Raw genomic sequence first — 72089 nt, 5'->3', positions numbered from 1 at the left:
ATAAATTGAATCAAAGTTTAAATATGAGTATTACCTTGTATTAGAAAGATATCTTACTGTAAATAAGAAAGATTTCTTGAGGTTAGATGATCACTTTACAAGATTGGAAGTAAGCTTGCAAGCTTGGAAGTATTCTTGATTTTATGAAACTAGAACTTGTAGAATTTATGAAGAACACTTAGAACTTGAAGATAGAACTTGAGAGAGATCAATTAGATGAAGAAAATTGAAGAATTAAAGTGTTTGTAGGTGTTTTTGGTCGTTGGTATATGGATTAGATATAAAGAATGTGTAATTTTGTTTACATGTAAATAAGTCATGAATAATTACTCATATTTTTGTAATTTTATGTGATATTTCATGCTAGTTGCCAAATTATGGTTCCCACATGTGTTAGGTGACTCAAATGGGCTGCTAAGAGCTGATCATTGGAGTGTATATACCAATAGTACATACATCTAAAAGCTGTGTATTGTATGAGTACGAATACGGGTGCATACGAGTAGAATTGTTGATGAAACTGAACGAGGATGTAATTGTAAGCATTTTTGTTAAGTAGAAGTATTTTGATAAGTGTCTTGAAGTCTTTTAAAATTGTATGAATACATATTAAAACACTACATGTAAATACATTTTAACTGAGTCGTTAAGTCATCGTTAGTCGTTACATGTATATGTTGTTTTGAAACCTTTAGGTTAACGGTCTTGTTAAATGTTATTAACCCATTGTTTATTATATCTAAAGAGATGTTAAATTGTTACATTATCATGATATTATGATATATAATATATCTTAGTATGATATATATACAGTTAAATATCATTACAACGATAATCGTTACATATATGTCTCGTTTCGAAATCATTAAGTTAGTAGTCTTATTTTTACATATGTAGTTCATTGTTAATACACTTAATGATATATGTACTTATCATTTAACATAATTAACCAAGTGTATCAATATCTTAATATGATTCATATGTACTTAGTAAGACGTTGTTATAACGATAATCGTTATAAATATCGTTTTCGAGTTTCTTAAATTTAATAGTCTCATTTTTATGTATATAACTCATTGTTAAAATACCTAATGAGATACTTACTGATCATAAAATCATGTTAACTATATATATAACCATATATATGTCATCATATAGTTTTTACAAGTTTTAACGTTCGTGAATCACCGGTCAACTTGGGTGGTCAAATGTCTATATGAAACCTATTTCAATTAATCAAGTCTTAACAAGTTTGATTGCTTAACAAGTTGGAAATACTTAATCATGTAAATATCAGTTTCATTTAATATATATAAACATGAAAAAGTTCGGGTCACTACAGTACCTACCCGTTAAATAAATTTCGTCCCGAAATTTTAAGCAGTTGGAGGTGTTGACGTATCTTCTGGAAATAAGTGCGGGTATTTCTTTTTCATCTGATCTTCTCATTCCCAGGTGAACTCGGGTCCTCTACGAGCATTCCATCAAACCTTAACAATTGGTATCTTGTTTTGTTTAAGTCTCTTAACCTCACGATCCATTATTTCGACGGGTTCTTCGATGAATTGAAGTTTTTCGTTGATTTGGATTTTGTCTAACGAAATAGTGAGATCTTCTTTAGCAAAACATTTTTTCAAATTCTAGACGTGGAAAGTGTTATGTACAGCCGTGAGTTGTTGAGGTAACTCAAGTCGGTAAGCTACTGGTCTGACACGATCAATAATCTTGAATGGTCCAATATACCTTGGATTTAATTTCCCTCGTTTACCAAATCGAACAACGCCTTTCTAAGGTGCAACCTTAAGTATGACCATCTCTCCAATTTCAAATTCTATATCTTTTCTTTTAATGTCAGCGTAGCTCTTTTGTCGACTTTGGACAGTTTTCAACCGTTGTTGAATTTGGATGATCTTCTCGGTAGTTTCTTGTATTATCTCCGGACCCGTAATCTGTCTGTCCCCCACTTCACTCCAACAAATCGGAGACCTGCACTTTCTACCTGCACTTTAATTTCCCGCGTAAAATAGCATTTGGGTTCCCCGCAATATATGCGTCAAAGTAAACACATCGTAACTTATGGATTTCCCAATGTGATATCCCCCATCTTTCGAACGAAAGCCTTTTATAAACCAAGGCATTCTTAGAACGTTCTTCGAATGTCTTACAAACTGATCTCGCCTTAAATAGTTGTGCCGAAGAATTCTGACCGACTCTAGACAAGATTTCATCAATCATGTCTCCGGGTAGGTCTCTTAAAATATTGGGTTGTCTATCCATTTTGTGTTTTTATACTGTAAAATAGACAAGAGTTAGATTCATAAAAAAAATACTTATTAATACAAGCAATTTTTACATATATCATAAAGCATAAGCACACTATATTACATATATTACACCACACGAATAAAACTATCTTATTCCGACTCGCTTGTTTCTTGTTCTTCGGTTTTGGTTCGTTTTGCCAAGTTTCTAGGGATATATGATGTTCCCCTAATACGAGCCGTCGTTATCCACATTGGTTTAGAAAAACCTGGTGGTTTAGAGGTTCCCGGGTCATTGTTACAACTTAAGGACTTCGGGGGTTGACGATACATATAAAGTTCATCGGGGTTGGAATTAGATTTCTCTATTTTTATGCCCTTTCCCTTATTATTTTCTTTTGCCTTTTTAAATTCAGTTGGGGTAATTTCTATAACATCATCGGAATTCTCGTCGGAATCTGATTCATCGGAGAATTGGTAATCCTCCCAATATTTTGCTTCCTTGGCGGAAACACCATTGACCATAATTAACCTTGGTCGGTTGGTTGAGGATTTTCTTTTACTTAACCGTTTTATTATTTCCCCCACCGGTTCTATTTCTTCATCCGATTCCGATTCTTCTTCCGGTTCCGATTCTTCTTCCGGTTCCGACTCTTCTTCCGGTTCCTCTTCGGGAACTTGTGAATCAGTCCACGAATCATTCCAATTTATATTTGACTCTTCATTATTATTAGGTGAGTCAATGGGACTTGTTCTAGAGGTAGACATCTATCACAAAATATCAAACGCGTTAAGAGATTAATATATCACATAATATTCACATGTTAAAAATATATAGTTTCCAACAAAATTTGTTAAGCAATCATTTTTCAAGTAAACACGGTCGAAGTCCAGACTCACTAATGCATCCTAACAAACTCGATAAGACACACTAATGCAAAATTCTGGTTCTCTAAGACCAACGCTCGGATACCAACTGAAATGTCCCGTTCTTATTGATTAAAAACGTTCCATATTAATTGATTTCGTTGCGAGGTTTTGACCTCTATATGAGACGTTTTTCAAAGACTGCATTCATTTTAAAACAAACCATAACCTTTATTTCATCAATAAAGGTTTAAAAAGCTTTACGTAGATTATCAAATAATGATAATCTAAAATATCCTATTTACACACGACCATTACATAATGGTTTACAATACAAATATGTTACAACAAAATAAGTTTCTTGAATGCAGTTTTTACACAATATCATACAAGCATGGACTCCAAATCTCGTCCTTATTTAAGTATGCGACAGCGGAAGCTCTTAATAATCACCTGAGAATAAACATGCTTAAAACGTCAACAAAAATGTTGGTGAGTTATAGGTTTAACCTATATATATCAAATCATAATAATAGACCACAAGATTTCATATTTCAATACACATCCCATACATAGAGATAAAAGTCATTCATATGGTGAACACCTGGTAACCGACATTAACAAGATGCATATATAAGAATATCCCCATCATTCCGGGACACCCTTCGGATATGATATAAATTTCGAAGTACTAAAGCATCCGGTACTTTGGATGGGGTTTGTTAGACCCAATAGATCTATCTTTAGGATTCGCGTCAATTAGGGTGTCTGTTCCCTAATTCTTAGATTACCAGACTTAATAAAAAGGGGCATATTCGATTTCGATAATTCAACCATAGAATGTAGTTTCACGTACTTGTGTCTATTTTGTAAATCATTTATAAAACCTGCATGTATTCTCATCCCAAAAATATTAGATTTTAAAAGTGGGACTATAACTCACTTTCACAGATTTTTACTTCGTCGGGAAGTAAGACTTGGCCACTGGTTGATTCACGAACCTATAACAATATATACATATATATCAAAGTATGTTCAAAATATATTTACAACACTTTTAATATATTTTGATGTTTTAAGTTTATTAAGTCAGCTGTCCTCGTTAGTAACCTAAAACTAGTTGTCCACAGTTAGATGTACAGAAATAAATCGATAAATATTATATTGATCAATCCACGACCCAGTGTATACGTATCTCAGTATTGATCACAACTCAAACTATATATATTTTGGAATCAACCTCAACCATGTATAACTAACTCCAACATTCACATATAGAGTGTCTATGGTTGTTCCAAAATATATATAGATGTGTCGACATGATAGGTCGAAATATTGTATACGTGTCTATGGTATCTCAAGATTACATAATATACAATACAAGTTGATTAAGTTATGGTTGGAATAGATTTGTTACCAATTTTCACGTAGCTAAAATGAGAAAAATTATCCAATCTTGTTTTACCCATAACTTCTTCATTTTAAATCCGTTTTGAGTGAATCAAATTGCTATGGTTTCATATTGAACTCTATTTTTTGAATCTAAACAGAAAAAGTATAGGTTTATTGTCGGAAAAATAAGTTACAAGTTGTTTTTGTAAAGGTAGTCATTTCAGTCGAAAGAACGACGTCTAGATGACCATTTTAGAAAACATACTTCCACTTTGAGTTTAACCATAATTTTTGGATATAGTTTCCTGTTCATAATAACAATCATTTTCTCAGAATAACAATTTTTAAATCAAAGTTTATCATAGTTTTTAATTAACTAACCCAAAATAGCCCGCTGTGTTACTACGACGGCGTAAATCCGGTTTTACGGTATTTTTCGTGTTTCCAGGTTTTAAATCATTAAGTTAGCATATCATATAGATATAGAACATGTGTTTAGTTGATTTTAAAAGTCAAGTTAGAAGGATTAACTTTTGTTTGCGAACAAGTTTAGAATTAACTAAACTATGTTCTAGTGATTACAAGTTTAAACCTTCGAATAAGATAGCTTTATATGTATGAATCGAATGATGTTATGAACATCATTACTACCTTAAGTTCCTTGGATAAACCTACTGGAAAAGTGAAAAATGGATCTAGCTTCAACGGATCCTTGGATGGCTCGAAGTTCTTGAAGCAGAATCATGACACGAAAACAAGTTCAAGTAAGATCATCACTTGAAATAAGATTGTTATAGTTAGAGAAATTGAACCAAAGTTTGAATATGATTATTACCTTGTATTAGAATGATAACCTACTGTAAGAAACAAAGATTTATTGAGGTTGGATGATCACCTTACAAGATTGGAAGTGAGCTAGCAAACTTGAAAGTATTCTTGATTTTATGTAACTAGAACTTGTAGAATATATGAAGAACACTTAGAACTTGAAGATAGAACTTGAGAGAGATCAATTAGATGAAGAAAATTGAAGAATGAAAGTGTTTGTAGGTGTTTTTGGTCGTTGGTGTATGGATTAGATATAAAGGATATGTAATTTTGTTTTCATGTAAATAAGTCATGAATGATTACTCATATTTTTGTAATTTTATGAGATATTTCATGCTAGTTGCCAAATGATGGTTCTCACATGTGTTAGGTGACTCACATGGGCTGCTAAGAGCTGATCATTGGAGTGTATATACCAATAGTACACACATCTAAAAGCTGTGTATTGTACGAGTACGAATACGGGTGCATACGAGTAGAATTGTTGATGAAACTGAACGAGGATGTAATTGTAAGCATTTTTGTTAAGTAGAAGTATTTTGATAAGTGTATTGAAGTCTTTCAAAAGTGTATAAATACATATTAAAACACTACATGTATATACATTTTAACTGAGTCGTTAAGTCATCGTTAGTCGTTACATGTAAGTGTTGTTTTGAAACCTTTAGGTTAACGATCTTGTTAAATGCTGTTAACCCAATGTTTATAATATCAAATGAGATTTTAAATTATTATATTATCATGATATTATCATTTTTGAATATCTCTTAATATGATATATATATATATACATTAAATGTCTTTACAACGATAATCGTTACATATATGTCTCGTTTAAAAATCATTAAGTTAGTAGTCTTGTTTTTACATATGTAGTTCATTGTTAATATACTTAATGATATGTTTACTTATCATAGTATCATGTTAACTATATATAAATCCATATATATGTCATCATATAGTTTTTACAAGTTTTAACATTCGTGAATCACCGGTCAACTTGGGTGGTCAATTGTCGATATGAAACATATTTCAATTAATCAAGTCTTAACAAGTTTGATTGCTTAACATGTTGGAAAAATTTAATCATGTAAATATCAATCTCAATTAATATATATAAACATGGAAAAGTTCGGGTCACTACAATGACTTACTTCAAATACAGTCGTGCTAACTTCTCCATCTTGTCATCTTCTCTTATTGGCAGGAAGTGTGCTAATTTGGTGAGACGATCAACTATTACCCAAATAGTATCAAAACCACTTGCAGTCCTTGGCAATTTAGTGATGAAATCCATGGTAATGTTTTCCCATTTCCATTCCGGGATTTCGGGTTGTTGAAGTAGACCTGATGGTTTCTGATGCTCAGCTTTGACCTTAGAACACGTCAAACATTCTCCTACGTATTTAGCAACATCGGCTTTCATACCCGGCCACCAAAAATGTTTCTTGAGATCCTTGTACATCTTCCCCGTTCCAGGATGTATTGAGTATCTGATTTTATGAGCATCTCTAAGTACCATTTCTCTCATATCTCCAAATTTTAGTACCCAAATCCTTTCAGCCCTATACCGGGTTCCGTTTTCCCGAATATTAAGATGCTTCTTCGATCCTTTGGGTATTTCATCCTTTAAATTTCCCTCTTTTAAAACTCCTTGTTGCGCCTCCTTTATTTGAGTAGTAAGGTTATTATGAATCATTATATTCATAGATTTTACTCGAATGGGTTCTCTGTCCTTTCTGCTCAAGGCGTCAGCTACCACATTTGCCTTCCCCGGGTGGTAATGAATCTCAAAGTCGTAATCATTCAACAATTCAATCCACCTACGCTGCCTCATGTTCAGTTGTTTCTGATTAAATATGTGTTGAAGACTTTTGTAGTCGGTATATATAATACTTTTGACCCCATATAAGTAGTGCCTCCAAGTCTTTAATGCAAAAACAACCGCGCCTAATTCCAAATCATGCGTCGTATAATTTTGTTCGTGAATCTTCAATTGTCTAGACGCATAATCAATTACCTTCGTTCTTTGCATTAATACACAACTGAGACCTTGCTTTGAGGCATCACAATATATCACAAAATCATCATTTCCTTCAGGTAATGAAAATATAGGTGCCGTAGTTAACTTTTTCTTCAACAATTGAAACGCTTTTTCTTGTTCATCCTTCCATTCAAATTTCCTCCCTTTATGCGTTAATGCAGTCAAGGGTTTTGCTATTTTGGAAAAATCTTGGATGAATCTCCTGTAATAACCAGCCAGCCCTAAAAATTGGCGTATGTGTTTCGGAGTTTTCGGGGTTTCCCTCTTTTCAACGGTTTCAATCTTTGCTGGATCCACCTGAATACCTTCTTTGTTCACTATATGACCGAGGAATTGAACTTCTTCCAACCAAAATGCACACTTTGAAAACTTAGCGTACAGTTTTTCTTTTCTCAGCAACTCTAGCACTTTTCTCAAATGTTCTTCGTGCTGTTGATCATTCTTCGAGTAAATAAGTATGTCATCGATGAAAATAATGACAAACTTATCAAGATATATCCCACACACTCGGTTCATGAGGTCCATGAACACAGCTGGTGCGTTAGTCAATCCAAACGGCATAACCATTAACTCGTAATGACCGTAACGCGTCCTAAAAGCAGTCTTTGGAATATCATCCTCCTTCACCCGCATTTGATGATACCCAGAACGTAAATCAATCTTCGAATAAACCAACGAGCCTTATAGTTGATCAAATAAGTCGTCGATTCTCGGTAGTGGGTAGCGGTTCTTGATGGTAAGTTTTTTCAACTCTCGTTAGTCGATACACAACCTAAATGTACCATTCTTCTTCTTGACAAACAAAATAGGAGCTCCCCACGGTGATGTGCTTGGTCGAATGAAACCACGCTCTAAAAGTTCCTGTAACTGACTTTGTAATTCTTTCATTTCGCTGGGTGCGAGTCTGTATAGAGCACGAGCTATTGGTGCAGCTCCTGGTACAAGGTCTATTTGAAATTCAACGGATCGATGTGGGGGTAATCCCAGTAATTCTTTCGAAAATACATCGGGAAATTCTTTTGCGACGGGAACATCACTGATGTTCTTTTCTTCAGGTTTAACTTCCTCGATGTGTGCTAGAATGACGTAATAACCTTTTCTTATTAGTTTTTGCGCCTTCAAACTACTAATAAGATTTAATTTCGCGTTGTTCTTTTCTCCGTACACCATTAAAGGTTTTCCTTTTTCACGCATAATGCGAATCGCATTTTTGTAACAAACGACCTCTGCTCTCACCTTTTTCAACCAGTCCATGCCAATTATTACATCAAAACTTCCTAACTCGACTGGTATTAAATCAATTTTAAATGTTTCATCCCCCAGTTTAATTTCTCTCTCCCGACATATATTATCTGCTGAAATTAATTTACCGTTTGCTAATTCGAGTAAAAATTTACTATCCAAAGGTGTCAATGGGCAACTTAATTTAGCACAAAATTCTCTACTCATATAGCTTCTATCTGCACCCGAATCAAATAAAACATAAGCAGATTTATCATCAATAAGAAACGTACCCGTAACAAGCTCCGGGTCTTCCTGTGCTTCTGCCACATTAATATTGAAAACTCTTCCACGGCCCTGCCCATTAGTATTCCCCTGATTCGGGTAATTTCTAATAATGTGGCCCGGTTTTCCATATTTATAACAAACAGCATTGGTATTACTTGCTCCAACACTATTCGTTTCGGCATTACTTGTTCCGACATTATTTGTTCCTTTAGTTCTGTTAAACTTTGGTCCGTAGACCTCACACTTTGTCGCGCTATGACCATTTCTTTTACACCTATTGCAAAATGTCGTGCAAAACCCCTGATGATTTTCTTCACACCTATGACATGGCTGTTTTTGGTTTTTGTTGCCGTTGTTGTTATTGAGGTTGTTGTTGGGATTGTTATTGTTGTTGAAATGGTTGTTGTAGTTGTTGTTGTTGTTGGGATGTTTGTTGTAGTTATTGTTAGGATTGCGGTTATTGTTGCGATTGTTGTTGCGGTTGTTGGGATAGCTATTGCGATTGTGGTTGTAATTGTTGTTGTTGTTGTTGTTGTTGTACTGGTGACCCTTGTCACCGTTTTCCTCCCACTTCCTCTTGAGTTGTTTTGTGTTGGCTTCTTCGACCGCTTGCTCTTTAATTCTTCCCTCAATCTGATATATGAGTTTATGAGCCATTCGACTTGCCTTCTGTATAGAAGCGGGCTCGTGTGAACTTACATCTACTTGAATCCTTACTGGTAACCCTTTTACAAACGCGTCGATCTTCTCTTCTTCATCTTCGAATGCTCCCGGACACAATAGGCACAACTCTGTGAATCGTCGTTCATATGTGGTAACATCGAACCCTTGTGTTCGTAACTCTCTAAGTTCTGCCTTGAGTTTATTGACTTCGTTTCTAGGACGGTACTGCTCGTTCATCAATTGCTTGAATGCCGACCAAGGTAGTGCGTAAGCAGCATTTTGTCCTACCTGTTCAAGATAGGTGTTCCACCACGTTAACGCAGTACCTGTGAAGGTATGCGTAGCGTACTTAACTTTGTCTTCTTCAGTACACTTACTTATGGCAAACACCGATTCGACTTTCTCGGTCCACCGTTTCAATCCAATTGGTCCTTCAGTTCCATCAAATTCTAAAGGTTTGCAGGCAGTGAATTCTTTGTAGGTGAACCCTTCACAATTTCCTGCGCCGTTAGCTGCATTGCTAGATTCAGAGTTATTGTTGGTATGTAGCGCAGCCTGTACTGCGGCTATGTTTGCAGCAAGAAAGGTACGAAATTCCTCTTCGCTCATATTCATGGTGTGTCGAGTAGTCGGTGCCATTTCCTTCAAAATAGCCAGCTGAATTGAGTTAATCATACAGAATATTAAGAGTAGTCAATAGTATTTCGTAGCATAATATGAACTCATTTATAAAAGCTTTTTCTTCATATTAGCGTTTTATAAGCTTAAATTCGGGTACTACCTACCCGTTAAGTTCATACTTAGTAGCTAATATACAATTCAACTACTACAATTCCATATGAAAAACTGATTATAATAATATATCACATACAAATATTCTTCAAACTTACAACTTCGCTATATTACATATAACATGAAATATAGTACACTATGATACAGGACAGTTTTGAAGATAAATCTAGTTAATACGCAAGTTGTTCAGCAAAGGAAATAAAGACACGTAATTCATAAGTCCAGAAACAAGTCATGCATTCTGGTTTTACTAAGACGACTTCCCATCCTTGGTCTTGTGGAAAATAACCGTTATGACCATTGGCTAGGCAGCATGTTGTAATGTCGTCAAAAGGACGAGGGTTTCGTAATGTCCAACAGCCCCGTAATAATCTAAAAACCTTGTTTCTCACCCCAACTACTGAATCCGTCACTTGTGAAAAGGTTTTATTTAAAAGTTGCAATCCGATGTTCTTTTTCTCACTTTGGTAAGAAGCGAACATCACTAACCCGTAAGCATAACATGATTCTTTATGTTGCATGTTAGAAGCTCTTTCTAATTCACGAAATCCTATGTTGGGATATGTTGAGTCAAAATAGGTTCTTAACCCGTAGCGTAAAATTGCATTTGGATTCCCCGCATTTAACACTTTAAAGAAAACACGGCGTAACTTACGGTCTCCCCAATGTGATATACCCCACCTATCAAAGGAAAGCCTTTTATAAACTAAGGCATTTCTGGAAAGTCTTTCAAATGTTTGACAAGTTAATTTCGCCATAACTAAATGTGCTGATGAATTCTGACCGACTCTAGACAAGATTTCCTCAATCATATCCTCTGTTAGGTCTTCTAAAATATTCGGTTGTCTACCCTTTACGTCCATTTTGTTTTTATACTGTAAAATAGACAAGGATTAGATTCGTAATAACAAACAATTCAAGCAATTTTTTTACATAGATCATAAAAGTACAAGCACACTACAATACATATAATACACAACATGATTACAACCCTCTAATCTGAATCACTGGTTTCTTCTTCTTCAGACTTGGTTCGTTTTCCTAATTTTCTAGGAATATATGGTGTTCCTCTAATACGACCCGTCGTTTTCCATAATGGTTTAGAAAAACCTGGTGGTTTAGAGGTTCCCGGGTCATTGTTACATTTTAGGAAATACGAATGTTGTAGATACATATAAAGTTCATCGGGGTTGGAATCGGGTTTCTCTATTTTTATACCTTTTCCCTTATTATTTTCTTTCGCTTTATTAAATTGGGTCGAGGTAATTTCTATAACATCATCGGAATCCTCATCGGGATTCGATTCATCGGAAAATTAGTAATCTTCCCAATATTTTGCTTCCTCGGCGGAAACACCATTGACCATTATTAACTTTGGTCTGTTGGTTGAGGATTTTCTTTTATTTAATCGATTTACTATAGGTATCAATATTTCTTCCTCCGGAACCTCTTCTTCTTCTGGTTCCTCCTCTTCCGATTCATCCTCTTCTGGTTCCTCTTCTTCCAGTTCCTCCTCTTTCGGTTCCTCCTCATCCGGTTCCTCTTGGGGAATTTGTGAATCTTCCCAAAATATATTCGACTCTTCATTATTATTAGGTAAATCAATGGGATTTGTACTAGAGGTAGACATCTATCACACAATATCAAACACGTTAAGAGATTAATATATCACATAATATTTACATGTTAATAATATATAGTTTCCAACAAAAGTGTTAAGCAATCGTTTTTAAAGAAAACACGATCGAAGTCCAGACTCACTAATGTATCCTAACAAACTCGATCAGATACACTAATGCAAATTTCTGGTTCTCTAAGACCAACGCCCGGATACCAACTGAAATGTCCCGTTCATATTGATTATAAACGTTCCATATTAATTGATTTCGTCGCGAGGTTTTGACCTCTGTATGAGACGTTTTTCAAAGACTGCATTCATTTTTAAAACAACCAAAACCTTTATTTTATCTATAAAGGTTTAAAAAGCATTACGTAGATTATCAAATAATGATAATCTAAAATATACAGTTTACACACGACCATTACATAATGGTTTACAATAAGAATATATTACATCAAAATAAGTTTCTTGAATGCAGTTTTTACATAATATCATACAAGCATGGACTCCAAATCTTGTCCTTATTTTAGTATGCAACAGCGGAAGCTCTTAATAATCACCTGAGAATAAACATGCTTAAAACGTCAACAAAAATGTTGGTGAGTTATAGGTTTAACCTATATATTATCAAATCATAATAATAGACCACAAGATTTCATATTTCAATATACATCCCATACATAGAGATAAAATTCATTCATATGGTGAACACCTGGTAACCGACATTAACAAGATGCATATAAGAATATCCCCTATCATTCCGGAAAATCCTTCGGACATGATATAAACGAATTCGAAGTACTAAAGCATCCGGTACTTTGGATGGGGTTCATTAGGCCCAATAGATCTATCTTTAGGATTCGCGTCAATTAGTAGATCGTTTTACTAATTCTTAGGTTACCAAGCAAAAGGGGCATATTCGACTTCGATAATTCAACCATATAATGCAGTTTCGATTACTTGTGTCTATTTCGTAAAACATTTATAAAAATTGCATGTATTCTCATCCCAAAATATTAGATTTTAAAAGTGAGACTATAACTCACTTTCACAGATTTTTACTTCGTCGGGAAGTAAGACTTGGCCACTGGTCGATTCACGAACCTATAACAAATATGTACATATATATCAAAGTATGTTCAAAATATATTTATAATATATTTAATACGTTTTACTGTTTTAAGTTTATTAAGTCAGCTGTCCTCGTTAGTAACCTACAACTAGTTGTCCACAGTTAGATGTACAGAAATAAATTGATATATATTATCTTGAATCAATCCACGACCCAGTGTAAACATGTCTCAGGCTAGATCACAACTCAAAGTATATATATTTTTGGAATCAACCTCAACCCTGTATAGCTAACTCCAACATTACTGCATATAGAGTGTCTATGGTTGTTCCAAATAATATATATACATGGGTCGATATGATATGTCAAAACATTTGCATACGTGTCTATGGTATCCCAAGATTACATAATATACTAGAATACATGTATAATACAATATAAGTTAGCTAGGATATAATTTGTATGGAATTGTTACAATATTTCCCGTAGCTACAACAATCAAAAAATAACCAATCTTGTTTTACCTATAACTTCTTCGTTTTAAATCTGTTTTGAGTGAATCAAATTGCTATGGTTTCATATTGAACTCTATTTTATGAATCTAAACAGAAAAAGTATAGGTTTATAGTCAGAAATATAAGTTACAAGTCATTTTTGTAAAGGTAGTCATTTCAGCCGAAAGAACGACATCTAGATGACCATTTTAAAAAACATACTTCCACTTTGAGTTTAACCATGATTTTTAGTTTCATGTTCATAAGAAAAATCATTTTCCCAGAAGAACAACTTTTAAATCAAAGTTTAACATAGTTTTTAATTAACTAACCCAAAACAGCCCGCGGTGTTACTACGACGGCGTATATTCGGTTTTACGGTGTTTTTCGTGTTTTCAAGTTTTAAATCATTAAGTTAGCATATCATATAGATATATAACATTTTTTTAGTTGATTTTAAAAGTCAAGTTAGAAGGATTAACTTTTGTTTGCAAACAAGTTTAGAATTAACTAAACTATGTTCTAGTGATTACATGTTCAAATCTTCGAATAAGATAGTTTTATAAGTATGAATCGAATGATGTTATGAACATCATTACTACCTCAAGTTTAGTAGGTAAATCTACTGGAAGTGACAAGAAATGATCTAGCTTCAAAGGATCTTGGATGGCTTGAAAGTTCTTGAAGCAGAATCATGACACGAAAACAAGTTCAAGTAAGATTTCCACTCGAAATAAGATTGTTATAGTTATAGAAATTGAATCAAAGTTTGAATATGAGTATTACCTTGTATTAGAAAGATATCTTACTGTAAATAAGAAAGATTTCTTGAGGTTGGATGATCACTTTACAAGATTGGAAGTAAGCTAGCAAGCTTGGAAGTATTCTTGATTTTATGAAACTAGAACTTGTAGAATTTATGAAGAACACTTAGAACTTGAAGATAGAACTTGAGGGAGATCAATTAGATGAAGAAAATTGAAGAATGAAAGTGTTTTTAGATGTTTTTGGTCGTTGGTATATGGATTAGATATAAAGGATGTGTAATTTTGTTTACATGTAAATAAGTCATGAATGATTACTCATATTTTTGTAATTTTATGAGATATTTCATGCTAGTTGCCAAATGATGGTTCCTAAATGTGTTAGGTGACTCACATGGGCTTCTAAGAGCTGATCATTGGAGTGTATATATCAATAGTACATACATCTAAAAGCTGTGTATTGTACGAGTACAAATAGGGGTGCATACGAGTAGAATTGTTGATGAAACTGAACGAGGATGTAATTGTAAGCATTTTTGTTAAGTAGAAGTATTTTGATAAGTGTCTTGAAGTCTTTCAAAAGTGTATGAATACATATTAAAACACTACATGTAAATACATTTTAACTGGGTCGTTAAGTCATCGTTAGTCGTTACATGTATATGTTGTTTTGAAACCTTTAGGTTAACGGTCTTGTTAAATGTTATTAATCTATTGTTTATTATATCTAAAGAGATGTTAAATTGTTACATTATCATGATATTATGATATATAATATATCTTAGTATGATATATATACAGTTAAATATCGTTACAACGATAATCGTTACATATATGTCTCGTTTCGAAATCATTAAGTTAGTAGTCTTATTTTTACATATGTAGTTCATTGTTAATACACTTAATGATATATGTACTTATCATTTAACATAATTAACCAAGTGTATCAATATCTTAATATGATTCATATGTACTTAGTAAGACGTTGTTATAACGATAATCGTTATAAATATGGTTTTTGAGTTTCTTAAATTTAATAGTCTCATTTTTATGTATATAACTCATTGTTAAAATACCTAATGAGGTACTTACTTATCATAAAATCATGTTAACTATATATATAACCATATATATGTCATCATATAGTTTTTACAAGTTTTAACGTTCGTGAATCACCGGTTAACTTGGGTGGTCAAATGTCTATATGAAACCTATTTCAATTAATCAAGTCTTAACAAGTTTGATTGCTTAACATGTTGGAAGCACTTAATCATGTAAATATCAATTTCATTTAATATATATAAACATGGAAAAGTTCGGGTCACTACACTTCTATCCCTCTTTTATCTTTTATAATGTCTATCGTAACTATTGTGATAGATGATATTATTTCCATGATTAACGAGTAGTTATATTTAGTGTATGCTATAATGTAGTCAGTTACGTTACTGAACTATTGTTGTGAAATGTGTATGTGGATGAGATGCTTTCTGATTATGTTTTAAACTCAATCATTTTTCCCAACTAATAGAACGTAGTTAGAGGCTCTGCTATTGGAAGTCGCGAACCCTGATTCAGAGTACACTATCTGTGTTACCCCTTGGTAAGTAAACTCTGCCAGATATGTAGTGAGCTTAACAGAGGCACAATGGTTGTAGTATGTCAACCTATGCTACGGACTCTGAAGATGACTCTTTTGTGATGGAAACTCTAACTAGGACTTGGAGCACACGGTCGATCGTGAACCGTGCAGTATGGTCACTAGAATATAAACCTAGTACGTTCATGCTGAAGCACAATAGTTGTTGTAAGCTGTACCTCTGCTATGTAAGGCCATGGAAACAGTCTAGTGTTGACAAGTACATTGAACCATAACGCGGTCTCAACATTTCACTAAGCTTGTGGGGTTCTTTAGTTAAGTCAAGAACTGTTTGTTTAAAAGTGATAAAGGATTGGACCTTTAGGATAACCGAATGTGTTCATGGAAGTTACAACGTAACTTGGCCATGGTGTTCTTTATGTTTGAACTCTTTTCATTAAGAACCTAAATACCCCTTTTAACAAATCGTTAACGGTATTATCGAAGCACAACACGTCTCTCAAATTAGGGATACTTCATGATCCTTCGTTATGCATAAGAAAGTTTAGACCTTGTGGAACGTTAATATGCCGCCTTTTCCTAGCGCTCCTATTGATGAGCCACCCATGCCTACATGTAGCAATGTTTGATGGATGTTGATTGTTAAGGGCATTGTTGTCTATTCAGAATCACTAAACCTAGCGTAATTACCCAGTGAAATGTTAATTACCTGATAGGGGCGTCTAGGTACAACATAACGAATCTGAAGTCAACACCTATTCATGAGCTAACATTTCACAATCCCTACCAAGTAACTGGTAAAATCATAATATGCACTTACTTTAACCTTATATGAAATATAAATTTTATCTTTATTGCTTTTTTATTTATCTGTTTGTCTTAGAAAATAGAAAAACCAAAACTATCCCAAACTACCCCATAATTAATCTACTAAGTTTACCAGTCCGAATGTTCGATTCTGTTGTCTTCTTAAATGAACGACTCTAGGTGATACTTCCCTTACTCACCCATAGAAAGGAGTAGTAGATTTAGGCCCCGCTTTTACAAATAAAAAATTCAGTTAGTACCCTTCTGGGACTCGCTTAGTCAAGCTCGTTACACGACAAACGAAATTGACTTTTCAGGCGATATCGGGTTACCACGTGTTAATCCCTTATTATTCCCTAATTAATCAATTTTTAAACCATAAAATTACACGTGCCCCTATACATTTGATCTTTGAAAACATTACGTAGTAAAAAAATCAATAACCCAATCAGTGTTTGGAGGTGATTTTCGACTTATAAGGAAAAAGAAAGGATATAGTAGCGGCATCACTAAACTCATCATACATATGCATTCATGTAACTGTTCTCAGACTAGCAGTTAATATGAGACTTTCAAACGTTTCTTCGAGTGTTTCTCATAAGGAAAATCAAAAGACACATGAAGATACAAAATTGTAGTTTTGAACAATTTTAGTTTTGAACTACTATCAATAACTCATTGATTCTATCAATAACTCATTGATAGTTTTTAAGGCTATTGATTCATAGCGGTTTCGAAACTCATTTTTACCATTTCTTTAGTTTCAATAAATATACTATTAAAGTGTTTCATCATTAAATTGTTATCAACAACAAACAATGATGTACAAATGGTAACGATTACGAAAACTATTTTCTAGAGCCGTCGTGCAATGTACGGGCTCCGAAAATCTATTATATGTATGTGTGTGTGTGTGTGTGTGTGTGTTTCTCTACTATTAGATACTTATTGTGTCTTGCCTTTCTAGTTTTTGTACCATTAATTGAATATTTAAATTATCATTAATAAATAAAAATAAAAATAATAATGTCAAATTCTTACAAGTAATACTTGATATATGTATATGCTGTATAAAAATATAGGAAAAAAGTGAAAGAATAAAAGTTTAATCTTTTCCTCGAACTGCAATAAAACTTTAATCTTAAAAAAGGCAATGATAAATTTAATTCTTATTTTTATAAATTCGCTGCACTATACAGTAACAAGCATAATTTATTAATGTATAAATGTAGTGAATTTATCAATAGTTGAAATTATCAACTACCTTAAAGAATAGTTAGACATAATAATGATGTTTTATTAAAACGTATATACTTAATTTTATTTATACTTAATTTTATTTATATATATAAACTAGCTTTACATTCGCAAAATTTGCAACTTTATTTCATGTGTTAATTCAAATATGGTATGCTTAATTTAATTAGTTGTTATGAATTATTTGTAAGTTGGAATATAATTGAGAAAATATATGTTTTAATCATATATAATTTAATCATGTTTTTCTAACTCGCTATTTTACGGGACATAAATATAAATAATATTTACCCACGATTTTGCTGGACTTAAATATAAAAGATATTAGATTACATATAATTTTAAACTAGCTAATGCCCGCGAATCAGCGGGCTTTTTTATTGGACTTATCAAGAATAAATTATGATTTACATATGATTTGATTAATGCATGATCAAATATCAATACACAAACGTTTTGTATAGTAATGCACACTCCATAAAGCTTCTATACATTGCAACAATTTGATTTTTGAAACATAACTCCATAAAAGAAGTAAAAGATTATTTTAATACTATTAAACCTATACACAATTGTATACAATGTATGATGCATACAACCATATCATGAAAAGTAAACAAATTATATTATTATTTGTGGCAATTCCACCTCATAAAAGTTCACCTAGGCTACATCATTTATGCAATTCCCTAAAACGGTATAATATAACCACACAAATAGAAAAAATACTACACATTCATATTCCATTTACTAAACTGAAATCACAAACTGATCAGGTAAACGTGAATAACATCACTTGATAATTTAATTTAACAAAATTTGAAGTACTTAAACACATAGATTTTGCTAGAATTTTATATACATAAGAATTATCTATGGAGTATATCTATTTAATGAAACAATCCCTTTATCTACTCATAACCATAGCTACTATATTATCTGTTTAGACCCACTCAGTTAGAACCCACTAACTTTGGGTCATTCACCCATATATCCCAACATAAAACCATCGATTTAATACGCACTTTCATTCGTTCAAAGCTTCAAATCTACACCACTTGAGACTATGGAACACTTCTTAATTTTTTACCTTCAATAGGTAAACATCATGCGTTTAAAATTGTTTAAATTCAGCTTTTTCTACTATCTTCAATTCATCTTTTGTTTATTCACTTTCCCTATTAAGATTTTTTTTTGAAATAAAATCAACTTTTTACAATGAAACGCCAAAGTTAATAGACAGTGAACTGAAAACATAGTAGAATTGTGTTATAAAGTTACTTGATTAATAAACATTTATATCATATGTGTTGTGGAGAAAGGACTCTTAATGGAGGAATTATACAGAGAAAGAGGTGACAACCTCAACCCATATACTAATAAATGGGCCAATTAGAGATATGCTTCAAAGATGATATAATAGGTAAAACGAAAAGAATTGTGGTTATATGTTATAAGTAATAGGCTATAGGTCAAAAGGTTTAAAAGGGCTAAAATACTGACCTTATTGTGTAATATATTGGCTGAAAACTAATATAAATAAAGCCATGGAAGCCAATGTTTAAGACGGTTACTCATAATTGTGAAGAAAAAAAAAATGAACGTGCGCCTTTAAAAATCATAATGCCTCAAACTACATACACATAAAACCAATCATAAGCAATGTTAGCTCAAACTGATGCTTAATGCAGTCATCTTAAGTTGCATAATAGTTACATATAAAGATTACAGCCAATTAATTAGGTACTTATGTTTTAAGATATAAAGATAAGGTTTTTAAGATTAAATTAAACACCCAATGATAATATGAACTATACTTCAAATTTATCTAGAAACAGTTACGAAATACATACTCATAACCAATTACTTAAACCAAAGTAAAATCAGTGTTAAAGTAATGTTACGTACATTTGATTGTTTACGTAATTATCAAACACGATAGCACCTGCAAGTATTACTCTAATCTGCAACTGTAACAATGGTTATATCAAACCCCGTATCCTATATTAAAACCTGTATCCTATAAGAAGTAATTGCACTAATGACTTCTTCTTTTTAGCTCTTAGTCTCTTCAAATAATGGATTTTATTAACAATAACTTTCTTGAAACGGTTCGAGTTATATTCAATAAGCAGATAATAATAGTATAGTTTTAGTATAAGACATAAAACATACCCTATTAGCAAGACTGAACTTGACCCACTTACATATAATGGGGTTACACTACCAACTACATGATCATACGGTTCTATATCAACGATTATGAACTGTGTAGTATCCGTATGAAGACATAACCTACAAGCAAGATCAACCAAAAAGATGTAAGAGCGACGCTCAATAAAATAAAATACAACACAAAATCAGAAAATTATACAAACGCATAATGTTACAAATAACCTAAGACATGATGTTACATCACCTTTAGAAATCGATGGTGATAATCGCCTTTAGAATAAAACTGTGAAATGATAGCACTTTAAGTAGCCAACACATATGACCTATTCAGTAAAAAAATATGGGCTAACTGATATTACCACCATCATCAATGTTGATTGGTTTATTTTTGAAATGACTTAATTATAGGTAATTAGTTTGAGTTACACATTAATTATATAAATTGCATTAATATTATTAAAATATTTTCCGCTAATTATTTGAAATAGAAATTCGTTAATTTGAATTTGGATTTTGAATTACAGATTAATTATACACATAAATTGATTAATTTGATTGATATTTAATAACATTGATTTTTCAAATTCGTATTTTAAGGAAATGTAGTAATTATGATTTTGAATTTGAATTTGTATTTACTAACACATGGAATTTACTAACGATTGAAGATGAGTGATTTGAAGTTACGATTTTTGGGAGGAGACGACTGCAGGAGGTGATTGCGATTGTAGGAGTGTGATTGTAGGTGACGATTTCAATGTATATAATATAATGGATTCTTGTAAAATACCTTAATTAGCAAAGAATTATACATTAAATAAATTGAATTGCAATTTAATTAAAAGAAAAAGTCAACTACCATATTTAACAAGTATTAATGTAATTTGAATTAATGTGATTAAAGACTTTTGAATTTTGAATTAGTTTTGAATTTTGAATTTGAATTAATTTTAATTTGCTCAAATTAAGCACCTTAAATCAATCTCTACAAATTCACATCTATTCCTAAAATAAATATATTGATTAGAAAGGTGTCTTGGTGATCAAACAATTCAAGGTGATGATTATGATGTCATTAGGAAGTTTTTTAAAAATGAATGGTCGAGATTATTTAGGATTAAGTTAATGGAGGGCTAGGATTAGTTGTTGTTATTTAAGATGATCTATTTTCATCTTTGTTATTATATAGAGTATAGATATAGATATAGGTAAATGTGCATGAATAATTACACATAGCTTTAAAAATTAATCGCCATTATGTTATTATGTAACTCAATGTGATAGAAAAATGACACGGAAAATAAACTATGAAAATAATTTGAATTTTAATCAAAAAGATAAAACGCTCATAATTATGGACAGAATTTCTTAACACTACTACATAATGTCATAAGTCTGGTAAAGTAGTTTTTATGACGACTTTGATGATCGTGATTTATATGAACTGCGTAAATTATAAAAACCAACTATTTGTACTAATTGGATACATGGATTGCACCTACGGACGACACTTAAATCTCTTAAATTAACAAACGACCATAGTAATTTTTTTTTCCTTTACCCATTTAGGCTAGTGTACCCATTAACGGGTTAATTTCTTTCACCCATACAACTGATGTATACCAAGTACCCGCATATTATAGAACTATATAATCTAACTAATAAAAAAAACAAAAATAAAAGAACAACTAACAACAACAATAATTGAAAATTATATATTCAAATGGTTCAAACTTAAGTATAATACATAAGAGTGAGTAATTATATATACTAAAAATAAAAAAAGCTGTGTTTGTCGTTTAGGGTCTTAAAATGTCGTTTCATACATTATCAAAAAATGTAGGCAGCACTGTGTGCAAAAAGATTGGGCCTTGGCCCAAGGGCCTCATCACTAGTTAAATATAAGTATGCAAGTTGACATGTATACATGCGGGTTGTTCAAATGAGTATTACGGATTTATGAGTTGGACTTTACCAGCAGCAAGTCAGGGAGCACGACATATTCAAAACCCGCCTGTATTTATGTATAAAGTTTTTTTATCACGACTTTTAACTATTAATTATGATTTTTTATTTTTTTTATTTTTTTTTTTGAATAAGCAAGGAAACCCTTATGTAAAAATTAAATTATTACTCTATTAAGTTTTTCTATTAATATAAGTAGCGATAGAGATAGAGAAGATAGAAGTAGAGATAATAAAATTTTGATAGAGGTAGAGATAATAAAATTTTGATAGGTGAATTAACAACGCTTTGTATTACTTAATGTGAAAGTAGACGAAAAAAAGAACAAAAAGAGGGCAACCATTTTAGAGTTGCAATCAGGAAAAACCTTTAAAAAGGTTGAAATCCAAGGGGCTCCTCTCAAGCCTTGGATCGTTTTAGATCAAGGATCCAGATTAAAACCAACAAATAATACAGGGAGGGTATTACGGTCATTTTGCAAAATAAACACATTAACGTCATTAACAGCTCTCGATGGCGACGATAAAACCTTCAAAAACCCTAAACAGCTATCGATGGCGATTGAAAGGTTTTTCGACGATTAATCAGTGATCTTCACCTTTGTTAACACAATTAATTGACTCCGATTGCTGGTTGTAAGATTCGCAAACCGTCATTAACGTCAATTAGTTAAAAAACGATTGATAAACAGTCGTTCCACTCCGAATTGCTTGATATACGAATTCGTTGCTCAAATCAATTCATATTCACCTTCAATTTAAGCAATGGAACTAGAAATCTATATCAGTGATGAAGAACTCAACGAAAACCAGAATGCTGAAGGTATGTATATTTTTTCTTCTTCAATCACATGTGATTAGATTCAGATGAAACAGTACATGTGACTTTAAGTAATTTCACGTAAAATCACATGTTAATTCTTGTAAAAAAAATCACTTGTAAGTGTTTTATGAGAATACATTATGTGATTGTCTCTTATTATGCAATTTGTTCTTGCTAAATAACATGTGATTGTTAGATAATCTGTGATATAAATGGGTGCAACTGATCTCTTGAGTACAAATCTTATGTGTTTGTTGCTTCAATCTTTTGTTTTTATCTTTGATACCTGCTTATTTCAGTTAAACATTCAAATGACATGTGTTATTTGTTCTACACAGGTATTGATACTCCAAAAACAACTGCAACATATAAAAACGAAACACCATGTAGAATTACAAAGGATATGCAAATGATAAGCGTCTGATGGCAAAGAGAAGAGAATAAAGGAAAGCAAAAAGAGAAAGAGTCGTTGCGATAAATGTGGAGGTCCGAATCACAATTCAAGGACTTGTAACAAAAAACAAAAAACATAAGAACCACATCACACTGAAGATAATACATAAATCTGGTGTTACTATTGAAATAGTCAGAAATTTTTTGATTTTTTTTTATTTTCGTACAATTGTGAATTCTGACATTTACTTTTTGTGTTTTTTATTTTCATACAATTCTGAATTAGACATATATGTTATGTGTTGGATTATGAATCATATTTGATTACTTGCAGAATCACATGTTTTAGCATGCAGAATCAAGTGATTGGCGTGCATAATCACAAGTGATTGAATGTGACAATCACAAGTGATTGTCAAGCATAATCACAAAAATGATTATGTGTTGGCTTATGAATCATATTTGTTATGTGTTGGTACAATTCTGAATTAGTCATATTTGGTACAGGTGATTGTTACAATTCTGAATTAGTCATGTTTGTATTTTACAATCACAAGTGATTGACATGTACAATCACAAGTGATTAATTACAAGTGATTGTTATGTGTTGGCTTATGAATCATATATTCTGAATTAATAATATTTGTTATGTGTTGGAACAAATAATGTTACAATTCTGAATTAGTCATATTTGTATTGTACAATCACAAGTGAAAAAGGTTAGAATGCAAAGTTATTGGAAAAGCACAATCACAAGTGATTGAGAAAGCACAATTCTGCTTTGCCAATCACAGAATTGCCAATCACAAGTGATTGAACAATCACAAATCACAAGTGATTGGACAATCACATGTGATTGGCTAGCAAGATAACATGTAGTTGTTTAATGAACATGATCAACAATTAACAATCAAACCATAAACAATAGTAGATAAAAGAGAACATGTATAATAACATCCAACAAAAACATACATATATAGTTAATATTAATACCATGTACCAAACCACATATGTTAAAGTACAATCTGGAGTTCAACACAGATTTATATGTTAAAAGAGAACACTTCAATTATTTTGAGATAGGTACTCTTTGGATTTTTCAGCACGGGTTGTTCTTGATTTTTGTGCAGATAAAACAAGCTTCCGGTAATCTTCTTTCCCATGAAATTTGTTGAAGTTGTGTTTTGTAACATCTTGCCTGCATGTTTGTTGAGAGGATGCATTAGAATCTTTTCTGCATACCGAACTCTCAATTTCCGAAGCTGATATATTTGATCCAAAGATTCAGGCGACAACTCCTCACTGCAATCACTATCAGGTGTGGCTCTAAACCTATCCATGTGGAACATGGCAAACGCACCACAATCAACAACATTGTCTCTAGTTTTCCATGGCAGCTGAATTTGTCGTGGATGCAATTTTTCAATCGTGTGGCACAATGGATGCTTCTGGACTTTTAGATGGTTACCAAAGACATATTGCTGAAAAATCAAATAAGAAAAATAAAACATTAGTTTGGTTTTCAGAAATCATATGTGTTATCCAAACATAACCTCATTTTACTTCAAGCACATGTGATTGAATAATGCAATCACATGTGATTGGACATTAACATTTAATTGAATGTTTTAATCACATATGATTGGCAGTTATGAATCATGTTGTTATATTACTGGAAAAACAAACTAGAAAAAATAAAACATTAGCTTTGTTTTCAGAATCTATAGTGTTATCCAAACATAACCTCATCTTAGATCAATCACATGTGAACTATAATAATGGAAAAATTATTTAAATTAGAGAAAGAAAAACTAACCACAAGGTTGCAAACTTTCTTATATTTTGAATTAAAATTTGTGACCAATGAAGAGTTGTTGGTTATAATGAGATTGGTAACAGTCAAGCCAAACATTAGGACAAAGAAATGATTTTCTCTGCATATTGGGAAGAAAACCTGTTGCAAATAATTTAAAAAAATGAAAATTTCAAAACAAAAATTATTAAATTATGATATTATAGAAAAAGAACATAAGTAAACTATAATAACATACAAGATCAACTTTCCGGAAGGAGACAAGCTTAGGGTAAGATTTGAACAAGTCTTCAATATTTTCTTGACATATCTTCAGCTTATCTTCTTTTTTCATCTTCTTGTTGTCATACAAGTATGACCACTGTAAACAAAAGAACAAGTGTTAAAAACTTTAACAAAATAAATGCAAAAAAATAATTGTATAAGTACATTCTGATTGTTCAACAACATAAATGCAACAAATATACAATGAAAATATCAAAGCAGAAACCCTAAATTGCACATTAAAACAAAAATAATCACATGTGATGACATTTGGTAACATCAAAATGAGACTACATTCTGAACAATCACATGTGATTAAACACCCTAACAATTACATTCTGAACAAAAAAATTGCATAATTAATTGTTTAACAACTTAAATGCAACAAATATACGTATAAAATAAGCAAAAACAAATCACATGTAATTAAAGTAACAAACACACGAATTAGTATATCCTATCACAAAACCCTAAAAAAATTTAAAAAACAAAGGAATATAACAACAATTGAAAATTTGTTCAATAAAACATAGTAAATTACCCTTAGATTTGGCCGGAGCTTTTTTAATGGCCGTAGTGTGTTTTTCAGCCGAGGATGCTTTCGAATTAATAGAATTCTTTGATTTCGCCATTGATGATGAATGTTGTAAGCTGATGAGTGTTGATGGCTGATCGTGAGAGAATTTTGAGATCGAGGAATGAACGAGAGAGAACGAGAGAATAATCGGTGTTGAAACCCTAGAGAGTACTGTGTGTTTGTGTGTGAAGAATGAGATCGATCGAATGAACTTCCAGAGTGTGGGTGTGAGGTTTATGTTGTTAGTGAATGGACGAAAATACCCCTCCGCTCAAAATTGCTTATATTTGATCAAGTTAATCTAGGTCATTGATCATCATCAATCTAAAGACTGAAATTAAGCCCCTCAATCTCAAGATAAAACATGGACTCAAATGAATATTCTTCTTTTAAGTACCCCGGAAAGACCCCACGTTTTTAGAAAAAAAATGCCTAGAAAATAAAGAAATATATCGAAGAACCCACGTTTTAAATACCTAGGGATGTCGATGATTGCTAGGAACACTTCACACGATTGCCAAAAGTTAAAAAGCATAAAGGAAAACCGTGTTCTTTTATAAGTACCAATTTAATTTATACACCTTCCATATCATTCTACAACTTATAATTACTTCATTTCGAGAATAAAACAGAACCAAACATACCGTTATTCATCGCTGTAATGCGTTATACATTTTCTATTACTCCGTATTTTTGAAAGACTTGTATTAAAATAATTAAAACCTTAAGCCAACATGGCAGTACACCAGTGGTGTGTTGGAGGTTTTATTCAAATTTCGTGTAGGGTAAAATAATCAATAGTCGAATAAATCACTGAATCGTGGTATCACTTTTCGAAAGTAATTATTCGACCCTTATTGCCTGGGTTACACGAATATCACTTTGGGATAAGACAGAGATTAGTTCTTGTTATTGGCAGTAAACAAGAACTCTTTTGCATAAGAGTATTAAGGTGTTTTTGTATCTATTTTTTTCTCATGAATGATAGTCCTTATTTATAGGCACCCAAAAACAAGTATTATTCCACGATGGAGATGTTTTACTAACTAATTTCCTTTTCAAATCTAAAACAAATCCTTTTCATAAAGTTGTTTGTTTTATTTTCAACAACCAAATCAAGGAAATCGATTAAATCATTTTCATAAAGTTGTTTGTTTTATTTCCAACAACCAAATCAAGGAAATCGATTAAATCCTTTTCATAAAATTGTTTGTTTTATTTCCACGATGGAGATGTTTCACCTAGTGCAGGAATAATACTTCCGTAATCACTCAAATTTGTGATAATGGAAAACCACTTTCGGGTCCGGGTAATCTATCACTTAATGGGTGTACACTCCTTACCTCCTAACCCATTTACAAGTGTAGATTAAATCCCTCAATTACACTAAATTTCCAACAATCCTCCCCAATTTAGTGCAATTCGTTTCATGAGAATTAAACAAATTAAAACAAAAACTCATGCATAAATGAAAATATTTTGAAGATTAAATTTTCACCTTAGTACATTACACATTCCAAATATTCGAGAATCAGGGTGTTCTAAGAATTGAACTCTTCAACCCATTTGAATAACTGAAAATAATATACACATAAGTTTTCAAATACTCTAAAGCTATGCTGACACTTTACAAGCCATGTGTCCATATCCTTTCATGAATGTATCCAAAACTAAAAGTCCAAGCTTTGTTGAAGCGGCAAAATTTCACATTCACATAGGTAGTTCACTTCAGTCATGCACCTGCTCTTGCACATTTTCAAATGAACTGTTAAGAAGCTAGACTTCAACCTCACCTTCAGCAGGTTCGAGTACATACCTTACCTTGGGATGATATAAAATTTATGTACTCCAAATTTCTAAGTATAAGCCTTCCGCATTGAATTCAACTTCTAATTTTCATTGAAAGGGAATTGGGTATCTTATAATTAGACATTTATGTGGACTTTAAACTCATTCCCACAGCAGACTTGTCAACCAAGTCTCTTGCCAATCCCTTCGTCAAGTGATCAGCTAAATTCTGTTGTGACCTCACGAACACTATAGAAATCACCCCATTCATGATGAGTTCACGAATCATGCTATGTCTGATACCTAAGTGTCTAGACTTTCCATTGTACATCTGGCTATAAGCCTTTGCCAATGTCGCAGCACTATCACAATGGATAGACATGGGTGCTATAGGTTTAGGCCATAATGGCATCTCATGGATCAAGTTTCTAAGCCATTCTGCTTCTTTACCAGCAGCAGCTAAAGCAACAAACTCAGATTCCATCGTTGAGTTGGTAATACATGTCTGCTTCTTAGAAGCCCATGAAATAGCACCTCCCCCAAGCAAGAACACCCAACCACTCGTTGAAGAATGATCTTCAATAATGGTTATCCAACTCGCATCAGAATATCGTTCTATTACCGAAGGAAACCTATTATAAGATAAACTATAGTCCATAGTTTTCTTCAAGTACTTCAGTACCCGCCTAATTGCTTGCCAGTGATGAATACTAGGATTACTAGTATATCTACTCAGTTTTCCCACAGCAAAAGCAATATCCGGCCTTGTACAAGTCATGGCGTACATCAAACAGCCAATCACCTGAGAATACTCAAGTTGTGATACAGCTTCACCTTGATTAGGCATAAGCTTCTCACTTGGATCAACAGGGGTACTCACAGGAGTACATTCAAAGCAACTGAACTTTTTCAACACCTTCTTAACATAATGACATTGACAAATTGAAATTCCTTTGCTTTCACGTTTGATCTTAATGCCAAGGATAACGTCAGCCTCCCCCATATCTTTCATGGAGAATTTTGATGACAAAGATTCTTTTGTTAAATCAACCTGACTTTGGTCAGTCCCAAAGATTAACATGTCATCAACATATAGATAAATTATAACTCCTTTACCAGAATCATCAAATTTGCTATATACACATTTATCTGCTTGGTTTAATTTAAAACCACTAGATAAAACCACTTCATCAAATTTCTGATGCCATTGCTTAGGTGCTTGTTTCAAACCATATAAGGACTTCACAAGTTTGCACACCTTGCCTTCATTACCTGGCATGACAAAGCCTTGAGGTTGGTTCATATAAACCTCCTCATCCAATTCACCATTCAAGAATGCTGTCTTCACATCCATCTGGTGAATAACCAGATTGTGAATTGTAGCCAAAGCAATCAACAGTCTAATGGTAGTGATACGTGCCACGGGAGCATAAGTATCAAAATAGTCAATTTCAGACTTTTTTCTAAAGCCTTGAATGACTAACCTTGCCTTGAACTTTTCAATAGTTCCATCTACCTTCATCTTCTTTTTGAAGATCCATTTGCAACCCAAAGATTTGCAACCAGGAGGTAGATCAGCTAACACCCAAGTGTTATTGCCCATGATAGAATCCATCTCATCATTAATTGCCTCTTTCCAGAATGCAACATCCTGATACCTCATTGCTTCATCATATGTTTTAGGATCATCATCAACATTGAAACAATACGAATATTGGGTAGAAACATCATCCCTAGAACCTTCAATTAAGTATAACTGAAAATCAGGTCCAAATGATTTAGGTTTCCCTTTTCTTTTGCTTTTTCGAATCACAAGTGACTGATCAACAGCCTTTTCAGAGACTTCATCATTACAATCCTTATTGATTTCATTGTTACTTGGAATCATATCCTTTGGTCTAGGTATAGATGAAAATCGATTTTCATCAAAGATTGCATCCTTTGATTCAATCACAGAATTAATTGAGACAAACTCATTAGGCTCTATAACATAGAACCTATACGCCTTGGAATATTCAACATATCCAATAAATATGCAATCTATACCTCTTTCACCCAAAATTTTCTTCTTGGGATCAGGCAGTCTTACAACAGACCTACAACCTCATACCCGAAGATAGTTCAAGTTAGGTTTTCTTTTATTCCAAAGTTCATAAGGTGTAATCTTGTTCCTTTTGTTAGGAACTCTATTAAGCAAATAACAAGCTGTTAATATAGCTTCTCTCCAAAATCCCTTACTTAAACCCGAATAGGATAACATGGAATTAACCATCTCTTTGAGGACCCTATTCTTCCTCTCAGATATACCATTTTGTTATGGAGTATAAGGAGCTGTGGTCTCATGGATAATACCAACGGATTGGAAATACAATTGGTCAATGTATTCACCTCCCCTATCCGTTCTAAGTCTTTTAATCAATGCCTTTTGTTGTAATTCTACTTCAGTTTTAAATATTTTAAATTTATCTAATGCTTCATTCTTAGTATGTAACAAATAAACATAGCAAAACCTAGAAGCATCATCAATAAAAGTCACAAAATATTTCTTGTTCCCTAAAGTAGGAGTTGCATGCAAATCACATAAATCACTATGTATTAATTCCAAAATCTCAGTATCACGATGTATATTTTGAAAACGTTTCTTAGTGATCTTTGTCAACATACATGTTTTACACTTTTCATTGTTCATATCAAAGGCCGGTATTAATCCATCTTTAGACATATCTTGCATTCTTTTAAAGTGTACATGTCCTAGTCTAGCATGCCAAAGAATAGAATTATTTATGCTAGTAGTAGACATACAAGCAATATCAACACTTACATGTTCAATGTTTAGTCTAAACATTCCATTACTCAAATAATCAAATCCAACAAATAAACTATTTTTAGATAGAACAAACTTGTCAGATTCAATAACTTGCTTGTAACCACAATTATTCAACATACTACTTGAAACCAAATTTTTCCTAATTTGTGGTACATGCAAAACATTAAACAAAGAAACAATCTTTCCAGAACTAAAACTTAAATCCACACGACCACGTCCATGAATAGAGGCTGTTGACTCATTTCCCATATGAAAAATTGATCCATCAGTCACCGACTCGTAAGTCTTGAACCAACATCTATCCTTACATACATGAATAGTAGCTCCAGAGTCAACCCACCACGTAACATCATCATCCTGCAAAAAACAAATCTCAGATATATACGAAACATAATAATTCTCAATTGAATTATTAAATATATTCTGACCTTTCGGGGCTTGGTTGTTCGAACCATTCCCGAACCAGTTGTGCTAGATCCCTTAGCATTGTTAGTGCCAAAAATAACCTTGCAATCCCTCTTCAAGTGTCCAGATTTACCACACTTCCAACAAGTCAATTTAGACTTCTTATTAGGATCAACTTTGTTATTACCTTGATGTTTATGTTTTCCCTTTTTGTCATTATTACTAGTGAACTTTTTATGTTCCACCATATTGACAACAGACGTACCAGCAACTTCGTTGCTCTTTGGCTTGTCATTATCCTGCAACCTGGGGGATTCCTCAATACGCAGATGACTACCCAACTCAACAAGAGTTAACTCCTCCTTCTTATGTTTCAAAGAATGTTTAAATTCTTTCCAAGATGGAGGTAGTTTATCAATTATGCTTGAGACTTGAATAGACTCATCCATGTTCATCTTATGTTGTGTGAATTGACCAAGTATACGAATGAGCTCATTGTATTGTTCCAAAACCGGTCTAGAATCGACCATCTTGTAATTATTAAAATTACTCACAAGGAACTTTTTACTAGAAGCATCCTCAGACATATACTTGGTTTCTAAATAGTCCCATAGTTCTTTAGCAGATTCAACATTTAGGTAAATATCAAAAAGGGAATCAGCCATACCATTGAGGATTAAACCTCTAGCAATGTAGTCATCGTTCTCCCACTTGAACCTTTTCCGAATTTGTTCAACAGTGGCATCATCACCATGATCTCCAAGAATTGGTGTGCTGAGTACGTACACTACACTCATGCTGCTCAGAAAGAAGTGCATCTTCTTTTGCCATCTCCTAAAATCAATTCCCTCAAACTTATCAAGTTTAGAGAAATTCGCCGTCATGTGTTTCATCGTAGCCGCCATCGATTATAACAAATAATTACTTTCGATTGTTGGAGGTTTTATTCAAATTTCGTGTAGGATAAAATAATCGATAGCCGGATAAATCACTGAATCGTGGTATTACTTTTCGAAAGTGTTAGGACCCCGAAGTTGTATAGTGTTAATGTGAAAATAAGCTTAAATGAAGGTTCCTTAGAAGAGGGCTATATAAGGAACCTAAGTAGTCCTAATTAGATAGCCATTGCATTGTAACCAAGTTCTAGAAGCTGTGGAATGTAATTGTACCGATTCTCTATAATACCGAGTCTCATGCTTACATACCGAATCTCTCTTTATCTTATCATTTCTCTCAATCTCAACATGATCTGACCTATCATTTGGTATCAGAGCTTCCAGGAAGTGATTCTACATCACTATATCGATCCAGAGATTGTAGATTACAGAATCTGATTACTCTCGGTATTTTGAATCACATTCGGTATCATCGAATTTGATAATCTGACATTCAGATTCTTGTGATAAGTTCAGCAAAGGTGCATTAGGTATTTTAGAAAGAGATTCGATCATCATAACAGCTTTTTAACTTCAATTATGGAGAATCAAGTTGATTTTTAGAGTTTGTGGCTAAAACTCTGGGTATTGCTTAATTCAAGCTTGATTATGGATTTTTGTGAAGATTTAAGGATTCAGTTGTGTTCGTGAGGTGTTAAATCACATTTCTGACGGTTCAATTTCTTTAATTCATTAAGTTTTGAAGATTTGATCAACACTCGGTATCGTAACTGTCATACCGAGTCTGCTTCATTACTTAAATTCATCTTAAGTGTTGCAGATTGTGGTGTGATTGTGATTCTATCACATTCGGTTTGATTATACGCAGCTAATTGGTGTGGTTTAAGAAAGGATTCTGTCATATTTCTAAGTTTTAAACTTAGACTCGGTATTGTCAACTGCTACAGTTGACATTCGGTATCCTATACTTTCGGTATCTTTGATATTTTGTGTGATACTAACGTGTTTCCTTGTGCAGCAAGGTTACAGAATCTAATTCAAAAGGATTAAATTGAGTTTGAACTTCAAATTCATACAGAATCTGACTACCGAATCATATACAGAATCTGAGTTTTCGTATCACTTAATCCATTATTTTAAGTGGTTACAGGCTACAATTCTTGTGATTACCGAATCTATACTGAATCTGGGTGTGTCTCTTGTATTTCTGATCAGTTTCTTTTACAGAATCTGATATACAGAATCTTTACCGAATCTGCTACTTTACCGAATCTGCTACAGTACTAAATCTGTTACAGAATCTGACATTCTGATCAGATTTTTGTGATTTTTCATCTTAGATTTGTGTAATACGGAATCTTTACCGAATCTACCTCATTTTCAAGATGTCTACTCAAGATACTTTGATCATTGGATCAGATTCCCGTCCTCCAGTGTTGTTTGATGGCAAATACACTCAGTGGCTTCACCGTATCACTCAGTACATAGACTATAAGGGTGAGAAAGCAAAACACATTTGGGCTTCTCTGAGAGATGGTCCAGTTGTTGACTATCATCCAGATACTGGTATGCTAATTCCAGTCTATGAACTTTCTGGTGATAAGCGTGAGAGAGCTCAGGGTGACATAGAGGCAAAGAATATTGTTATGCAAGCTATCCCGTATGAATTGTTTGAAAATGTTGATAGCAACACAACAGCAAAAGATATATGGGATGAGATCAAACGACAGCAAGAAGGTTATGACATGTCAGACGTTACTAAATTGAATAAGGCTCTGGGATTCTATGAAGATTTCAAGCAGGAAACTGATGAACCACTCTGTAACAACCCAAACCAACCACCACTAAACCTCGTTAAATTTTAGCTAAAAAAAAAAATTTTTTGCTGGCAGACTGTTTGCGCGCCGCGCGCCCCGGCTTGCGCGCCGCGCAAAAGCTGGCTGTTGCCGGTTGCCTTTAATGCGAAAAAGATGAGCGACTTCCCGACACATTTAGCCAAAACGCTTTTAACCGTACATTAATATATGTAAAACTAGCACATAACTAAGGTTTGAGCGAGTTTTACAAAGTGGGGCCCACACGTGCCCAAATTGCCACTAAGTGTAAGAATACAAGTTTAATACAAATTAGAGTTTCGATCACAAAAGTTTAATTGCCAAACGACACAACGAGCATGGTGTTTGGGGTTAAACTACCCAAGTCTCGGTCAAACTCCAAGCCAAAACCAAAAGCGCTTCTTAATCATCGAAGCGGGAAACTCAATCCAAGGTAATGCCCTTACCCTCATCCACACACGAACCTATAAAAAGGTAAACAACGAGAGGGTAAGCAAAGCTTAGTGAGCACAATAACTATACATACACATATATAATCTACTTACTTGCATCACTTACACAACATCATACTCGGTTTAACAATTCGACAATCATGCAACAATATTATGCATATACCATAAACCGCAAATCCACAAGTAGCTAATAATACAAAAGCATACGATTCATAAATAAATACTTTCAATACATAACCCACGCAACCTTGGTTAACCAATTCGAACAAGGGAAACGGTACATACAAGACCGTTGGAGTTCATAACATCCGTTAGTGCTACTTAATCAACGCGTAGTCACTAATCCCCCGGGTGATGTCTTAAACAACGCGACTCACTCACCCTTTACAATGTGGCATCTTAAACAACGCGACGATTCCACATGCCATTCAATACGATGGATGGTGTCTTAAACAACGCGACATCCACTCCATTACATTGTGGTGTCTTAAACAACGCGACATCCACTTCTTTACCATGTGGTGCCTTAAACAACGCGACATCCACTTCTTTACAATGTGGTGTCTTAAGCAACGCGACAATGCCACATTCATACGACACAAATAAATACATTATATACACATACGCATAATTATTCCACTCACCATAGCGCCAAGATGATGATTATGCACTTCCGATCTTCAAAGCAATCGTACCTAATACATAAGTACACATTCAATTACGCAACTAGTGGAATTAACCACAATACTTACACTTGAGCATTTAATGACCCAGTATGCATTAAATAGCTCGACTATACCAAAACCGCCCATAAATGGCCAAGACTCAACTAACATCAATAAAGCTAGTGAATTAAAGTCTATTAACTTCAACTAGCATAAACTTAGGGTATTTCATGCCCATTTCACCCCATTAGGTCAACCTTGACTCATTTGACCCATTTTCAAGTTTTTCATCATTTATAAGAGTGCTAATGACTAGCAACTCGATTCAACACTTACAAAACCTCAAACACATGAATAAACCCTAGGTTAACACCCTTTGGGTCATCTTTTACCAATTTAACCCAAACTAGGTCAACATTACCCATCTTGACCCATTTTAATACTTAACCCTAAAATTGGGTCAACTTCACCAAAAACCCTAACTCTTAACATTTAAGGTCTTCATACACATTTAATCACTAGGTTCCAACACAAAACACTAACATTAACCAACCTTGGTCCATTTTGACCCATTTGACCTAATAAAAGTCAATACACTCATTTTGGGTCATCTATACCCAAATAGCACCCATTTATACATCAAGCAAGTGTTCTAACCAATTATTAGCCAATTAGGGTTTCTTAACATCAATTAACACTTTTAAAACCCTAGCTAACCCATTATTGAGTCTACATGACCCATTTTACCCAAAACACCCAATTTACCTAGAAATGGGTCTTAGTGTTCATCTTCAACACAAACCCTAACCCATACACAAAATCAAAACAAGAAATGGAAGTTAAGGCATACCACAACTATCAAAATGTAGCAAATGACGAGATGAACAACTTTAAAGCTTGCGATTAAACCCGAAACGAACTCCTTCTCCTTCAAAATGAGCTTCCTCTCTCAACAATCAACTCTCTCTCTCTAGAGTGAATGGGAGAAGATAAGGTTGGTGTAGTGGGAGTAAATGAGTTCCCAACCAACTGATCTAGGTAATAAATTCGGGTTATAGGTGAATTTACCAATTTGCCCTCGCTTTAAATTAAATAGAACAAGGAATCTGGCAGCTCGATTATGCGCGGCGCGCGCCTCATCTGCGCGGCGCGCAGGTACCTGGACAGTAACAGTTTCCCCTTTTTAAATTGTAAAACAAAACCCCAACTTCCGAATCATTTATATTTACATATATACAAGGGATACACGGGTCTTACAACTCTCCCCCACTTAGAATCGATCACGTCCCCGTGATCCACGTCACTTAACCGCCCGGAACCACGCTCTATGGTACTCAACAAACGTTACGATCCGATTTCCATCACAACACGCATTAACCCAAAGATTGACCCAAGAACTAAATACACATTTGCACGCATTTTTTAACGTGCAATACACTCACACCCGAAGTCTATAACGAGAACTCAGGATACGCGAGAACGCCACGTACCCTTTCCACTCTTCTATGCAATCCTCCCCTAAGAGTCATCACCAAAATTGATTCGTCACTCGCGATTTGTCAAAATCCCTTTCTTCAGGAAAAACTCAACCGACCTCGTACCGAGATACCAATGCCAAAAACAACCGAACTCAACCGTCACGTACCCCTTAGCGTACTCTTACCTAGTACAATGCTAAAAACAACCAAAATTCTCAACCCAAGGTCAACGACCCAAACGATGAAGACCGGACAAAAGAAAATCCTTACGGATAACACTTATTACTCAACATTCTTAGTAGCGCGCAACCACGACTAGTACACATCTATCGTAAAATCGTAAGCAAGCGACCAAAAACCGTTAATGTCGAAAACTACTATTACTTACCACCACGTGCACAAAACGGCTAAGTGTACAATTTACACGGGCAATTAACATCATAAACCTACGAGTAACGGTTCTTTCCGAAAACCGCTCACCACCAACCACAACCAAGAGTGGTTAACGAAGAGCTAATCCTCCCGGATATCACTCATCACCTATTACTAGTCAAACGCGGTCAACCTAGAGATAACCCCAAATAAATACTTACATGTAACCATCTCGTAATACACAATAATGGCTATTGTGTAACTATCACTCAAAGTATACGATAATGAGGCATCGTGCCCTTTCTCAAAGTCCCATTATGCCATTTCCAAGGTAACCAAACGGCTAACACAATCGAGCCAAAAACAACCCATATTGCGCATAGGCGCAACAATAATCCCCTATAAGAGAATCCGGTACGCACATCACTTAACCGAGGGACCTTACCTTACTCGTCGAATACATCAATTATCTCCCAAGGAGATTTTCCACATTACCACCTTGGTGGTAATTTGAACCCAAAACCATAAGCACAATTTATTCCAAATTGTACTTTTGCCACCGTCGACCAATGTAGGTCTCAACACTAGCTTCGTATCCATACGAACGTCATCCAAAATAACATTACAATAGAGCACCTTCGTACGAGAGTATAACTCCCCCACTTAGGACTCTGTTCCGTAACCACATCGTGGAATAATAGCATCCCGTGGGAGGTCCACTTATCCACATACACCATCGATGTCCTCATTGGTCATAGTTTTCGAATTCTCGCGAATTCATCCTTAACAATAAATCCCGACGATAAACACATATTCGCGTTCGCAGAAAGAGTGACCACTAACCTAACAACTAATTCGCCAAGTCGCATTATCGTAATTCCTATAAGAGAGACGAGGTTCTCCCGTCTTGCATCTCTTAATACGCACGTCACCAAAACCTTGCTCCAACCCCGAGCATACGAAGGAATTTAACCTAACCTTAAACTCTTTAAACGTAGAGTTTACCACGATATACACAACCTTGCACTTGCAATAATCCCATTGCTATAGCTCATCAATTTTCCACACGAAGACGAACACGCCCTAACATCCAAAACCAAAGCCCGTCTCCATGGCTTAGTAGAAAACATTTCCCAAACATTAAGGAATGCTTGGTTGCACCAAGTCTTACGCCCTGCGGTCGACGATCCCAACTCCAACGTAGGGTAATTCCGTTAGGAATGCTACCCGTAACAATACCACGTATTTACACTAATGCATTCGCCCCTCAAGTCGCATTCACATGAGTCAATGACTCAAACGCTACCCTAGTGCGCTGTCATCTTATCACTAGCCCCGCGCCCGTAAGGGTACGGTTAAAATATACGTTCGCTTAAAACTTATTAGGTTTGGTAATGAGATTTAGGTCTCAATTTCATAACCGAATACATTGGCACACAACATCAATAATAGTAAGGCATATTTGCATCGAGAAGTGAAGGTACCTGAAACAACATCGCTCGGTGCTTCACCACCCATCGAATACTCGCGCTCTAACCTCTTAACCCGATCGGCAAACGCTTACGAACACTCTGACTTTCGATGTCCCTCCTTCTGGCAAGCAAAGCACTTGATCGTGCTCAAAGGTGTACCCGTACAATCCCGTGCCAAATGGCCTCGTCCTCTACACTTAAAACACGTAAGCACCCAACCTCCAAACCTCCTAGTCTGATTACTAGCTAAATCGGGACACTCAGACCTTTGGTGCCCTTCCTTCCAACAATAAAAACATACAGTTTTACCCGACGGACAATCGCGAGACTTATGTCCCCGTTGCCCACAATTGTAACACTTAGACCCACCGGAGCCCGACGCTCCCTTCTTCATGCTACTAGCCGCCTCAATTACACTTCTACTTTGATTAATAAACAACTCGGGACACTCCGACCTTCGGTGTCCCTTCCTTCGACACTTGAAACATATGTCGTTTTTAGGAGGCGCATTCGTGCAATCACGCGACAAGTGACCCTTTTCAGCACAATTATAACACGTAGGTGCATGGCCTCCCTTACACTTCTTCTTCACGTTTCCGACGCCTTCAGGCGCACTTCTTGTCCTCTTACCAGGAGCGCGTGACTCCAACCTTGCAAGTACATTCTCATCGCCACCACCTCGAGGTTTAGAAAACCTCTTCTCAAACTCTTCCCTTACAACCTTAGTCACTTGGTCTCGGAGCATTTCGGTTACTCGTCCTTCGATTGACTCTTTGACCACTTGGCCAACTCCGTTGGCGAAACCCGAGACACGTTGTCCAATCGCGGCTTCAACCATTACCGCTAATTCGTTCTTCCTTTCATTAGTAGGCCCTTCCGTTCCGTATTCATCTTCCGTCTTCATTCTTAAGAAATGAAATAGGTTAACCAATGGAACGAAAAGACATAACACGTATGTATATACATATACATATACCACACTACCCCATCTTGCTCGACAATCGTCGTACATTGCTTGTTTGACACGATTTGCACCCGTAGTAATGGTAGCTAGTCATTACTACGCGAGCACGTGGCATTATCTTGCTAGTACAACGTCCATCTCGCTTGATGATTGCTACACAACATGAACAAATAACACATGATTAGTTCACATGAACCTATGTACTAACCAAGTCCCGGTCCGACCCAAAGTCCTACAAGTCCCGCACAATGCACACACAAAAGTCTAAGTCTAGGCGCCTATCTCAAGTCACCTAAATCCCTTAGACCATGCTCTGATACCACTTGTAACAACCCAAACCAACCACCACTAAACCTCGTTAAATTTAAGCTAAAAAAAAAAATTTTTTGCTGGCAGACTGTTTGCGCTCCGCGCGCCCCGGCTTGCGCGCCGCGCAAAAGCTGGCTGTTGCCGGTTGCCTTTAATGCGAAAAAGATGAGCGACTTCCCGACACATTTAGCCAAAACGCTTTTAACCGTACATTAATATATGTAAAACTAGCACATAACTAAGGTTTGAGCGAGTTTTACAAAGTGGGGCCCACACGTGCCCAAATTGCCACTAAGTGTAAGAATACAAGTTTAATACAAATTAGAGTTTCGATCACAAAAGTTTAATTGCCAAACGACACAACGAGCATGGTGTTTGGGGTTAAACTACCCAAGTCTCGGTCAAACTCCAAGCCAAAACCAAAAGCGCTTCTTAATCATCGAAGCGGGAAACTCAATCCAAGGTAATGCCCTTACCCTCATCCACACACGAACCTATAAAAAGGTAAACAACGAGAGGGTAAGCAAAGCTTAGTGAGCACAATAACTATACATACACATATATAATCTACTTACTTGCATCACTTACACAACATCATACTCGGTTTAACAATTCGACAATCATGCAACAATATTATGCATATACCATAAACCGCAAATCCACAAGTAGCTAATAATACAAAAGCATACGATTCATAAATAAATACTTTCAATACATAACTCACGCAACCTTGGTTAACCAATTCGAACAAGGGAAACGGTACATACAAGACCGTTGGAGTTCATAACATCCGTTAGTGCTACTTAATCAACGCGTAGTCACTAATCCCCCGGGTGATGTCTTAAACAACGCGACTCATTCACCCTTTACAATGTGGCGTCTTAAACAACGCGACGATTCCACATGCCATTCAATACGATGGATGGTGTCTTAAACAACGCGACATCCACTCCATTACATTGTGGTGTCTTAAACAACGCGACATCCACTTCTTTACCATGTGGTGTCTTAAACAACGCGACATCCACTTCTTTACAATGTGGTGTCTTAAGCAACGCGACAATGCCACATTCATACGACACAAATAAATACATTATATACACATACGCATAATTATTCCACTCACCTTAGCGCCAAGATGATGATTATGCACTTCCGATCTTCAAAGCAATCGTACCTAATACATAAGTACACATTCAATTACGCAACTAGTGGAATTAACCACAATACTTACACTTGAGCATTTAATGACCCAATATGCATTAAATAGCTCGACTATACCAAAACCGCCCATAAATGGCCAAGACTCAACTAACATCAATAAAGCTAGTGAATTAAAGTCTATTAACTTCAACTAGCATAAACTTAGGGTATTTCATGCCCATTTCACCCCATTAGGTCAACCTTGACTCATTTGACCCATTTTCAAGTTTTTCATCATTTATAAGAGTGCTAATGACTAGCAACTCGATTCAACACTTACAAAACCTCAAACACATGAATAAACCCTAGGTTAACACCCTTTGGGTCATCTTTTACCAATTTAACCCAAACTAGGTCAACATTACCCATCTTGACCCATTTTAATGCTTAACCCTAAAATTGGGTCAACTTCACCAAAAACCCTAACTCTTAACATTTAAGGTCTTCATACACATTTAATCACTAGGTTCCAACACAAAACACTAACATTAACCAACCTTGGTCCATTTTGACCCATTTGACCTAATAAAAGTCAATACACTCATTTTGGGTCATCTATACCCAAATAGCACCCATTTATACATCAAGCAAGTGTTCTAACCAATTATTAGCCAATTAGGGTTTCTTAACATCAATTAACACTTTTAAAACCCTAGCTAACCCATTATTGAGTCTACATGACCCATTTTACCCAAAACACCCAATTTACCTAGAAATGGGTCTTAGTGTTCATCTTCAACACAAACCCTAACCCATACACAAAATCAAAACAAGAAATGGAAGTTAAGGCATACCACAACTATCAAAATGTAGCAAATGACGAGATGAACAACTTTAAAGCTTGCGATTAAACCCGAAACGAACTCCTTCTCCTTCAAAATGAGCTTCCTCTCTCAACAATCAACTCTCTCTCTCTAGAGTGAATGGGAGAAGATAAGGTTGGTGTAGTGGGAGTAAATGAGTTCCCAACCAACTGATCTAGGTAATAAATTCGGGTTATAGGTGAATTTACCAATTTGCCCTCGCTTTAAATTAAATAGAACAAGGAATCTGGCAGCTCGATTATGCGCGGCGCGCGCCTCATCTGCGCGGCGCGCAGGTACCTGGACAGTAACAGTTTCCCCTTTTTAAATTGTAAAACAAAACCCCAACTTCCGAATCATTTATATTTACATATATACAAGGGATACACGGGTCTTACACACTCAAGGATACCTATCGTCGTTTCAATGGTGTTCTCAATGAGTTGAAAAGGTGCAAGATCATAAAAGTAAATGCTGAAGTCAACATGAAGTTTCTCAAAAAGCTCAATGCTGATTGGCTTCCTTATGGAATCATTATTCGATCTACTAAAGAGATTGACAAGTTAACTATTCATGAGCTTGTTGGAGTTCTTATGCATTACCAACCTGAAGTGTCTAAACTTCAAGAAGGAAGGAAAGAGTCTTCTCCGGGCGATCCACTTGCCCTAATTGCCAAAAAGAAGAGCAAATCGTTGACGTCTTCCAAAAGCTTGTCCAAGAAAGTGCTTGTTGAAGAATCAACTGATTCAGAAGATTTGAATCTTTCTGATGTTGATGATTCTCATCTTGAATTAGTCAAGATGGTAGCCATGTTCACAAAAGCCTTGAACAAACACAAGTTTAAAGGCAAATCAAGCAATCAACGCAAAAACTCATCATCTTCCTCGTACTACAAGAAAGCTGATTAATCTAAACAACAACGTGCTGATGATTCCAAGAAGGAAGATTCAATTTGTTTCAATTGTGGCAAAGCTGGTCATTACTCTCGTGAATGCAAGATGCCTAAGAAGAAGGACGCAGCTTACTACAAGAAGAAAATGTTGATGGCTAAGATTGTGGAAACTGGGGGAGAGCTAAAACTGGTTGATGATACTTGGTTTAACTGGACTGACGATTCAGATTCAGAGGTGGAACATGCAAATGTTTGCAAGGTGACAAAGCTCATCAAAGCTAAGGAAGCAATGGAGAATTCTGACTCAACATCCGATGATGATGAGGTACAATCACCTGAAATCTCACCTGATTTTATAAAAATGCAAAGTGACTTGATGAAGAATCTGGTCTCAATGTCAAAAGAAGTCAAAGGCTTAAAATCTGAAAACAAAGTTTTAAAGGATAAAATCAAAATGAATGAGACCAGACCTTCCTCATCCAAATTGCAAACGGATGTGCAACAATTGACTCTCCTACTCAACTCTAAGGAAACTGAGTTGGAAGATCTGAAAAAGACAATTCATCCAATTAAAGTTGAAAGAACTGATTATCGTTTAAAATCGGAACGACTTGCAGAAAAAGTTCAATTTTTAGAAAAAGATCTTTCTGATTTGAAAAACCAACATGAACCCACACTTTCAAAACTAAACAAGAAAATCGTTCAATTGGAAAACACCATAATTGAAAAGAACACTGAAATTTCTTTATTGTCAAAAGAATCTTTTCAAATGAAAGCACAACTTGCTCGATATGAGGAAAAACTCTATCGAACAGAGCAATCCAAAGCTATCATGGATATGGAACTTTCAAAACAAACGATTTTCATGAATAGACCAAAAACGATTCATGGTGAAAAGTGGGGGTTGAGTTATGAAGATCCGAAAATTTTGGAAGATGCTTCCAAAAAGATTCCAGGATTATATCATTCTGATTATTTTCAAGCTGGTTTACCATCGCATTTTGTACATGCTTCTGATGCTGATTTTGATGATATTATTGTAAATCGTAAATCTAGGAAATACCATCAAATTAGCTTAATGTATGAAAAAATCAATGCTAAGATAGGTAAATCGAATCCTGATTTCTTGAAAAATCTTGTTGAAACTGAAAAGAACATGCAACGTGAAGATTATGTGCCTAAGCGTAGACTGGTTTATATCCCAACACTCATGCTAGAGAAATACATTTTAATGCTTGAGAATGAAGTGTTTAACAAACCTAGTTCTAGCATTACTACAATAGATTAGATGTTTGATGAACCAATTTTTGATGTGAAACCAATTCTACCAACTTTACCTGCATGTCCAGATGATGTTTTCCGTGCAGACCTAGCACATGAACTAACTGTCTTCTTTGAGACAGATTCTCTAGGTCAAAATTCTTTAGATGATAAAGTAGAACCTCAGGATGAATCGAACATTGAACCTTTGATAGATTTTGAAAGTCAATTTGATCCTTTGCATGATTATTACTTGCATTTGCCTGCTGTACGTAATTTGAATCGTATAGTAGCTCAACTTGAACAGGAGAATATTGACTTGCAACGTAAGTGCCAATCATTAGAACAAATGCTTGCTTTGTGTGATAAATTGCCTTCACTGCCTAAGAAAGAATGTACTTATGCTTTTAAGGAGGGTGAAGTGATAGTTTCTGCTGAAGAATTATGTCTTGAGATTAAAAGCTTAAAACAAAAGATAATTCAAATGAAACAGGCTAACACACTTAAGCAAACGTCTAATGTTGCAACCAATGTGCTTGAATGTACTGGTGGGATTACTAAGAAGGGGAAGGGAACAACAACATCTAAGGATGTAAAACCCATTACTATTCTTAAAAATCCTCTACGTTCTCAATTTGGCAATCATGGTTCGAAAGTTGTTTCTACAACTCGGTATATTGTTAAAAAGGTTCATTCTCTAAATGGTTCTGTGTTAACTGAAAAGATTCCTATGATTCCTATGACAAAAACTTCAAAAGAGAGTCTTTTAAAGAAATCAGTTAAGTCCACAACACACAAGTTCTAAACCTGATTTAAGTGAGTATGATGCAAAAGAACGTACAATCAAATTGGAAATTCTGCAAAATCAGTCATCTCATGTGTCAACTGAAAAGTTTGGATGTCTAACTAACAAAGGTGTTTTTCGTGTCACATGTCATAATCCAAACTTGAATTACAAATCTGTATGGTAACCTAAGTCCACGACTAAGAAAGTAGCAACCAAACCAAAGCAATCTGCTAGTCGGCCTAGGAAATCATCTCATGTTTTTCAATTTTCGTCTGTGAACAAAACATCTACTTGGAATAAATTGTGTGTTAAGACTTCTGGTAACGATGTAAAGATTGATATTGCGTATGATGCTTCATGTAATGTGATTTTAAATGATGCTTTATTGTCTAAACTGCATGATGCTTTACGTGATTATTTCATCATTGATCCAAAGTTTGTTGTTAATCCAAAGTTTATTATTGGTACTAACCGAAAAGGACCCAAAAAACTTTGGGTACCTAAACTCTAGGAAATTCACATTTACAGGGTTTCGACGTCTGTGTTTGGTATATCGATTCCGATTATTCTCGACACATGACGGGCGATAAATCCTTGCTTGCCAACTTCATTGACAAATTCCTAGGAACGGTTACATTCAGAAATGATGAGATTGCAACAATAACGGGTTACGGAGATTTTGTGCAAAATGGCATAACAATCAAACGGGTTTCATACGTTGAGGGTTTGGGGTGCAGTTTATTTAGTGTGAGCCAATTCTGTGATGGAGATCTCAAAGTTTTGTTTGAACGTCGACAATGCTCGGTGCAATCCACCGGAGGGAATGATCTTCTTGTTGGTAAACGTTGTGCTTCACTATATACTATTGACCTCAATGATGCACCATCACATGCAACCATGTGTTTGGCCACTTGTTCTACCAAAAAAAATTCATGGTTATGGCATCATCGGATGTCACACTTGAATTACAAGGGTATCAATCGACTAGTCTCTAAAGATTTAGTTGATGGTATTCCAACCTTTCAATATGATAAGCATCATGTGTGTCCATCATGTGCGATGGGTAAGCTGAAACGGACTAATCATCCGCTTAAGCAAAACCCCAGTACTTCATCGTCTTTGCAATTATTGCATATGGACTTATGTGGACCCATGCGTATTTCTAGCCTCGGTGGCAAGAAACATGTGCTTGTCATTGTTGATGACTATACCCGGTTTACATGGATTTTTCTTTTGCGAACTAAGTCAGAAACCCCCGCCATTATCATTGAATTCATTAAAAAGATTCAACGCTCTTTTAACAAACATGTTAAGAGCATCAGAACTGATAATGGGACGGAATTTAAGAATGACCCGCTTGATAGTTATTTGAAAGACAAAGGCATTGAACATCAGTTCTCTGCTGCTCGGACCGCCCAACAAAATGGAGTAGTCGAACGACGTAATCGTACGTTGTGCGAAGCAGCATGAACGATGCTTGCCTACTCCAAATTACCTCCAAAAATGTGGGGGGAGGCCATTTCAACTGCATGCTATACCCAAAATCGTTGTATTGTAAACAAACGTTTTGATAAAACTCCATATGAGTTATTATATGGTAGACGCCCGAATGTCAAATATTTCCGTGTTTTTGGTTGTATATGCTATGTGCTTAACGATTTTGACAGCCTCGGAAAGTTTGATCCTCATGGCGATCAGGCCATATTTCTTAGTTATTCCTCGAACAAAGTTGCTTATCGTGTTTATCATAAGCGGACAAAGATGATTAAAGAGAGCATTAACGTCAAGTTCGATGAATTTTCGGGAATGGCTTTTGAACAACTCAGTTCAAAACCCGATCCTAACCTGGCTATTACTTCTTCCGCGCAAAACTCAATTTTCTCGAAGAAGGGTGTTCCTACGGTTACATCAGAGGAACTGGATATCTTGTTTGATAGTCTTTATACTCCTCAACGGGATTCAAATGTTCAAGCCGTACCGGTTACACCATCACAGTCAACTACTGTGGAGACTCTTCAAAGTCTTTTTGATGAAGATTCAACACCAACTGATTCACCTGTTGCTTCTTCATCCTCCCTCCAACCTCCTGTTACTGATATTCTTGAACCAATTCAAGATTCATCAGTTGATACAACTCCAGCTGTTTCTCCAAAAACTCTATTGAATCCATTAGATAATGTTACATCAGATCCAGCGGATCAAGGCTCAACGTCAACAACGGTTGATGTTTCAATGGATACCACTGATGTACAACCTCTTCCACACACCCGATGGACTAAAAGTCATCCAATAGATCTTATTATTGGTGACGTATCTGCTCCAGTGTCAACTCGAAGGGCTACTCAGAATATGTGTCTATTCACAGCCTTTCTTAGTAAGATTGAACCAACAACGGTTGCTCAAGCTTTACTAGATCCATACTGGGTAGTTGCAATGCAAGACGAGATCAATCAATTAGAACGATTGAAAGTATGGCGATTAGTTCCAAGACCAACGGGTCAACGACCAATAGAGGTAAAGTGGATTTTCAAGAACAAGAAAGATTCTGATGGAATTGTGGTTCGAAACAAGGCACGTCTTGTGGCCAAAGGATATCGACAACAAGAAGGCATTGATTATGACGAAACGTTTGCTCCGCTTTCTAGGATTGAGGCAATTCGTCTTTTCCTTGCATTTGCTTCTCATATGAAGTTCACGGTGTTTCAAATGGATGTCAAAACTGCTTTTCTGAATGGTTATCTTCAAGAGGAAGTCTATGTTGATCAACCAGTGGGCTTTGTCGATCCCATTCATCCAAACCACGTTTACTACTTGGAGAAAGCTTTATACAGTCTGAAGCAAGCACCGCGTGCATGGTATGAGACCTTAACAAAGTATTTGCTGGACAATGGCTTCTCTCGTGGAACGATTGATACAATGCTATTCATCCGTAAAAACCACGGTCACATTCTCTTGGTTCAAATTTACATTGATGATATTATTTTTGGTTCCACGTCCCCGGCCTTATGCAAAGAATTTGGTGACCTTATGGCCAGCAAATTCGAAATGAGCATGCTTGACCAGTTAACTTTCTTCTTGGGGTTACAAGTAAAACAATTACCAAATGAGATTTTTATCAGTCAAACAAAGTATATCAATGATATGCTAAAACGTTTTAAAATGACTGCTTTAAAACCAATGACAACCCCAATGAGGACTTTACTGGATGCTGATACTAATGGGGAACCCTTTGATATTACGCTTTATTGAAGCATGGTTGGTTCTTTAATGTATCTGACTGCAAGTCGACCAGACATTACACTTGCCGTAACTGTCTGTGCCCGCTTTCAGTCCAACCCTAAGAAATCTCACTCCAAAGCGGTTGTTAGTATTTTTCAATACCTTAAAGGTACACCTAACCTTGAGATCTAGTATCCTCATGGATCTGATTTCAATCTCACTGCTTATACTGATGCGGATCATGGTGGTTGCAATGCTGATAGAAAAAGCACATCTGGATCAATTCAGATGTTGGGGAATAGGTTAGTTGGTTGGTCATCCAAAATGCAGAACTGTGTGTCTTTATCAACAGCTGAGTCTGAGTACATTGCTGCTGCTCACTGTTGTTCACAAGTTTTGTGGATGCAAACTCAACTCTTGGACTATGGCTTTAAGATTTCTAAGACCCCGATCTATTGTGATTCACAAAGTGCTATTGCAATAACAAGCAACCCTGTTCAGCATTCTAAAACTAAACACATAGATATTCGTTATCATTTCATTAAGGACCATGTAGAGAAAGGGGATGTAGAATTATACTTTGTGCCTACTAAAGTGCAGTTAGCTGACATGTTCACTAAACCTTTAGATGAACTTAGGCTAAAATTCTTGATCAAAGAGATTGGCATGGTAGAGTATAGTGCTTGATATTCCTTAGATCTGTTGGGACTTATTTTTGGGATCTTGTGTTTAGGGGGAGTAGATACTTTCTAGGGGGAGCAACTAAGTTTCAGTGCTTTAGATAATTTTTCTTTAAGGGACTGCCTTTAGATTAATGATAACTTCCTAGGTACATTTGTTCAATGGTTACGCAAGGGGGAGGTAACTCACTGTTATCCTATTTCAAGGGGGAGTTGATTCATTTTCTTGGGAACATAATCAAAATGTTGATTTACTTTCTTGTATATCACATTTTGAGGGGGAAAAAAAGGGAGAAAATGAGAAAATTATTCAAAAATATTGTTTTTCAAAAGTGAATTCAAAATTTCTTTGTTTTTATCTGAAATAATTCACTATGGCTTGTATACATCTCAGTATGCAACCCGTATCAACAATTGGTATCACTGGAGATTTGTACTTTGTATAAAATTCAAAGTTCTTTTAAGTACAAATCTTATTTTGAAAAATTCATAAAAATTGGAAAAGATAAAATCCAAAAATATTTATATTTTACTGAATAAATGCTATTTTTAGCATTTTACCGAGTCTGACAACCAACTGTACAGATTCAGTAAGTTCAAAGTTTTCAAAAAATTGTCTCAGAATTGTTTTTTCATGAAAATATTGAAATGGATTTCAAGAGGAAAAATCAATTTGTCAAGATTTGGAGTTAAATTGTTTATGTTTTGAAAAATTCGACTGAATTCTGTATCTTAGGCCCATTCTGTAAAGCCCATTCGGTATTTTACCTTCGGTATCTATAAAAGGAGAGTCAAAGTCAAACATTACTCTTACTGTTTTTAATTACCTACCGAGTCTGTTGATTATACCGAATCTGCCTAATCCTACCGAGTCCGTCATTCTGTTTCTTCAAATTCTTGGTAATTGTTCATTTTAATCAATGTTTAAGATATATTATTGTAGATCTGAGATAATTATGTTTTATCAACCGGAAAAGTTCAAAATAACTGGATTATGATCTTTAATTTTTTGAAATCTTGTTGATTATACCGAGTCTGAGTCGATTTCAATTAATCTTTGATTAAACTCAATTGATTTGGAAAATCAACATAAAATCTTGTCTAATCTGAGTTAAATTGACTGATCTATCATTTGACCGAGCCTAATTACATGTTTAATTGCTTATTTGATGGATTCTGTATCTACCGAATGTGTTCTTATCTTGATACCGAATTTGTTCATACAATTAACATGTTAATATGCTTGTAATTGAATGGTTGTTTGATCATGGTTGTGAAATTACATGATATGTGATAGAATATGCATGTTTGAGTGACTTTCTATTAATTGTTGAAGATACCGAATCTGGTTTTCCTTCTTGATACCGAGTCTGAAATTTGGTACCTTGAAATTTTCTGATTTTTATCTTCAAACACTTCACATGTTTATTCTATATTTTTCTGATATGAAAACTCAAGCTTATTTGGTTACAGAATCTAAAGTTTTCATAACTACCGAATCTGCTTGAATTGTGCTGAAATTGACTAAGTGTTGTTTTGATTCTTTGTGTTATATAATTGACTTTGCATGATGATTTTGTACTAAGATGAATATCATATGAATGTCATGGTTGTCAATTATTTGTTCATATTTGAGAATAAAAGACTTTTATATTTGAAAAACCATAAAAATCTTAAAATTTAAAAATATAAAAAGGATTTCAAAGGCAAATAAGAATAGAGATATATGCTTTTTGTTAAATATCTTGTGGTCTTCTATTTCTTATTTATACAGCTAAATGGTGAACAATCACTTTATCAACTCTGAAACCAATATTCCCTGCAAATATTGGACTGCAATTCTAGAGAGGCATACTTTATGGCCTGCTCTGAGCTCCACAGTTAGTGTGCCAGAAACAGACTTGAATATTCTTAACAGATCAATCAGATTTGTGGAGGCCACACAACCAAATGCTACTAATCCACAGGGCGAACCAGCCAGATTTGAATTTAGGCTGAGAGGAGTACAAGGATTCAGGAGTATCACAAAAGCATACTTTAGGAGGATATTCAGACTTCCTCTTGTACAGAATGCTCCTGCTTTTCCTGCTACTCAGCAAATGATGACTTCTGTCTTTGATCTTGGTTATGTGGGAGCTACCAATGTTCCACCAGCTAAGTTTCAGAAGAAATATCTGCACTCAAGGTGGTATGTGATCTTCTCAATCATCAACAGATGCTTGTTGATGACAAGAAGTGGATCTGATAGCTTAACTGTGCCGATGCTCAAACTTTTCTACTCATTCACAAGAGTAGAGAATCCTGATTATGCAGAACTTATATGGGATTTGGTTCAGGCACAGGTTGAAAAGCCAAGGGGTTCATACATCCCTTGTGAAAGTTTTTTCTGTATCTTTATCCATGATGCTATCAATGCTTGCAGAAATGCAAATATCTTTGTACCAGGTACACATGGATTACAGATGAAAAGGTTTGGAGAGCTGAAGATTAACACCCCTATGGTGTCTGATAATCAATTCACTGCGCCAATTCCAAATTGGCTAGTGAGGCTAGCTGAACCCCAAGACGCTCGTATGCGTTCTTATTTTCAGGCTGTAGGAATACCTCTTCCGAACCCGGTACAACAAGAACAAGTTGAACCTGCCGTGGTTCCAGCCCCAGAGGTTGTAAAGGAACCTGTAGTTCAACCACCCGGGCCAGCTAATCCTCCACTTAGGGTGAACCTCAAACGATCTAGGGTAGCACACCAAGCTCAACCCGTGAGGATCAGGGAACCTAGTCCAACTAGGATTGAACCAACCCTTTCCACAACACCCGAAGTAAGCAGTGACACTTCAGCAACAGCATCTGAATCATCTCCTGAACATTCTCCTAAGAGAACTCGATACATGCCTGATAAGATGATTCAGACTCCGCCAACCCAACGAGTAACTAGATCTAGGACTTCGACACCCATCGTCCGCCAAACAGTTACTCCAACCAGTGGTGATACGGACCAAGACCTAGAGCCAATTAGGTCACCCTCACCCATCTCCGTATCACATTCAAGAATAACAGTAAGCCCTACGCTAAATGAAGCGCAAGCTTCGGTAGGCAAGAGATCTAAACGCACGGATGGTAAAATGACCACTAAGCCCATCCAATCTAAACAGGACTTAATAATAAATCCTACAAAGCAAGGTGCTTCGGCATCTAAGGAAGTAAAGTCTTCCTCTGCAGTAAAGTCTGCGTTGACTCAATCGATTGAGGAAACTCAATCATTGAAGTCCAGAACGGCCGAAGGGGAGCCGAAAAATCTTGAAAAGGCACCCTGCGTATCAGCTAGAAATCCTCCTGTACTTCAACGTATAACAGGGTCTCGAGGTCCGGCTTATCTTGATGAGGAAGATCTGCCGCGTCCCATGGAAATGAGTCAACATGACAATCCTTCGGGATATTTATCAGACTTCCAGCAGACTGTTCCCTTGGTTCATGAAAGTGATCCATTGGTTCAAACCACTTCTCTTCCGAATTCTGAATCTCAGGGTCTGGAGGAAGAGTCTTTAACTGAAAGAGATGTGCCAACTCATGGTATATCAATGATTTCAGGAGTCGGGGATAGCAATATCTCTGCGAGAACTAAACAGACGGGTAGTTCTACTACTCTGTCAGAGTCCCATGAGACCAAAGTCATGGAGGCGGATGCTTCGAAAGAAACTTCGCCGGTGACAACTCCGGTTGTTACCCAACCTCCATCAGAAGGGGATATCACGAATTTGACTAGTAGTATGTACAGCCCTACATATAAGAATAGTATCGCACAATCATCCTTACCTTCCCTCACGGCAACTCAAACACTTCCACCGACATCACCTTCAACAGTTGCTGCTGCTGGTGTTCCTATTGTTACTTTTCCACCATCACCTTCTCGTTTACCACTTTTCTATGATGCTTTGGAGCAAGAATATTTCAGTCGTATGTTTTCTAGAGTCAATCTAGATGTTCTTCGACGCACTTCGCTTCAAGCATTGTTTCGTGCTTGTGTTCGATATCCACTTAATTCCTGCTCTTCTCCGTTGAGTCCTCACCGTGATGATGAACATGACGATTCTGATCCTCAGAATAGCCATGAGGGGGAGATAGGAGTAGATGGAGAATATCTAACGGTAAACATTTCAACTAAGGGTGGTGGTGTAAGGTCTTCATCAGCTTCACAAGCTCAACAAGTTCAGATGGAATCAGAAATGGTTTCTACACATGATGAAATTGAAGATAAGGAGCCTGAGCAAGTTATAATTCCAATTGTTCATAACGAGGCTGATAGTGGACTGGTAGATGAGGATTTGAACTTGAGTGATTTCTATCTTGAAGAGACGGATGACGATGGATTTGTCATTCTAAGCAAGTTATCATCAGTATCTTCAATTCCGGAAGATGTAGAGATTGTAGATGAAGAGAATCCTGAACCAGTAATAGAAAGTGATGATGAAATGGATTCTTCTGATGACGATGAAGACAATCTTTATGTTAATCCAAATGAAGATGAGATCTTTGATCATATTGAAGATGATGATGCAACAAATCCTACTGGTCATTCATCAAATTCTACACCCTCATCGAGTTCAAATCCAACAAATGCTAATGAAAGTTCAACTTCTGGTACACCTACATCAAGTGAAACAGTGAATTCCAGATTCAAATACAATCATGGAATATTCTTTAAGAATCAGGAGCCAAGATTATTGTTGGGAGTAGGACATGATTTTATAACGTTACGAAACACATTCATCGAGGAAAATGCTTACAAGATCTTCCGCATCAATGAATTACCAAGGAGTAAAAGGCTTACTTATATAGGTTCACGATTGCTCCCAGCAAGTGAAAGGAATTGGTATGAGTTTATGTGGAGAAAACATATCAACAAAGATGAAGATGATTTGTGGCTTCAAAGAAAATATCGTATTTCAGAAGTGTTGAATATTACTCGAGTCGGAGTAGAGATAAGCGAAAAGAAAGACGTCATCAGTCAGTTCCACGTTATTAGAGAAGATGAGAAAGAGTACAAGTTCACAGAAGCAGATTTTCATAATCTTGACATGCTTGACATCATTCACATCTACAACTACCTCAGTATCATCATCATTCGACCTTTTGCTAAGGCTCAAGCTTTGGAAGCTGTGAAAAGATACATGATGGAGACAATTGAACTGATGAGACGTGAAGATTTTCAAATAGGTCTCGAAGCAAAAAGGAAAAAGATTCGAATTACGTGTCCGAATCAATTTACAGAGGGACTGAAGGATATGAGGATGTTTCAAATGCAATTCGAACCCGAAGGGTTTGTTTTTGTAAATTCTCAAAAAGAAAAGGTGTTCATTCGTACTGAAGAGCTGAACAAATATTCAGATGGAACACTTAAGGATGCACTGAAGTATCTTAAGATTCATCAAAGCAAGTTCCATGACATTGACATGATAATGGGTCTTGGAGAATTCATAAAGCATATAAGAGATCGTCTGAAACTCCGAGTTCGTACAAGACAGTTTGAGATACTTCGTGGACAGAGAAAGAGAAGATATTTCAAGGAAATGGATGAATATCCATTATATGAGGGAGATCCAAGAAAAGCGTGGGGTGTCTGGAAACCTTCTAAACAAGTTTCAGAAAATCAAGTAGAAGTTTCGAAACCAGATGGCACACGATGGAAACTAACGTTTGGACCTCTCAAGATTTCAAAATAGGATTATATTGTAAAGTTCACATTTAACACTAAGGGGGAGATTGTTAGGACCTGGAAGTTGTATAGTGTTAATGTGAAAATAAGCTTAAATGAAGGTTCCTTAGAAGAGGGCTATATAAGGAACCTAAGTAGTCCTAATTAGATAGCCATTGCATTGTAACCGAGTTCTAGAAGCTGTGGAATGTAATTGTACCGATTCTCTCTAATACCGAGTCTCATGCTTACATACCGAATCTCTCTTTATCTTATCATTTCTCTTAATCTCAACATGATCTGACCTATCAGAAAGTAATTATTCGACCCTTATTGCTTGGGTTACACGAATATCACTTTGGGATAAGACAGAGATTAGTTCTTGTTATTGGCAGTAAACAAGAACTCTTTTGCATAAGAGTATTAAGGTGTTTTTGTATCTATTTTTTTCTCATGAATGATAGTCCTTATTTATAGGCACCCAAAAACAAGTATTATTCCACGATGGAGATGTTTCACTAACTAATTTCCTTTTCAAATCTAAAACAAATCCTTTTCATAAAGTTGTTTGTTTTATTTCCAACAACCAAATCAAGGAAATCGATTAAATCCTTTTCATAAAGTTGTTTGTTTTATTTCCAACAACCAAATCAAGGAAATCGATTAAATCCTTTTCATAAAGTTGTTTGTTTTATTTCCACGATGGAGATGTTTCACCTAGTGCAGGAATAATACTTCCGTAATCACTCAAATTTGTGATAATGGAAAACCACTTTCGGGTCCGGGTAATCTATCACTTAATGGGTGTACACTCCGTACCTCCTAACCCATTTACAAGTGTAGATTAAATCCTTCAATTACACTAGATTTCCAACCGGGTGTGCCAACATTTACAGACTTCGAACACACCACGTACACCAAATTAAGGACTTCTACTTAAATACAACCAAATCAGTTCTTCATTAGCAGCTTCATCTTATTCAGCTAGACACATAAAAGGACTTCCACTTATAATATTCTAGCGCATTTTAAATTCTAACAAGAAATCCCTTTCAAACTGAAACATAATCAAAATCTTCGGTCCATCATAAGTCACAGAAGGATTCTTACGATCACAAGCCAAGATGATACTGTGATGATCCTTATACTCAAGGTTGCAAAAATCGGGAAAATTGGCCGAGTCCTCGTCGAGAAATCGTTTTTGGAGTTGCTGCTGAATTCTCGTTTTGGAATCGGCCAAAAAATCGGTCAGCGACCCGATTTAATCGGTCAACGACCGATAAATTGAGTTTCTCGGCCAAAAATCGGTGAAATCGGGGTCAAATCTTGGTCAAATCTCGATCAAATCGGTCAAATCTCGGATATCATAAAAATTATCCCAAAAATCAACGAAAGTCAACCGCCGGGAACTCCCCTAGTTCTCCCCGACAACTCCAAGAAATGGTCTCGCCGAGAACTCCCCGAGTTCGGATTTCTTCAACGCTTATACCACTAAATTGTGTTCTAGATCATCATTATACTCCATATAACAAAAAGTGACACGGAGTAGTTGATATTTCTAAACATCGGGTCAACATTGATATTTCAAAACTGAACCCACTTGCTGAGCATCCACTTGACCAAATTACGTAATCTATGGATAGCAACGTATCGTCGAATGAAAATAAGGTTACTAACAATGGTTAAATATGGGGTTGTTTGTTAATTACATAAAAAACGCACTTGAACATATTTTTCTTAATAGCAAGTCTATAAAACCACTAATAAAACATATAATAAAAGCCTATATAACAAAAGTCTATAACAGAGTAGCACATCTATTATTATTATTATTATTATTACTATCTTATATTTGTCTATAAAGATGATGTCATTAAAAAGGTATGCCAAAGCTTAAAAAAAAATTAAAAATAAAAAGAAAAAATTTGAGACATGGATGGTGATGTCATAAAAAAATTTCATTTATAATTTTATTTAACCATCTAACAAAATTAAGAAATCTAATAAAAAACGGTTTTTTAATAAAACTCCATAATTAAATAAAATAAAATATCTAAATAAGACCAGTAATCAAGATCCTGCACGCCTTAAATTTTTTGAGAAGACAAATATAGATTATATAGATATCAAAAAGCACGCTTATACTCTCTTCAAAAAAACCCTACTCACAAAAACTAATAAGCCTCTACTGTTTCTCATCTCTGTTATGGATTCAATTCCTCAGTTGATATCATCCTCTTCTTCATTTTTCAGATACAGATTCAAAAAGGCATCATATAATCAAGATTTTCTTCAGATTCAACATCTATGTTTGTTTACATTTTTTGGTTTCTTTCTACCCTTCTTCTTTTTCTTTTTAACAATTATTGAATTTGAAGATTTTTAGGTCTAAATCCGTGAATTATTTGTTACTGGTGGCTGAAAATGGAGAAGTAGAAGAGTATTTCGTAAATGATATGCAAGTAGAAGTTCAAATTCGAGAAAAACAACACCTCAATCGGTATGTATAATAGGTATTTCGTAGTATTTTTTTTAATTTTATTTATAAATCTAATATAATTGTACATTGTGTGTATGTAAAGATCACTCTTAGTCTGTTTATATAAAGTTTGAAGAATTTATAATAATAAAAAAAAAATTGAGTAGTTAATTGACGTGTAAATTTTATTTGAATTGAATTTCAAGGTTTGACATGTTATTGATTAATGAAAATTGTAGAAGTACACTAAAGGTGTTTGTTGATATGTCTGAAGGAAATAGATACATAGTAGTGTTGTGGCACAATTTGTGAGCTCAAAAAAACTTATATTTATTTTTTCTGAAAGTCTCAAATTATACCATGAGCAAGATTTACAATGAATTAAATTGTTGTTCAAGGAAAGTGATTTGTTTTTATACTTATTATCTCCTTTTAAGAGCTTTTTGTTTCAATATTTAAATCTCTTTTAGAAAGTTAGTACCTAAATTGAGTACTTATCCACTATAAAAAAAGTTAATACTAAATTGCTATAGTACATCATAAATTCTTATGCATTTACTGTAGGTTAAATTGGAGGTTTTAAGATGTATTAGTCATCCTACTTTTTTCAGTAAATGGGTTAGGCCACGAGGTTTGTATCAAACGTTTCGGTTATAATAGTGGTTAACTTTCTACTATTTGTTAAGGAACATGCAGTGTATGATATAATGACTTATTTAGGCGAACTAATTTTGCATTATGTGACTCAAAGCAGTTTTTTTTATAATTATATAGTAAAGAAACATGTATGATGACTTACTTAGGTAAACATCTATGATGACTTTGCTTTTTGTTTCTTTCTTTGTTATGATATGGAATTCTAAAAACTTCATATGTATTTAAGGGTGGGTATATTACATATTACATTCTAAGTTGAAGTTTTTTCAGTATCTTAACTAAAGAGGAAGAAGGTGCAAGATACAATTAAGAAGATATGTGTATATTAAACTACCGAAGGTATCCATTTTTCCAGTATCTTTTTAATTTACTTGAGCATTATGGGTATTTGAACGCTCTGAGAAAAACTAACGTTAATTGTGGGGGTAAGTTGGTGGTTGGAATCGTTAGCAGTCAGGAATCGTTTATATTTGCTTTGTTTCTTGTGTTTTTAAGTAACATGTGTAGCTGAAATAGAAGTTAATGAATATACAGGAAAAATGGTGTCTATACACTTTACAGTGAATATGAGTTTTGTTCATAAATAATGTTGACAAGAGTGTTGAATTAGCATTGCAATTTGCTATCATAAATTCGTCATTCATGTATTATGATATGATATTTTAGTTTGCATATTAAATTTTTTGAGTGTTCTGATGAAATACTAATGTTCTCTTTATATAGTAGTGGTTCATCAAAATCGTTTCTAAAGGGCTTTGTGTATTTGGGTACACAATATTGGATATAAGCAATTTTATTAAATTTAGCAGCTGCATTTTTGTGCTATTTGTTGAATGATTATGTATTTTTTTATACTGTATAAGCATTTTTTAGTTAGTGTTTTTTAGTAAACTCGTTGTTTTCACGGATCCTGCATTTGATAAGGATGTTGTGGTTACATTGGAGTTGAATTCAAAACAGTTGCTCGGGTATGAATTACCATTCCCCTTTTCATTTAGACCTGAATATGATAACCTGTTCAGATGACCCGCTTACTTTGACACTATATAACTATTCTCTAATTAGGCTTTATGTATATAATTTTTGATAAACCCGTGATTCCACGGGTCTCTTCACTAGTATTTCATATTTCATAAAGTACATTACTACCATTGCATCTACCACATCACCATAATTACATTTCTTTTCTTAATAAGAAACATAACGTATATAAACCCAACTCAAGCATTATAATATTTTTTAACCTAATTTCTTTCATTAACACCAGAAAACTACCCCAAAATACTCGATAATCTGCCTCTGTACAAACGGAAAGAGACCTAAAGGGTAATAATAACAAACTATTTGAAAAAATATAAAAACTATAGGGACTTCATACTAATTAAACAAAAGTCTAGGGGCTCACTTCAGTATTCTATAACCAGTCCTCCCATTGGTGCTCTGTGAGGAATCCCCTTTCTTCTCTTCGCGGTCCTCATTCCGACAGCCGCCGTTAACGGCGGCGTTGACGGACTAAAACTACGAACTCTTTCCTCATAATTATTTCTTCGCCGTCCGAGACCGCCGTATAAATCTTCTGAATCAGAAACTGCCGTCATCAAATGCTTATTTTCCGGCGAAACCTTACGTGTCTTAACAAATTTCCCCGATGTTCCAGCAATCTACACCAATTACAATAAGAATCAATCAATAAATCACCAATTTCGATACGTATAAACGATACATGAACAAATTTTGACCTAATTTGAATTTACATTTACCTTACAACCGAGTGAGCAGAAACGGAATGAATCCAGAAGACTACGGTCACAAACTTCGCAAGTGTTCGTAACGCATTTTCCCGGCCGCGGCTGCGGCCGCTCGTTCAGAAACACGACTTTCGCACTGTTGATGACGTACGTCTGTACTGAATTTATATCCAAGTGCTTTTGAATCTCAGAAACCCTAATTACATCGTGATACGATGATCTCCGAATCTGTATATCAATCGACGCAATTACTTGATTAGGAGTACAATCGTCCGTTTAATTTAATAATTTTCAAATTAATTAATTATAATTTATCGTAAACATTATTTTCAAATTTTTAAAAAATTAAAAAATAACTGAAATAAATAAGATGTATGAGTATAAACCTGGATAGCATGGTGTTCCTTATGATTATTGAGGCACACGGAGCAAAGAGGGCCATTAATACAATCCAAACAGTACATATTACATTCAGATTTATGTGAATCAGCGTGCAATTTGCATTGACCGAAGAAACTTTCACTAAGTAATGGTTTCAACCACGGCGGCCATTTATCATCTTCTTCATCAGGTCCACCAGCACCCTACATTATAAAAAAACATTCAAATTAGATGCACAAATCAACGATTAACAAGACTATTTAGAATAGACTATAAGAATAACGAATGTATGTATAGACGGACCATAATACGGCGGTTTTTAGGTTTGATTTCACGGACGACGGTGGAATCGTGGTTGACGATCGCCAGTTTGACGACGGGGAGTGGTTGACGGAAAAATTTGGGAGGCGGCGGGGTGGAGAAAATGAGTTGTGAGAGAAAGGAGGGAGTTGTTCTTATCCGCTCAAACAAAGTGTGAAATTACGTTTGTATTGTGTGATAGTTGTATAGACAAAATACCGAGCCTATTTTTAAACCTTAGGTTTGGATCCATACCTAACTGAACGTTGGGCGCAAGGAACCGACCTTCTTTCTTTTTTCTATTCCTTTTTCATACTACCTTTTTAGTCTTTTTATTAGGTTGTGATATTAATTATTTTAATTTAATGAGAAATTGATGAAAATATACTTTCTAATTTTTTTTTATATAAAATATGTATTATTACTTTTTTTAAATGTAACAATACCCCATTCGTGCACATTATCGAGAAATATTCATGATCGAGAAATATTCATGTGTACTCGGTAAATGACTTGGCACAAGTTTGCGCGCGCTGTGCAAATTAAGAATTCTACGAACACAAGCTAGCCGACTTTGCGTGAGTTCACTTAAAATTGTGTGAGTTCACACAAAATATGTGTGGGTCACTAGAATTAGAATTCGTACGGACTCTAGTACGAACTAAGGTTGGAGAACTCGGATCTCAAAAAGATCTCGTTTGGTCATTTTTGGGGAGATTGTGAAGGCCCGTCCTAATCCAACTGGACGAAGTCTTCAACATTTGGTTCCATTGCGAGGTACTGATCTAAATATGCCATGAACGACTCCATGTAATATCTTTAAAATGAGCAAATGCACAGCGGAAGAATTCTTTCATACCTGAGAATAAACATGCTTAAAAGTATCAACCAAAAGGTTGATGAGTTCATAGGTTTATCATAACAATCATTTCAATATTTTAATAGACCACAAGATTTCATTTTTCATAAATAACATTACATTCGCAAGTGTATAAAAATTATTCGTATGATGAACACCTTGTAACCGACATTAACATAATGCATATAGAATATCCCCTGCATACTCGCAAGTATGCCATAAATATTGGCAATCGCAATCACCATTTAAATCGAAGTATTAAAGCATTTCAAATTCTAGAATGGGGTTTGTTAGGCCCATAGATCTATCTTTAGGATTCGCGTCAATTAGGGGTCATTTCCTTAAGTCTTAGGTTACCGGACTTAAAGGGGCAATATTCGGTATAGTAATCCAACCATAGAATGTAGTTTTAAGTACTTGTGTCTATTTCGTCAAACACATATAAAAACGCATGTATTCTCAGTCCCAAAAATATATATTGCAAAAGCATTTAAAAAGGGAGCAAATGAAACTCACAATACGATATTTTGTAGTAAAAATATGCATACGACGGAACTGAACAATGCAAGGTTGATCTCGGATTCACGAACCTATATCAATTGTATATCTATTAACACATATAATAGTAATCGAACAAATTTATATATTCTTATTAATTGTTATTTTTGTAAATTATTTGTTTTGTTAATAATTTAATTAACGATACTTAGTTTATATTCTTTAGCTAAATAATTAGAATTTATTATAAAATATTAGTGTAGTTAAGTTATATCTATTAAATATCTTATATAACTAATAATAATGATGATAGTAATAATAATTCTAATAATAATAAAAATGATACTTTTAATAATAATTATAGCTTTAATAATAATGTTACTTTTAATAATAATAATGATAATGGCAATAATAATAGTGTTAGTAATAATAAAAATAATGATAAAAAAATAACAATAATGATAATTCTAATGATACTTGTAATAATAATAATAATAATAATAATAATAATAATAATAATAATAATAATAATAATAATAATAATAATAATAATAATAGATATATTACTACCTTAAAGAATGAGTTCCTAAAAAATGCCTTAGTCCGGCTCAAACCTGCGACCTTCCGCTTCCCAGACACATCTCTAAACCAATGATCTGCTTATTTTTTTTCTGATTTAGATGGTATTTAAATTCTATTAACCCTTGTCTGAATCATCATACACTAATCATCTCATCATCAAGTAAATCGACTTCATGTATCCTCAACTAAACCATCATTTAACATCATCTTTATCACGTCCATAACACAGGATCATCATCATTTCCACATCCGAATCATAAGCATTATCCATCTTAATCCTTCATTATCATATAATCATTCGGCCATCATCATTATCGCGTTATGATTATTATCACTATTATTTTTTTATTATTTCATGTATCATTGTAGTGACCCGACCTTTTTCATGTTTATATATACATATATATTAAATGAAATTGTTATTTACATGATTAAGTGTTTCCAACATGTTAAGCAATCAAACTTGTTAAGACTTGATTAATTTAAATAGGTTTCATATAGACAATTGACCACCCAAGTTGACCGGTGATTCACGAACGTTAAAACTTTTAAAAACTATATGATGACATATATATGATTATATATATAGTTAATATGATATTATGATAAGTAAGTATCTCATTAGGTATTTTAACAATGTGTTATATACATAAAATTGAGTTTATTGAATTAAGAAACTCAAAACGATATATATAACGATTATCGTTATAGCAACGTCTTACTAAATACATATGAATCATATTAAGATATTGATACACTATGTTTAATCATGATAAATGATAAGTAAACATGTCATTAAGTGTATTAACAATGAACTACATATGTAAAAACAAGACTACTAACTTAATTGTGATGACCCGGAAATTTCTGACCAAATTTAAACTTAATCTTTGTATGATTAACATTTCCGACACGATAAGCAAAGTCTGTAAAAATGAATCTCAAAATTTTTGAACTACTTTTATATATTTAAATACCCTTCGGTTGTTTTCGACGATTCGCGAACAATTATATGTAAATAGATACATATATACTATAACTTGAAAAGGTAACAATGTATTAATTGTTTGATATCGTACATTAAACTTATTGGTTTAAATATCTATTTGAATATATATGATAAGTTGAAATATTTATTATTAAAATTTATTTATAGATAACTTTCAATGTGTATTTAAAAACTGATTTATATATTAAAAAGATATATACATATATATAATTTCAAGTTATTTAGTAAACGATAGTAACATTCATTTATTTGTTCGATTGATATTTAGATAAGTTAACTAAAGCATTTAAGATGAACCAGTAAAACACTAATTTGCTACAGTATTTTCAAATTGCTACAGTACCCAAAATGCTACAGTGTTTTCGAAAATCACTATTTGCTACAGTGAAATTGACTTTGCTACCGTGAATTGCTACAGTAACTTTGCTACAGTAAACCATTTTTGATATGAAGTAAATGACCAAAACACTTAAATGTATAAGTTATACCTCGAGTGGTATAGTTTATGGACGATTTAAGACTATATTTTGACAAAGGTACGATTCACGAAACGTAAAGTACAAGTTTTCTCAGTATACGATAGGACGTTCGAAAAACCGGAACCGGGACATAAGTCGAATGACGACGTACGACTAATCGAAACAAAAATTACAAATCAACTATGTACGGGAATAAAATATAATATATAATTAATTAATTTAAATTATATATATTATATATTATTATATTATGTCGACAAGCTAAGAGTTAAAAACATGTGAGCTGGAAAAAGAGGTCATGCGATCGCATGGCCAGATAGCCTAAAATCCATGCGATCGCATGGAAGGAGAAATCAGGCCACACTATAAAAGCTCGACCACTTCCACTTCTGATTAAAATCATTTTACTCCGTATTATTATTATTATTATTATTATTATTATTATTATTATTATTATTATTATTATTATTATTATTATTATTATTATTAAGATTAATATTATTATTAATCTTATTATTATTAGTATTATTAATAATTAGTATTATACATAAAATACTACGACGAGGTTATGAGCGTGTCATTTTCAAAAATGAGTTTTACGAGCGGGATAGAGCTAAGAAAATTATGGGTTATTACTAAGGAGGTTATGGGTAATGTTTAAGAGTATAGTTCGCAAGTCAAACCTAGTGTTTATCGTCTCTGTTGCGTCTACGTACTTTTCTGAAATATTGAATCACAATATTGATACGTTGAGATCTACGATTATTTGGTAATCCGAGTTTCGGTCACATTACGATGAACAACTTTATGTGCTGCTAAGGTGAGTTTCATTTGCTCCCTTTTTAATTGCTTTTGCAATCTATATTTTTGGGCAGAGAATACATGCACTTTATTTTAAACACAATGGACACAAGTACATACTAAATTCTATAATGTGTTTGAACCGAAAATCCCTTAGCTTTGGTTACTAGTAACTGCCGGTTATAAGAACTGGTGGGCGCGAGTAGTTGTATATGGATCCATAGGGCTTGACATCCCCGTCCGAGCTAGAGCGCTAGCCTTTTAACGGACGTGTGTTATTTGAGTTTAGAACACGTTGGTTTGCGTGTATTAAAACGAATGGGGTATTTATCATTATAACGTTAAAGTTTAGTTACCAGGGTGCTCTGTTATGTAGAATCTATTGATAAACGTTTCTGGATGAAACAACTGAAATCTTGTGATCCATTTTTATATAATCTATTGATAAACGTTTCTGGATGAAACAACTGAAATCTTGTGATCCACTTTTATATACAGATTATGCGAAACACTAAAACTATGAACTCACCAACCTTTGTGTTGACACTTGTTAGCATGTTTATTCTCAGGTTTCCTAGAAGTCTTCCGCTGTTTGCTTATATGTTAGACAAGCTATGTGCATGGAGTCATACATGACATATTTTTCAAGGAAACGTTGCATTCACCAAATCATCACCATGTATCTTATTTTGACTGCATTTTCAATGGAAGTACTATTGTAAACTATTATTTACAGTGATTATCTATATGTAGAAATCATCAGATGTCGAAAACCTTTGATTTAAATATTCATTTATGGTGTGCCTTTTCAAAAGAATGCAATGTTTACAAAACGTATCATATAGAGGTCAAATACCTCGCAATGAAATCAATGAATGACGTATTGTCCATATGGATTTGGAGCGATCGTCACATTAATGATTTCGAAACGAGACATATATGTAACGATTATCGTTGTAACAACATTTAACTGTATATATATCATACTAAGATATATTAATATATCATAATGTCATGATAATGTAATAATTTAACATCTCTTTAGATATAATAAACAATGGGTTAACAACATTTAACAAGATCGTTAATCTAAAGGTTTCAAAACAACATTTACATGTAACGACTAACGATGACTTAACGACTCAGTTAAAATGTATATACATGTAGTGTTTTAATATGTATTCATACATTTTTGAAAGACTTCAATACACTTATCAAAATACTTCTACTTAACAAAAATGCTTACAATTACATCCTTGTTCAGTTACATCAACAATTCTACTCGTATGCACCTGTATTCGTACTCGTACAATACACAGCTTTTAGATGTATGTACTATTGGTATATACACTCCAATGATCAGCTCTTAGCAGCCCATGTGAGTCACCTAACATATATGGGAACCATCATTTGGCAACTAGCATGAAATATCTCATAAAATTACAAAAATATTAGTAATCATTCATGACTTATTTACATGTAAACAAAATTACACATCCTTTATATCTAATCCATATACCAACGACCAAAAACACCTACAAACACTTTAATTCTTTAATTTTCTTCATCTAATTGATGTCTCTCATGTTTTATCTTCAAGTTCTAAGTGTTCTTCATAAATTCTATAAGTTCTAGTTTCATAAAATCAAGAATACTTCCAAGTTTGCTAGCTTACTTCCAATCTTGTAAAGTGATCATCCAACCTCAAGAAATCTTTCTTATTTACAGTAATATATCTTTCTAATACAAGGTAATACTCATATTCAAACTTTGATTCAATTTCTATAACTATAACAATCTTATTTCGAGTGGAAATCTTACTTGAACTTGTTTTCGTGTCATGATTCTGCTTCAAGAACTTTCAAGCCATCCAAGGATCCTTTGAAGCTAGATCTATTTTTCTCATTTCCAGTAGGTTTATCCATAAAACCTGGGATAGTAATAATGTTCATAACATCATTCGATTAATATATATAAAACTACCTTATTCGAAGGTTTAAACTTGAAATCACTAGAACATAGTTTAGTTAATTCTAAACTTGTTCGCAAACAAAAGTTAATCCTTCTAACTTGACTTTTAAAATCAACTAAACACATGTTCTATATCTATATGATATGCTAACTTAATGATTTAAAACCTGGAAACACGAAAAACACCGTAAAACCGGACATACGCCGTCGTAGTAACACCGCGGGCTGTTTTGGGTTTGATAATTAAAAACTATGATAAACTTTGATTTAAAAGTTGTTCTTCTGGGAAAATGATTTTTCTTATGAACATGAAACTATATCCAAAAATCATGGTTAAACTCAAAGTGGAAGTATGTTTTTCAAAATGGTCATCAAGACGTCGTTCTTTCGACTGAAACGACTACCTCTTACAAAAATAACTTGTAACTTATATTTTCGACTATAAACCTATACTTTTTCTGTTTAGATTCATAAAATAGAGTTCAATATGAAACCATAGCAATTTGATTCACTTAAAATGGATTTAAAACGAAGAAGTTATGGGTAAAACAAGATTGGATATTTTTTTGATTGTTGTAGCTACGGGAAATATTGTAACAATTCTATACAAATCATATTCTAGCTAACTTATATTATATTATACATGTATTCTAATATATTATGTAATCTTAGGATACCATAGACACGTATGTAAATATTTTGACATATCATATCGACCCATCTATATATATTATTTGGAACAACCATAGACACTCCATATGCAGTAATATTGGAGTTAGCTATACAGGGTTGAGGTTGATTCCAAAAATATATATACTTTGACTTGTGATCTAGCCTGAGACGTGTATACACTGGATCGTGGATTGGGTCAAGATAATATATATCAATTTATTTCTATACATCTAACTATGGATAACTAGTTGTAGGTTACTAACGAGGACAGCTGATGTTATGCGAGGTGTATATGAAATAGTATTAATTTAAATAATAAATACGACGAAATATTACACAAGTTTTAATTATTTATTTACAAAATGGATATACCTAAACCTTGCTACAACACTATAGGCAGTGTACCTAATCGTAGAGTAGTATAGTTTTTAGTAAGTCCGGTTCGTTCCACAGGGAGACGGTTACACTATATTTTTATATAATTACATTTGTACAAAAATATATAAATATATAAATATATATATATATATATATATATATATATATATATATATATATATATATATATATATATATATATATATATATATATATATATATATATATATAAAATATATATAAAAGGGGGGTTTACCGTTTAATGACCGATTTGTCGATTTTATATTTTAAGCGAAGCGTAAAGTAAATTTAATTAACAAAATAAAATAAATAACAAAAAATATAAATGACGAATAATTAAAGGTGCGATGAAATATAAAATAAAATAATTATGCTTATTTAAACTTCCATAATCATGATGTTTGATGTGTTGATTTTAGTTTTATGCCCATGGGTTAATTGTCCTTTGTCCTGGATTATTTAATATGTCCGTCTGGTTTTTGTCCATAACAGTCCATCAGTCATAAATATAAAGTGCGAGTGTCCTCGTCAAATTATCCTTATACCCGAAGTCAAATATTCCAACTAATTGGGGACTTAAACTGTAACAAGGTTTTAATACTTTGTTTAATAATTACACCAGGTTATCGACTGCGTGTAACCCAAGGTTTTAATACTTTGTTATCAATTATGCCAAGTGTCCTTGTACATAATTTCACTCATGTTTTAATAATTCTAGTGACTATTAATCCATTCCCGTGTCCGGTTAAATGAACTATTATTCGTACATATAAATTCCCCGCCCATCGTGTCCGATCGAGTGTATATGGTTATTTATAGGGACGTCCAATTGTAAATCTTTATATTAAAATTAACCAACTATCATTTAGTTAAACAAATATAAAGCCCATTAATAGCCCATAGTCTAATTTCCACAAGTGTCGTTCTTTTGTCCAAACCCCAATTATGGTACAAAGCCCAATTACCCCGTCTTTAATATTTAGTCCAACATCATGATTAATTTGGCTCAAATAAGCATAATAATAACTTAAGTACGAGACATTAATTTAAAAAGGAGAACATAACTTACATTGAGTATTTATCACGTAGTGTTACAAGGACAGAATTTCGACTTCAAAAACCCGTAAAATAACCTTTACATAACCCGAACTAATCTAATATAAAACTACCCTATATATATATATATATATATATATATATATATATATATATATATATATATATATATATATATATATATATTATATATATATATATTTATTTATTATATCTTACAGAGTATTATTATTATTGTGTAAAAATATTGACAGAATGCTCGAGCTTTTATAGGCCATTTCTGAATTTTGCAGCTCAGCGAGTCGCGGCATTTTAAGCCTTCAAACTCCGCGAGTCGCGGAGTTTGATTTTTCAGCTCACATCATTTTGGATCTTTGCTTGTCAACGTTATTAAATAATAATATAATATATATTTAATTTTTAAGAATTATTTATATATTATATTTTATTTATGTGCATAGTTGACTTGTAATTTTTGCACCGTTGCGTCGCGCGTTGAGAGTTGACTCATGTCCTGGTTCCGAATTTTCGAACGTCCTTGCGTACTATTTTATATCGTGTACTTTGCATTTTGTAACTTGTACTCTTGTAATTTTTAGACGTTTCTCATCATTAAATTGAACCACTTGGATTGTATCTTGTACATTTGAGCTTTTTGGACGTTTTTGTCTTCAAATCTTCGTTTTTGCCTTTTGTCTTCGCACTTATTTATTTAAACGAATATTACTTGAAAATAGAACAATTGCAACTGAAAACTTTACATATCGGAAGGATATTGCTACTAAATATATGTTCATTTGTAGCACTATCAAATATCCCCACACTTGAACGTTGCTTGTCCTCAAGCAATACATAACTTGAAATAATATAATACATCACACGAATCACTTCTTTATTCTTCACACTTTGTACATCAGTGATTTTGATATGGCGGTATGAACAATGGTAGTAACGATGTGGTTTACAGTCCCACATGACTATGAAAATTTAGATCCTTAAGGAAATTGGATTTTTATGAAAACATTTGATCTTTTGAAAATTTATTCTAGCTTTTACCCTAGATAAGTTTTCAGGAATAACCCTTCACCGGTGTTTGCAAAATGTTTTTGTGGATTTTGTGGGTTTCAGATTTGAAAATTTTGGCTCAAAACTTATGGTTTTGTGTCACCCACTTGCTAACCTTGTATTAGGAAAGCAACACGTCCAGTATACTTGCTCCGTATATTACCTTTCGGTAAACTACCGTCCAGTTGTAAAGGAAAGCATTGAACAAGCAACTATTAAGGCAATGTCCCCTGACATGCTTTTAATTATGGTCTATAACGTGTCGGATGCAATTACTACCCTTTGTAGGAGCAATAGTAAAGCTCACCTTATAATTTTTCGGTCTGGCACAAGGTCTTGTCTTCGACCATGCTATGCAACCACCGTTCTTACGGTTGACACCCAATTTGGTTCAGGTGACTTAATGAATTCCAGGTGAATTCCTAGGATTTTACGTTCAATGGTAATGAACGCATTGAAAATAGGTTTTCAGAAAACAAATCGGTTTGTAATTTTGATCAAAATATTTTCTCGTTCAAGCTCGAGTTTAGATATCATCGAATTCCATGAGTTTGTAATTCTCAATCTTTAAGGTCAATCTCAAAGATTGAGTAATATCAGGCTTAAAAGCTGATTTTTAATCTTTAAGGAGATTATATTTTCTGGAGGTCTGATTCATTAGTCTTATCAAGCTAATTTGCACGACGCCCTCCCCATTTTACGAGACAGATCCTCTCATGGTTAGGATAAGTCTGACCACTTGGCGACCCTGTTTGATGCTGAGGTTCGTGGATTTCCTGCTGATTTTAGTGATGACTTTTCTAGATTTTTCTTCAACCTACAGCTGGTCTGGACGACAACTTCCTGACCTAAATCAAGAAGCGCGTGTCTTTTTCGGAAGACTTTACTTCCTTTTAATGATGGAATTGATTCATCGTGTAGATCCATCTTTTCTTTCAAATATATTACAGTAAATCGGGTAAAACTGATTAAAATCGTCCAAAACAAAAGTACCTGCAATAACTTTACAGAAACATGTGATAGATAGTTTTTAATTGAATAACTTGGTACATTCTCCCCACACTTAGTTTCTTTCTTTGCCTTTTTATTCTCCTTTATTCCATTTTAAATGAATTCAATCGTTTTAGGGTGTTTCTCAATTTATGTCCTTTCCAAGGTAACGATAATTTCGGTATTAACACCTAATTTTCATCGTTCATAAATATGTATAAACATGATTTTGAATTCATTTATTTGAAAATTTTTAAAATTTTCACAAAATTTGGCAAATAAACTAAGTGCAAACCCGAGAGAATTTATAACCTTTCCCCACACTTGAGATCATGCAATGCTCTCATTTGCATGAAATCAGACTATAATTATAAATTCACGAGGGTGATAAGTGTAGAAAAGTGATTAAAAATACCCAGTTTGTAATTACAAAGCTCATCGAATGATAGATGGCGCGCCTCATCGTTTATTCCTTCTTGTTTTATCGCACATGTTTTTCTTCAAAAACGGTTGCTTTTCTGGACTGTTTGCTAATTTTTGAAAATGCGTCTTTTACCCTAATAGTGCATTTTTATTAACTAGTTATGCACTAACCCGAACCCCTAATTTAACGTTAAGTGGGGTTAGACTTCTCCACACTTAGCTGACGACATGTGAAGTCGGTAGAATAAGTTCCACGAATTAGAATAGTGAGCCAGTTATTTACATCTCGGGTGGTGTATAATATATCAATGGGTTTAAAGTTTAGACTCTCCCGATCGTCACTACTTAATTCTTTTTTAAGTGTAGCTTTTAGTAAATGGATATGTCTCTTTTCTGGTTCTTGGTCAAATGGATCGATATACATCGACATACATATTATAGGGCGGACAATTCCTAACATTTCCTTCCGTTCATTCTCGGGATCAAAGGTTTCACCTTTATTACCCAATTGGGTGAAATTCGAGGTGTCATTATCTATTACAGCTCGTAGTTCATTTCCGGTGGATGACTCGTCTATCGAGAATATTGGGTTGGAAGGTTGTGGAATGGTGAATTTCGGGATCAAATCAAATTCTTCTTCATTAATGGTACTTATTGGTCTCACCATTTTGGTCTCGGGGGTAAAATTTTCAACGTTATCGTTTTCCCAAGAGTACCAATTTGTCACCCTTACTTCTTCTTCATTCATTGATGGATCGATGATTTTGTCGGTAGAAGCTAATGTGTCGATATGTTGTGAAATTGGTAAAACTGAATAAAAAGTATCATCGGGATAGTTGGTGATTTCGGAGCTCTCGAATTCATCAAAATTCGATGATATAAAATTTTCTTGCACAATACTCCTCAGATCAACAGGTGTGTAATCTGATAGGGTTTCAGCTTTCCGATTTACAAACTCTCTCATTTGTTCATTTTAAGCATCAAGTTCTTCGAGTTTGATTTTCATATAATCTAAAGAATTTTCAGGCACATAATTTTCCTCGTCTTCTGGTTGTTGAGTTTGGATATATTCTTGTGAATAATCCCAATTAGAATTGTATTCCTCATAATCGTTCCATTCAGGTTCCATGGGTGCATAATTTTCCATAGGAACGTAATAATAACATTCCCATGTTGAGTGATAATCTCTACATATTTCACAACCAGTTATTGTTTCGTCATTCGTGATCCAAGATTGACCGAATGAATTGTCATCAACACCTGTTTGAGAGTATTGATGAAATTGGTTTCGGATGTCATAAAGAGTTTCTAAGATATTTTCGAGATTTTCCATAATGCGTTTATTACCAAATTTTAGCTACAATGTGGTGCATTTACTAATTATCATATTAGTTATAAAATAAAATAAAAAAATTATATAAGTTATCAAATTAATAGACTTTTCTGCTTTTGCCCACGTTTCGAATAGCCAATAGATGCAGCAGGGAGCCAGAACCCTTTAAATCGGAAGCTCACAACTCAGCCACTAACAAATTCAACTATTACTACGAAGCAGAAAATTTGGATGTCTATCAATTTAACCGCTTAAAATAATTTTTCGTTGAAATTTTAAAGAAATTATAGAGAAGAAATAGAGAAAATTCTAAGTCCTAAAAACTAGATCGTCGAGAAATAAGAAAGAAAAAGAATACGCGTCGAAAAACATCGAAAAATAAAAATAAGAAAGAAAAACGTCGAAACT

The 72089-nt window shown here is 34.2% G+C and overlaps 1 protein-coding gene and 1 long non-coding RNA gene across 2 annotated transcripts; one reads left to right on the top strand and one right to left on the bottom strand.

The window, feature by feature from the left end:
- The first annotated feature begins 56355 nt into the window (after positions 1–56355).
- On the top strand, positions 56356–57880 carry LOC139898571 (uncharacterized). Its single transcript, XR_011777060.1, has 3 exons — positions 56356–56479; positions 57386–57454; positions 57650–57880. It is a non-coding gene; the product is annotated as an uncharacterized lncRNA (long non-coding RNA).
- A 606-nt stretch (positions 57881–58486) lies between these two features.
- Positions 58487–59673, bottom strand: LOC139898570 (protein RGF1 INDUCIBLE TRANSCRIPTION FACTOR 1-like). Its single transcript, XM_071881323.1, has 4 exons — positions 59548–59673; positions 59250–59447; positions 58876–59091; positions 58487–58776 (listed from the first exon to the last, which is right to left on the bottom strand). The coding sequence occupies exons 1-4, from the start codon at positions 59548–59550 to the stop codon at positions 58522–58524; spliced, it is 672 nt and encodes a 223-aa protein (XP_071737424.1). The 5' UTR covers positions 59551–59673; the 3' UTR covers positions 58487–58521.
- Between the last annotated feature and the right edge of the window lie 12416 nt (positions 59674–72089).

This window comes from Rutidosis leptorrhynchoides, chromosome 3 (assembly GCF_046630445.1).
Source record: "Rutidosis leptorrhynchoides isolate AG116_Rl617_1_P2 chromosome 3, CSIRO_AGI_Rlap_v1, whole genome shotgun sequence".
Lineage (NCBI taxonomy): Eukaryota > Viridiplantae > Streptophyta > Magnoliopsida > Asterales > Asteraceae > Rutidosis > Rutidosis leptorrhynchoides.
The sequence above is the reverse complement of the archived record's forward strand: the minus strand, read 5'-3'. Positions and strand labels throughout refer to the sequence as shown.

Bases quoted from the DNA above. Each gene is read 5' to 3' on its own strand.
- LOC139898570 (XM_071881323.1), bottom strand. The intron at 59,092-59,249 runs GTTTATACTCAT...ATTGATATACAG, and splicing joins AGGAACACCATGCTATCCAG to ATTCGGAGATCATCGTATCA. The intron at 58,777-58,875 runs GTAAATGTAAAT...TAATTGGTGTAG, and splicing joins TCTGCTCACTCGGTTGTAAG to ATTGCTGGAACATCGGGGAA.